This window comes from Hyperolius riggenbachi, chromosome 1, assembly GCF_040937935.1.
Source record: "Hyperolius riggenbachi isolate aHypRig1 chromosome 1, aHypRig1.pri, whole genome shotgun sequence".
NCBI lineage: Eukaryota > Metazoa > Chordata > Amphibia > Anura > Hyperoliidae > Hyperolius > Hyperolius riggenbachi.
In genome coordinates this window covers 192867103-192939191 of record NC_090646.1, presented here as the reverse complement: position 1 = coordinate 192939191, position 72089 = coordinate 192867103, and positions in this window count along the sequence as shown.

Here is a 72089-nt window from a genome sequence, read left to right as displayed (position 1 = left end):
ATATCACCTTGGAGAAAACTCCGAGGAAAAAGTGAATTGCATATGGGCCCTTGTCGGTAAAATGCCTTTTTGACCCCCAGCAAACAAGAAAATACACAAAATAAATTTGTTAGTACTTTTCCTTCTACTTTTTGTAGTTTTTCAATTGTGAAATGCTAAAAAGTTATTTAAAAAAAAAAATGAAAAATGATCACCTAGGAGAAAACATAAAAGAGAAAGTAAATTGCATATGGGCCATTGTCATGTATCCTATTACTTTTCTCTTGAGTTTTCTCCAATGAGATATTTCAAACAAGGTCTCTTCTGCAAGACATAACGTTACATTTTGATTGAGCTCCTCCTAATTTTTCCTCTGATGTGGAAGTTCTCTTCTCAGTTACATATGACTCAGATACAAACGCCAGTATTTACTCAGCTTAGCTATGAACGCATTGCTATTTAGTAACATTTCTTCTGTCTACGAAACATTGCTAGAATTTTTTTTTGCCAGTCATTTTCCACATAATTAAAGGTGCACTGTGGCAAAAAGTAAAATGCATATGTGTGCAGAGTAAATGCACTGTAATTTTTTGCTTCCCATGTAGCAGTCACTTACAGTAGGTATTATAATGTAATGACTTTGAACCGCTTACTGACAGGTTTTGGACTAGTGTGTTTCCTCTTAGGTGATGCTAAAGATCTCCTTTTTTCTAAAAGCAGCTCCTGAAATGCAGTGGCACAATGCAATTGTCGGAGCAGTGTGCAGTCAATCAAGAAGGCCAGCCGCCATCTTTGTGCAAGTCCTTGATAGGGAGTTGCATACAAATCCACAGCACTTGGTACTCAGATCGGCATCCAAAATCCAAAAACGATCTCATATAAGTTGCCCAGTCTCCAGTTCCTACCGGTTTCGGCCTTGCGCCGTCATCAGGGAACACTGGAGACTGAGCTGTGGGCAAAATATATAAAGATTACCTTGTAATCACTCGATCGGGGCCATTGCAGGCTCTCAGCAGCTGCTGATCGTTTTTGGATTTTAAATGTGTACTGGGTTACACTATATGCTTTTAACTACTAAGGGTCCCTGTCAAAAGGACCCTGGAAGTAAGTCATTGTATATGTGATGTAGATTCAGCTTCTAATAAATGTTTATATGTTTCTTGGATGGAGAAGTGACCTTTCTCGATTTATTTCTGGTGATGGTCACTATGGAAACATGATTTTGAGCACTGTGGGGTTACTGCAGATGCCGATCTGAGTACCAAGTGCTGTGGATTTGTATGCAATTTTTCTTGGAACCGATTGTGGATGTGGTTGATCCTGAGCAGCTGGTGGAACATACACATGAGATAAAGATTGGATCAGCGCCTGTATATACTACAAAATACCTTGATAGGGAGTGCTTTTGAAAAGCATTAAGGAAATCTTGAGAATACCCCATGAGGATGGACTAGTCCAAAACCTGTTATAAGACCTTGAGCCATCAGATACCTGTAAGCGATAGGTACAAAGGAGGTAAACTATTTAAACTGCATTTATTGTGGGACAATTATAAGTATGTGTCCATATGTATTTTAAATGTTATAGTTTTTCAGACACTTATCACTTTAACTTCTTAATGACCGCATCATGCCGATGGGCTTGAATGCAGCAGCAGCCCCAGGACCGCCTAACGTCAATTGGCGCCAAAGTTCTGGGGCGGGGTTTTGCAGGAGATCGTGCGCGGATCTCCGCTTGAATGACAAAGCTCCCCTCCGTCAACAGGCTCCCATCGGCGATCGCCGCTGAGACGGTTAGACAGCAAAACCGCCGTCTATTTACACTGTGCAGTGCTGCGATCTAAGGCAGGGCTGTACTGGGGTCAGCCGTGTGACATGGCTGTCCCCTCTGGAGGCACAGAGAGCGATCGGCTCTCATAGGCTGATGTCTATGAGAGGCGATCGCTGTGATTGGCTAGCGGGGGAGGGAGGGAATTAAATAAAAATAAGAAAAAAGGGGTACATTCATAAAAAATAAAAAAAATAAACAAACATCCCAGCTGGGCATACACGGGAGTTGTGCAGCCTTATCAATCGAGCCTGATGGCTTGATTGATAATATCCGACAGGTCCGATGACCTGCCGGATAGATTCCCCGCTCAATCCCCGCCGGCGGACAATAGCGGGGAATCGAGCGGCTGATAAGGAGCGCCGGAGGGGACGAGCGGGGATCGCTCCACGCGCACGAGTGGGGATGCGCCGGCACTGAGCCGCTGGCTCGATCCGGCGCATAATTGTATCAATGTACGCCCAGCATTAGCCTACAGTTCTCAACAGGTTGAGATGATTCTGCTACCCAAAGTTCTATATGTCACCTGGCAGTTCCCAGTATACCTAACGCCTGATACTTTTGCTAAGTTAAATATGCACCTTACACATTTTTTGTGGGCTAAGCAGAGACATAGACTTTCCCTTCCCAGATTACAGAGCCCTAAAAATCTTGGAGGAATAGCCCTCCCGAATTGTTATGTTTACTATGTAGCTGCACAACTATCCCACTGAAACGTTGCTGTACTCTCTCAATGTGTATTTTCATTACTTTTCCAATAAACCTGGCTACTTTAAGTGTACCTGAGGTGAGAGTTATATGGAGCCTGCCATATGCATTTCCTTTTAAGCAATACCAGTTGCCTGGTTGTCCTGCTGATTCTCTGCCCCTAATACTTTCAGTCATAGACTCTGAACAAGCACGCAGCAGGATAAGGTGTTTATGACATTATTGTCAGAACTGAAAAGATTAGCTACATTCTTTTTTTTCTGGTGTGATTCAGACACTACTGCAGCCAAATAGATCAGCAGGGGAGCCAGACAACTGGCATTGTTCAAAAGGAAACAAATATGATAGCCTCCGTATCAGTTGGTATCAGAAGAAAAGTGAGTGTGGCACTCCTATATATTCATGAGAGGATCCGTGGGAGAAAACAGAGGAGGTCAAAAGCATCCCGCACAGAGAGTCTTTAGCACGTACCAATCACTAATGGCCACTGACGTGTGCTCCGTATGAAAAGTAAGAAGGAAGTGTACCATGGATATTATACAACAAGAAGCAGGCACGGGCACCATCCGTCATTCAGCTTTCAATTGTGCAATTTATTCGTGCAATATATGACAACATGTTGACATCACCTGAAATTCATGGCGATAGCTGTGCAGGGTGGAGGTGGGTGTTCAGGGCTGCAAATGGATCGGCGACAGCTGTTTCGGGTCCACCAGGACGCTTGGTCACGCTGCGTTCCAAAAAAATGGCGATCGATACGCTTCCGGTATAAAACGGGGTTAAGCCCCGCCCCTTCCGGTTGCGCGTCAATGCCAGTGCTCGGAGTAGATTGGTCGACCCAAGCCTGACGCATCCGGATTTTAGTACGCATGTGTGGCCTGGCTACGCATAATAGGTGCGACCTAAGGGTCGCACGGCGGACCAAAAACAATTTCAAAGTCCGTCAGCAATGACGTGGCCTATTACGCCACGTTGCCCTATCCATTGCGTATCCACGGAGGTCAAGTGACCTCAAGGTATGCTAATCAAATACATACCGCCAAGCCTCCAAAAACTATATGCGTACACAGGATCCTAGCGCCATCTTGTGGCCGAATCACTAAGTGCACCATTGTATAGTGAATGGATACAAACAAAACCGTGACTTAAAACCAATATCGTTGGGGCGGAGGTGTCAGGAGACCGCATAATACGATCCACTCTGGATCTATACTACCCCCTAAAACTTATTTAACCATGTTCATAGCCAACAAAAGGGAAGGGTCGGGGGAACACGTTGCAGTGTCGCCAATCTAAGGAGGGGGAGCAATGTATAAATGTTGGCAGCTCAGTATACATACATCATAACAAGAGTATACAAAGATTATCTAAATCCTTAATGAAAAAATCAGCAACATTCACATTATGCTAAATACACTAAAGGACCTCAAGGGCAAAATCCCACCCAAATTGTGTTGAATTTCATTTGTGGGAGGGAAAACAAAGGGGGAGAACAGGGTGGGGGGGCAGGAAGGTAGGGAGGGGGAGAGACAAACGGGGGGGATAAAGGGCCGGACAACTGGCAACCACTGAGCCCCGCGGCCCGGGCGTCCACACACCCCAAAATTGCCCACTCTGGAATCCAGCACGGCCACCAAATTTCTACAAAACCAAGACGTTGGAATATATTGCGGCCAAGCTAATTTACGCAAGGCCATCCCCAAGTAGGGAACGTAAGTGCGTGCCGAGCATCTCGGCCACGGCAGTGTGTGGTAACCTCCATCCCCGCGCTCCCCCAAACCCACCTCACACCGCCCACGATAACTTCCCTACGGATCTAACATACACAAAAATTCTATCTTATCGTTCAGACCAAGAGGGCCCATTGCATTGGTTTGTAAAATTAGCCAAGTTTCTCTCCTCAACAACATCCTCTCTCTATCACCCCCTTGTCTCTCGGGTTCAACCCGTTCCAGTACCGCAAATTTAAGACCTCTACCACTCCCCCCATGTTCCTCGTTCATATGTCTCACAAGGCGGGTGCCACTCTTTCCAGATTTCACCGTACTCAAGTGTTCTCCCATCCTAACCTTCAATGGGCGAGTCGTTTGGCCTATATAATATCGGCCACACGGGCAGAACATCACATAGACCACAAAGTCGGTAGCACAGGAAAAGAAGGCCTTAGCCCGGAATAGCTCCTTACCCACCCGCACACTTTTCTGAGGTAATAAGTGGGGGCAATGGACACAATGTCCACATCTAAAGTTCCCCTTTGGAGTAGTTTTATTCAACCAAGTGGTCTTCCTAGGGGAAATAAACTCACTCCGGGTCAGTATACTTCTTAGGGTGGGTGCCCATCTGAAAGCTACCCGTGGTGGTCCTCCCACTTTCCTTGACAAGTCAACATCTTTCATAATAACGTCTGTCACAGGAGCCCTAGTGGCTAACCGCACTTAGCCTTCTGAACGGTGCCAGCGCACGGATCGTGCTAACTCTGGTCGCAGTCAATGCGCAGGAACCGTTAAGAATTAGCCGCAGACAACTCAGAAGGGAGCCTGTGAGACACGGGTAATTACAACGTACACACGATTCCACGGTATCTGCCACCACCACTGGTATGGGCCAGTGGACCAGATTTACTGACTGACTAGTCCTGCGAATAAAACGGTTAAACACACGGTATTCTGTCTAGCCAACAACAAACAAACAGTAGCGTATCTTCAGAGACCCGGGATCAGTTCTGTGTGTGCTGATAAGCAGGGTAGCGGACAGTGAATGACTTGGAGAAAGTCGTTTATTCACGCAATATAAATAATTAATATATACAGACAATTATTAAAATCAACAATTATTAAAACAGTAATAGCCAGTATAAAAAAATAAAAGAAGGGAGAAAAATACTTAGTTCCTGGAAAGATGTCCTTTTTGTGGGAAAAATCAGAGTTCTGGGTTTCAATCAAGGTTCAGAGTTCAGACCAGGTGGATGCCAGCATATCCTCAAGCTGGCACCGATGAGTTCAAGATGTTTTCAGGGTGGAGGACACTGAGTTTGGGTCCTCTGCCATTCTTATGCCCCTGATTCAGTAGGAGGGAGTGAGGGCGGGGAGCCACACACCCCCTTAGAAGATGAGATGAGCCCTCCCCTTGTCCTGGGGACCGGAAATCATATCTACCCATATATGGGCTCTATCTCACAGAACCGTACAGGTCAGGGCAGAGTCATTAACATTTTCAGGTCTGTCTCGATTTACCCAGCGCCCTGATACCAGCCATGAGGGGTGGGACCCCTGTGGTATCATCAGGGCACTTTCAAACTTCCTAACTGGCAGTCTTTACCTCAGAATGTTCTGAAACTTCCTCAGAACCAGCACCGGGACTCATGCTACACTTCCCCCACGTTTGGCGAAGCTGCCATCTCAGGAACCCCAGAAATATGACAGATCTGGGAAGTTATGGATTATGCTATAAGACTCACGATTATTCAGGATGTGTTCTAGCTGCTAACAGCTGACTTCCCTTTGATCTTTACCAGGGAGCAATTTGTCAAGACCTCCCGGGGATTCGTAGCCTGCCTGGCTGCACCTAGGCATCCTTATCACCCTTTGGTTAATTAACATCTACATGAGACCAGCTAGGTGTCACCTGGTTCCCAGAACAGAAAGGGGAATTGTGCCTTCCACAGGGAAGATGTCCAAGCTAATTAACACCTCCCCCTCAGGCTTCCACTCAGCTAAGACAGATCCCCCAGCTGTTCCTAGGCAGAGGGATACTACACATCAAATCTTGGTTCTATTGATCTGAAGCGCAATCGATGCAGGGAATCGAGTGCGATCGTTCTTTTCTTCACGGGTGGTTCCAGGACGCGCCTGCGGCCCCACAACCGTCCGTGACAACGTCCCAATGTTTGAAGATGGTCTTTCTAATCTTATCCGCCATGGGGCTATAGTCAAAGGTGAATGTCATCCTCCTCTTCTCTAAACCCCTTCTTTTTCTAGGTGTCAACAAGTCCACCCTATCTTGTTCAGTCGCCCGCTGTCTAGCTGCCTCTAATTGGATGGGGTCATACCCTCTTTTAGTAAATCTCTCTGTTCATTTCTCTTACTTGACCGTCAAAATCCGACTCCTTCTTGTTATTCCTCCTGAGTCTCAAGTACTGTCCATATGGGATCGCCCCAATAACATGTTTAGGAAGCTGTTAGCGTGCAATATTGTATTTGTAGCCGTCGGTTTCCTATAGTTCTTGCTGTAAATTCCATCATCTTGGATTACTAGCTTTAGATCCAAAAAGGTCACCTCCGTACGGCTCAATTCTGCCGTGAATTCCATATTGATCTCATTGGTATTCAAATACCCCATAAACAGGTCAAACTCGTCATCCGAGCCAGTCCACACCACCAGGACGTCATCCACATACCTCGACCATTGTCTGACGCATCCCCGAAATGGATTATTCTCGGAGAACACGGCCGACTCCTCCCACGCCCCCAGGAAGAGGTTTGCAAAGGAGCATGCCACAGGGGTCCCCATGGCGGTGCCGGCGGTGTGTTGGAACCAACATCCATCAAACAAGAATGCATTGTGTTTCAACACAAATTCTAAGCATTCACATAGGAACTCAATATACCCATCATCCTTATTGGCACGTTTCAAATATTGTCTGACCGCCGACACCCCCATGTCCTGAGGAATGCGACTATACAGGCTGACCACATCAATGGTGGCCAGTCTGTCTCCTGGGACCCATGTGGTACGCTCCAACATCTGCAACACCTGCACCGTATCCCTTAAGTAGGAGGGAACCCCCCTCAAAAGGGGGCGCAGGAGATGGTCGAGGTATCTGGATAGTCTCTCCGTGAGAGACCCACAGCCTGATACTAAGAACGTCCCGGTGGTGCGGTCATAGATTTATGCAGCTTGGGGATGTGGTACCACACAGGACGTCTTGGGAAGGGGGGTATGAGGTCAATGGCCAATTTCTTGGATATGTAACCCTTCTCAATTCCCCCCTCCAATAGAATCTTTAACCTGGTCTGGAACCTTGAGGTCGGGTCAGCCGGGAGCGGACAATAAGTGGCACGGTCACTTAATTGCCTCTCGGATTCGTTTTTATACTGGTCAGCAGACATAATGACTAAATTGCCACCCTTGTCCGCCCCACGAATGACCAGGCCCTCATTCCCTCTCAGCCAGTCCAGGGCTACTCTTTCGTCCCTGCTCAAATTGGGCACCGCATCTTCATAAATCTCTGCTCTCATATCTTGCATGACTCGATCAAAAAAATGGTCTATGCTCGACCCAGGCGGATAAGATTAGAAAGACCATCTTCAAACATTGGGATGTTATTATGAAAGATGTTGACTTGTCAAGGAAAGTGGGAGGACCACCACGGGTAGCTTTCAGACGGGCACCCACCCTAAGAAGTATACTGACCCGGAATGAGTTTATTTCCCCTAGGAAGACCACTTGGTTGAATAAAACTACTCCAAAGGGGAACTTTAGATGTGGACATTGTGTCCATTGCCCCCACTTATTACCTCAGAAAAGTGTGCGGGTGGGTAAGGAGCTATTCCGGGCTAAGGCCTTCTTTTCCTGTGCTACCGACTTTGTGGTCTATGTGATGTTCTGCCCGTGTGGCCGATATTATATAGGCCAAACGACTCGCCCATTGAAGGTTAGGATGGGAGAACACTTGAGTACGGTGAAATCTGGAAAGAGTGGCACCCGCCTTGTAAGACATATGAACGAGGAACATGGGGGGAGTGGTAGAGGTCTTAAATTTGCGGTACTGGAACGGGTTGAACCCGAGAGACAAGGGGGTGATAGAGAGAGGATGTTGTTGAGGAGAGAAACTTGGCTAATTTTACAAACCAATGCAATGGGCCCTCTTGGTCTGAACGATAAGATAGAATTTTCGTGTATGTTAGATCCGTAGTGAAGTTATCGTGGGCGGTGTGAGGTAGGTTTGGGGGAGCGCGGGGATGAAGGTTACCACACACTGCCGTGGCCGGGATGCTCGGCACGCACTTACGTTCCCTACTTGGGGATGGCCTTGCGTAAATTAGCTTGGCCGCAATATATTCCAACGTCTTGGTTTTGTAGAAATTTGGTGGCCGTGCTGGATTCCAGAGTGGGCAATTTTGGGGTGTGTGGACGCCCGGGCCGCGGGGCTCAGTGGTTGCCGGTTGTCCGGCCCTTTATCCCCCTGGTTTGTCTCTCCCCCTCCCTCCCTTCCTGCCCCCCCACCCTGTTCTCCCCCTTTGTTTTCCCTCCCACAAATGAAATTCAACACAATTTGGGTGGGATTTTGCCCTTGAGGTCCTTTAGTGTATTTAGCATTATGTGAATGTTGCTGATTTTTTCATTAAGGATTTAGATAATCTTTGTATACTCTTGTTATGATGTATGTATACTGAGCTGCCAACATTTATACATTGCTCCCCCTCCTTAGATTGGCGACACTGCAACGTGTTCCCCCGACCCTTCCCTTTTGTTGGCTATGAACATGGTTAAATAAGTTTTAGGGGTAGTATAGATCCAGAGTGGATCGTATTATGCGGTCTCCTGACACCTCCGCCCCAACGATATTGGTTTAAAGTCACGGTTTTGTTTGTATCCATTCACTATACAATGGTGCACTTAGTGATTCGGCCACAAGATGGCGCTAGGATCCTGTGTACGCATATAGTTTTTGGAGGCTTGGCGGTATGTATTTGATTAGCATACCTTGAGGTCACTTGACCTCCGTGGATACGCAATGGATAGGGCAACGTGGCGTTATAGGCCACGTCATTGCTGACGGACTTTGAAATTGTTTTTGGTCCGCCGTGCGACCCTTAGGTCGCACCTATTATGCGTAGCCAGGCCACACATGCGTACTAAGATCCGGATGCGTCAGGCTTGGGTCGACCAATCTACTCCGAGCACTGGCATTGACGCGCAACCGGAAGGGGCGGGGCTTAACAGCGTTTTATACCGGAAGCGTATCGATCGCCATTTTTTTGGAACGCAGCGTGACCAAGCGTCCTGGTGGATGCGAAACGGCCGTCACCGATCCATTTGCAGCCCTGAACACCCACCTCCACCCTGCACAGCTATCGCCATGAATATCAGGTGATGTCAACATGTTGTCATATATTGCACGAATAAATTGCACAATTGAAAGCTGAATGACAGATGGTGCCCGTGCCTGCTTCTTGTTGTATAATAGCCTCCGTATCAGTCTCACCTCGAGTTCACTTAAAAAAACAAACAAACATAAATAAATAAATAAAATGTTACAGTTTTTCACCAAGTAGCCCCTTATAAAAAACAGATACTCATCTAAGGAGAAGGAAAGCTCTGGGTCCTATAGAGCTTTCCCACTCTCCTCCCGGTCTCCGCGTTCCCCCACAGGCTCCCCCCTTAGCAGTCCTCGTGGACTGCTGTCCTTTTCTCCTGTTATGGTTTGGAATTATCACAAGGGGAGGACAAGGAAAAAAGAATATTGGACTGACATGCAGGCAAAAAACGTATAGTTATGGTGTCCAATGGGGTTAGGGGGCGGGGCCATAACCCAAAGTATGCTGCCATAGAATTGCACCAGGAAAGAAAAATTTCCTGTAGGTAAGTATTAATTTTCCTAAATATTGCATACATGTTCCTGGATCCTTTTTTTGAGCATACGGGGAGTTTTGCCGACGTAATTTAGTCCGCAGGGACTTGTTATCATGTATACTACATATATGCTCTCACAGTTGATGAACGTCTGTATTTCATATGTTTTCCTTCCTCTTACATCATGAAATACATTTGTCTGGTCACTCAAATGGAATACACTGCACTTTCGCATTTATACATTCCCGTTGGTCTCAATGAAGGTCCTAACCACATCCTCGTCGACTGTGTTGTTACCGACCGATATTCCGATTTGAGAAGCATGTCACGAAGATTCGGCATTCGTTTCACCGCCATCTTTGGATATTCACCTACTGCCTCAATGATTCGTGGATCTAGTCGCAGCAAGTGCCAGTGTTTTGCCATTTTTTTCCTCAATTGATTCCAATGGGTGCTATATTGTGTCACCAGTCTGACATGATTATCTTTCTGTCTATTGTCTTTAATCTTTCCTGTCAGCAGATTTTCTCTAGACCCTCTGTCTGGCGGGGCCATAACCCAGAGTATGCTGCCATGGAAGCACCAGGGAAAAATGAAGGTGATGAAACCAGCCCACTAGGACTGCATTTTAAGCTCAATCATGGGAAGAATCCAGAAGGCCTGAAATTTAACCACTTCCCGACCGCCGTATATACAATTGGCGGCCGGGAAGTGGACCCCGCAAGGACCGCCGTATTGACAAATGGCGGCGGTCCTTGTAGGGGCATGGGCGGAGCGATCGCGTCATCAGTGACGCGATCCTCCGCCTCCGCCTGGCGCCGCTCACCCGCCGCAACATCCCGCCGGCCATACGGAAGCGCCGGCGGGATGTTAACCCGACGATCGCCGCATACAAAGTGTATAATACACTTTGTAATGTTTACAAAGTGTATTATACAGGCTGCCTCCTGCCCTGGTGGTCCCAGTGTCCGAGGGACCACCAGGGCAGGCTGCAGCCACCCTAGTCTGCACCAAGCACACTAATTTCCCCCCCCCCCTGCCCCAGATCGCCCACAGCACCCAATCACCCCCCTAATCACCCATCAATCACTCCCTGTCACTATCTGTCAACGCTATTTTTTTTTATCCCCCCCCCTGCCCCCTGCTCCCTCCTGATCACCCCCCCCACCCCTCAGATTCTCCCCAGACCCCCCCCCCCCACCCCATGTACTGTATGCATCTATCCTCCCTGATCACCTGTCAATCACCTGTCAATCACCCATCAATCACCCCCTGTCACTGCCACCCATCAATCAGCCCCTAACCTGCCCCTTGCGGGCAATCTGATCACCCACCCACACCAATAGATTGCCCGCAGATCCGACATCAGATCACCACCAAAACGCAGTGTTTACATCTATTCTCTCCTCTAAACACCCACTAATTACCCATCAATCACCCCCTATCACCACCTGTCACTGTTACCCATCAGATCAGACCCTAATCTGCCCCTTGCGGGCACCCAATCACCCGCCTACACGCTCAGATTGCCCTCAGACCCCCCCTTATCAATTCGCCAGTGCAATATTTACATCTGTTCTCCCCTGTAATAACCCACTGATTACCTATCAATCACCCATCAATCACCCCCTGTCACTGCCACCCATCAATCACCCCCTGTCACTGCCACCCATCAATCACCCCCTGTCACTGCCACCCATCAATCACCCACTGTCACTGCCACCCATCAATCAGCCCCTAACCTGCCCCTTGCGGGCAATCTGATCACCCACCCACACCAATAGATCGCCCGCAGATCCGACGTCCGATCACCTCCCAAGTGCAGTGTTTACATCTGTTCTCTACCCTAAACACCCACTAATTACCCATCAATCACCCCCTGTCACTGCTACCTATCAGATTAGCCCCCTATCTGCCCCTAGGGCACTCAATCACCCGCCCACACCCTCAGAATGCTCTCAGACCCCAGCCCTGATCACCTCGCCAGTGCATTGCTTGCATCTATTCCCCCCTCTAATCACACCTTGAGACACCCATCAATCACCTCCTGTCACCCCATAACACACCTTCCCATCAGATCAGGCCCTAATTTGCCCCGTGTGGGCTCCTGATCACTCGGCCAAACCCTCAGATTTCCCTCAGACCCCCATCCGATCACCTCCCCAGTGCATTGATTGCATCTATTTTCCCCTCTAACCACCCCCTGAGACACCCATCGATCACCTCCTGTCACCCCCCTAGCACTCCTATCCATCAGATCAGGCCCAAAACAACCTGTCATCTAAAAGGGCACCCTGCTTATGACCGGTTCCACAAAATTCGCCCCCCTCATAGACCACCTGTCATCAAAATTTGCAGATGCTTATACCCCTGAACAGTCATTTTGAGACATTTGGTTTCCAGACTACTCACGGTTTTGGGCCCGTAAAATGCCAGGGCGGTATAGGAACCCCAAAAGTGACCCCATTTTAGAAAAAAAGACACCCCAAGGTATTCTGTTAGGTGTATGACGAGTTCATAGAAGATTTTATTTTTTGTCAAAAGTTAGAGGAAATTGATTTTTATTGTTTTTTTTTTCATAAAGTGTCATTTTTCACTAACTTGTGACAAAAAATAAAATCTTCTATGAACTCGCCATACACCTAACGGAATACCTTGGGGTGTCTTCTTTCTAAAATGGGGTCACTTGTGGGGTTCCTATACTGCCCTGGCATTTTAGGGGCCCTAAACCGCGAGGAGTAGTCTAGAAAACAAATGCCTCAAAATGACCTGTGAATAGGACGTTGGGCCCCTTAGCGCACCTAGGCTGCAAAAAAGTGTCACACATGTGGTACCGCCGTACTCAGGAAAAGTAGTATAATGTGTTTTGGGGTGTATTTTTACACATACACATGCTGGGTGGGAGAAATTTCTATGTAAATGGACAATTGTGTGTAAAAAACATCAAACAATTGTCATTTACAGAGATATTTCTCCCACTTAGCATGGGTATGTGTAAAAATACAACCCAAAACACATTATACTACTTCTCCTGAGTACGGCGGGTACCACATGTGTGGCACTTTTTTACACCCTAAGTACGCTAAGGGGCCCAAAGTCCAATGAGTACCTTTAGGATTTCACAGGTCATTTTGCAACATTTGGTTTAAAATGCCAGGGCAGTATAGGAACCCCACAAATGACCCCATTCTAGAAAGAAGACACCCAAAGGTATTCCGTTAGGAGTATGGTGAGTTCATAGAAGATTTTATTTTTTGTCCCAAGTTAGCGGAAAATGACACTTTGTGAAAAAAAACAATTAATATCAATTTCCGCTAACTTGTGACAAAAAAATAAAAACTTCTATGAACTCACCATACTCCTAACGGAATACCTTGGGGTGTCTTCTTTCTAAAATGGGGTCATTTGTGGGGTTCTATACTGCCCTGGCATTTTAGGGGCCCTAAACCGTGAGGAGTAGTCTTGAAACGAAATTTCTCAAAATGACCTGTGAAATCCTAAAGGTACTCATTGGACTTTGGGCCCTTTAGCGCAGTTAGGGTGCAAAAAAGTGCCACACATGTGGTATCGCCGTACTCAGGAGAAGTAGTATAATGTGTTTTGGGGTGTATTTTTACACATACCCATGCTGAGTGGGAGAAAGATCTCTGTAAATGGACAATTGTGTGTAAAAAAAATTAACAAATTGTCATTTACAGAGATATTTCTCCCACCCAGCATGGGTATGTGTAAAAATACACCCCAAAACACATTATACTACTTCTCCTGAGTACGGCAATACCACGTGTGGCACTTTTTTGCAGCCTAACTGCGCTAAGGGGTCCAAAGTCCAATGAGCACCTTTAGGCTTTACAGGGGTGCTTACAATTTAGCACCCCCCAAAATGTCAGGACAGTAAACACACCCCACAAATGACCCCATTTTGGAAATTAGACCCTTCAAGGGATTCAAAGAGGGGCATGGTGAGTCCGTGGCAGATTTCATTTTTTTTTTGTCGCAAGTTAGAAGAAATGGAAACTTTTTTTTTTTTTTCTCACAAAGTGTCATTTTCCGCTTACTTGTGACAAAAAATAATATCTTCTATGAACTCACTATGCCTCTCAGTGAATACTTTGGGATGTCTTCTTTCCAAAATGGGGTCATTTGGGGGGTATTTATACTATCCTGGAATTCTAGCCCCTCATGAAACATGACAGGGGGTCAGAAAAGTCATAGATGCTTGAAAATGAGAAAATTCACTTTTTGCACCATAGTTTGTAAACGCTATAACTTTTACCCAAACCAATAAATATACACTGAATGGGTTTTTTTTAATCAAAAACATGTTTGTCCACATTTTTCGCGCTGCATGTATACAGAAATTTTACTTTATTTGAAAAATGTCAGCACAGAAAGTTAAAAAAAATCATTTTTTTGCCAAAATTCATGTCTTTTTTGATGAATATAATAAAAAGTAAAAATCGCAGGAGCAATCAAATAGCACCAAAAGAAAGCTTTATTAGTGACAAGAAAAGGAGCCAAAATTCATTTAGGTGGTAGGTTGTATGAGCGAGCAATAAACCGTGAAAGCTGCAGTGGTCTGAATGGAAAAAAAGTGTCCGGTCCTTAAGGGGTAGAAAGCCCTAGGTCCTCAAGTGGTTAAAGGCATAATTAAAATGCAGATTCCTTCTAGGGAAGGGGGGGTGACCTCGATAGGAAGTTATGCCAGATAGAATCGAAGCTGGATTTTCAGATTGGGAACGGTAATTCCTCATGGCTTAAACTCTGACCTCCCTTTGGCCCCATTCCTTCCACGTTGATTAACCAGCATGCAAATTTGTTGTAATACATTTTTCTGGTGGTTCAGCAACTGCAAGGCATACAATTCCTCTTAGTTTTAAAATCGAAACATAAAATCGATATGAAATCGATAAAAAATCAGTGCAACTTTAGTGGTATGTGTGAAGTGAGGCTGAACGAGGAGTGACAGTGGAAAACAGATACTGTTAGAAGCCAACGCATAAAGCACATATAACATGGGAGATGCAATATAAGAATTATTTTCTCAATACACTGAAACTGTACTTTCGGAATCTAAAAACTGGACGCTAAATGGCAAAATAATGAAACAAGAAAAGATAAGCCTTTTAGGGGAGGAGTATGCAAAGGAGCTACATGGCTGGGACTTTTTAAACGCAGTAGAAACAACCGCCCACTATAATCTGACGAAGGCCGGTGGGCGGCCGATACTAGTGATGGCACGGGCAAAGCGGTGAGGTCACATCCGGATCCAGTGGTGTATCGCGCCATGAATATCGCAAGTTTGACGGGGAACTGATCTTTGAACACACAGTATGGGCAATAGATGCGCGGAGTGGACGGTAGAGACGCGAAGTTCGGATCTTTTCAATGATCCGGATGATTCGAATCGGATCATTGAAAAGATCTGGATCTTTGATCCGAATCTCGGATCATTTTACTACGGAAGCATTCGGGGGTGAAATGAATAGCAGGACAGGTCTTTCCCTGCGGTGGACAGAAAAGGGGAGGGGGGTGGACACACAGAGAAGGAGAGATGTTGGATAGACACGGGCAGGGAGTGAATAGAGAAGGGAGGAGGGACGAGCAGAGAGCAGAAATGTTTGTTTGCACACAATACCCACATGCTGCAATCATATGCTTTACATATATTTCCCCTATATGTTCATCTGTATACTTTGAAAGCAAACCTCGCCTGAAAGAAAGCATTCCCCAAAGTGAAGTGCAGCTGTTTAGAGCAGAGTGCAGGAGGATCATATTGCAATCACAGTGCCTGCAAAGTTACTGAGCTGTGCTGAGCTGAGCCAAAAGCTTCCCATTTGTTCACTGTGCAGCACTAGGGAACAGACAGCCTATAAGGAGCAGCACGTTATAGCCAGTATGTGTGCTCTACACATATCTGGCAGTGGCACCCATGTCCCCTCTCTGTCATCTACCTGTGGCTGTGCAAGGCTGCCTCCCCTCCAACAGAGCGATCCATCTCTGCTCTGCTTCCAGGATCCCGCTGCCCGCTGAGAGGGGGGCCTGTCGCTCCTGCGATCCGAATCACTCATTTTGATGATTCGGATGATTCGACTCACAAAATAGATTCGGATCAAAGATCCGAATCGTTCATGATCCGGACAACACTAGTGGACGGAGCACAACAATTGGCTGGAACAAGCAGAGCTGTAACTACAGTTAGCTGGAAAGCAAAGACTATGCCGTGCAGGTGGTGAGAGCCCTCAGCGGCAAATCATGCTTGCATAACAGCTTATAGTGTGCATCTACTTCATCTAACCAAATGCGCTTAGCAATTATCCCTGTGTGAACTGTGATAGCTCTGAAGTGCGGACTCACGCTTTCTGCAATAAGGAGTGCTCAATCCATACATGGAGAGACTTATGTCGCTAATTAGAGAGTGGAGGAACCAATAAGTTGCATGCAATTGATTCTATCGAGACTCCCGGGAGTGACAAGGATTGCCATATGTGTGTATGTGTGTGACATGTGAACTGGAGTGATTGACACAGCAGGCTGTGATACAGCTTAGAGTGTTAGCACCGCAAGTTCTGCCCATTTTTAATGGGTTTTGGGGTATGTTGTATAGCAATATTTAATAAAGCAGAAGTTGTTTAGCAGACAATTATAGAATTGGATTTGTACTGTAAATGTTTGATCACAATTGGCTCTCCTGTGAAAGGGTACATTATGCTTGAAAGGTTTTTGGCACAGGATATTGTTGTTTGATGAGGAGGAGGAGGAGGTTACTAGCCATTGATTTCAGAGGCAGTGGGGAGGAGGGAGGAGGAGAAGGGACTGCATTTACACACAAGCAAGCTGATAGCATATCCAGCCCTCTAGCTGTGACAAAGAACATGGCTGCCCTCATTGTATCACAGCAATAAATAATCATAAACTTTTTAAAGCTGGTTGTATCTAGATTTGCTGTGTAAACTATCTAAACTTTAGATAAAATATATAGACAAGTTATTTTTTATAGTTACTTTTTCATCTTGGATCCACTTTAAGGGGGATTTGCTATTAACTGCTAAAGTCGGCTGCGATTGAAACATTTCCCACACTCAGAACGAGATCTTTAAAATTGATTTTCTCAAAAACTATAAGGTCTTTTTGAAACAAAAAGGTTTCCTCTTGTAGTCACTACCCCCCTCCACATACCCTGCAAATTTAGTGTTTCTGGCATTTAAGGGGGCTTTGCTATTAACTGCTATAGTCAGCGGTGGTTAAAACATTTCCCACACTCAGAACGAGATCTTTAAAATTGATTTTCTCAAAAACTATAAGGTTTTTTTTTTTTTTTTTTTTAAATGTTCCTCCTGTAGTTACTGTCCCTGTTAACTGCTAAAGTCGGTGGCAGTTGAAGCATTTCCCACACTCAGAACGAGATCTTTAAAATTGATTTTCTCAAAAACTATAACGTCTTTTTGAAACAAAAAGATTTCCTCTTGTAGTCACTGCCCCCCTCTACATACCCTGCAAATTTGGTGTTTCTGGCATTTAAGGAAGATTTGCTATTAACTGCTAAAGTCAGAAGCGATTGAAACATTTCCCACACTCAGAATGAGATCTTTAAAATTGATTTTCTCAAAAACTATAAGGTCCTTTTGAAAACATTTTTTTCCTCTTGTAGTCACTGTCCCTCTCCATATACCATGCAAATTTGGTGTTTCTGGCATTTAAGGGGGCTTTGCTATTAACTGCTAAAGTCGGCGGTGGTTGAAACATTTCCCACACTCAGAACTAGATCTTTAAAATTGTCTTTTTTAAAAACTATAATCTCTTCTTTTTGAAAAAAAAAATGTTCATCTTGCAGTCACTGTCCCCCTCCACATATCGTGCAAATGTGGTGTTTCTGGCATTTAAGGGGGCTTTGCTATTAACCGCTAAAGTCAGCGGGCGTTTAATTTTCCCACGGTCAGAAGCAGAGATTTAAAATCGATTTTCTCAAAAACTATAAGGTCTTTTAAAAAAATGTTTTTCTTCTTATACCCACTGTCCCTTTTTACATACCCTGCAAATTTGGTGTTTATAGCTTGTAAAGGGGCTTAGCTATTAACCGTTAAAGTCGGCACCATTAAAGTCTCTGGGAAAATGCGAATACAACCTTTTTTGAAAAAAAAATTGCGTTTCGCCGCGGACGGGAACAGCTGAAGTTTGTGCGAACTACCCGCCGGGTGCACTGTTTGGTCCATCTCTAGTAAGGAGGGAGATCAATAGAATCAGTCAGGGTTCGGTAGATATGAGCTGCTATGCCAGATTTTTCGACAATGCATTGCGGAAGGTTGAGGACCGCTGTATACACACTTGATTCTCAGTAGAGATGGCCCTAAATTACCTTGAAGTGACCCTGAGATTAATAGTTATAAAAAAAAATTATACATACCTGGGGCTTCCTCCAGCGCCCTCGGCACCGATCGCTTCCGCGCCGCCTTCTTCTGCCTTCTTATTGTCCTGGTAGAAGCCCCATAAGTTTGGCCAGTCGGTGCACACTGTGCATGCCTGACCTCGTGCCTTGCAGCACTCCCATGGCTGGGAGCGCTCTGTGCAGTACTACTGCGCACGCGCAGAATGCTCCCAGCCGCAGGAGCACATGCACAGCTGCACTGCTAATGCGCCAGCTGGCTATACTTACGGGGCTTCTACCCGGACAATGAGAAGGCAGGGGAAGATGGCGTGCAAGCGATCAGTGTGGAGTGGGCTGGAGGAAGCCCCAAGTATGTACAAGTCTTTTATAATTATTCGTCTCTAGTACACTTTCTGTCATACACACCACAGATTGCTCTTTGCTGAGGTGGTCATTTGTAGATAAGGTGAGAAAACCTCTCCTGAAAAGTTTATTGAACCAGGGATTGGCCATGATGGTGTTTCCAATTCTTACAAACTAAGGTTTCGGTTTGTAAGTATTTTGGTTGACCTGTAATTTTTCTACAAGTGCCTTTGAATGGTATAATTAATTTGTAGATTAGTATCTGCTGACTCTCAGATTATAGATTGGAACATGTAATGCTTTAGCAGTAGACTAGCTGATTGCCCGGCGTTGCCCGGGTATGTATTTGGCTGGTGTCGGCTCCAACCACTTTTTCTAACCCTAACACACAATTACTCAATGACCAAGTTTGTGAGCTTTGTAGTCTTTGGCATCAATAATTTGCATTGAAATGAAAAAATATGATGGGTTGTTTGTGGCTCCACCCCATTTTCTGAATTTGAACCCCAGTCACCCAATGACCAACTGTACCAGGTTTGAGGCCTGTGCCAGTAACAGTGCAAGAATGGTAGCAATTAAATATTCCCTTGAAAAGCAATAGTGAAGCTTAATACACTTTTGTAGGCTCCACCCACTTTTCTGAATATTAATCCCATTCACTGAGTGACCAACTGTGCAAAGTTTAAGAACCCTCCCATTAACAGTGTAAGAATGGCTGCAGTTTAAATGTTCCCAGTGAAATTTGTATTTGTCTCCACCCACTGATTGGCCGGCGTTGCCCGGGTATGTATATGACTTGTGTTGGTTCCGCCCACTTCTATCCCTAACGCACAAACACTCAATGACCAAGTTTGTCAGCTTTGGTGTCTTTAACATCGATAATTTGTATATTCCCATAGAAATTAAACAAATCAGATTGGCTGTTTGTGGCTCTGCCCCTCTCCAGCATTTGAACCCCAGTTACCCAATGACCAACTGTAGCAGGTTTGAGGCATCTGCTATTTGCAGTATAAAAATGGCAGCAATTTAAATATTCCCCTTGAAAATCAACAGGTGAATTTTGATTGACTATTATAGGCTTCACCCACTTCCCTGAATATTAATATCAGTCACCCAGTGACCATCTGGGCAAAGTTTGGGAACCCTGCCATTAACAATGTAAGAAGGCCCGCAGTCTACATTTTCCCAGTGAAATTTGGTTTTTGCTCCGCCTACTTTTTGTAACCTGGACATACAGTCACTCAATGACCAAGTTTGTGAACTTTGGGGTCCTTGGCATCAATAATTTGTATTTTCCCAAGAAATGAAACTGTTTGTGGCTCTGTCCCCTTTTCTAAATTTGAACCCCAATGACTAACTGTACCAGGTTTGAGGCTTGTGCCATTAACAGTGCAATGAATGGTAGCATTTTTAATATTCCCCTTGAAAATCAACAGGTGATTTTGATTGGCCTTTTTTAGGCTCCACCCACTCTTCTGAATATTAATCCCAGTCACCCAGTAACCAGCTGTGCAAAGTTTGAGAACCCTGCCATTAACAGCGAAGAAGGGCTGCAGTTCAGTCACTACTCAATGACCAATTTTGTGAGCTTTTGGGTTCCTGGCATCAAAATTGTGTGGATAGAAGCAGTTTATCCAAAAAAAGCAAATCTGATTGGCTGTTTGTGGCTCCACCCCTTTAGTGAATTTGAACCCCAGTCACTTGATGACGGACTGTAGCAGGTTTGAGGCCTCTGCCATTAACAGTGTAAGAATGACAGCAGTTTCAATATACCCCTTGAAAATCAATAGGTGAATTTTGATTGGCTCTTGTAGGCTCCACCTACTTTTCCGAATATTAATCCTAGTCCCCCAGTGACCAACTGTGTCAAGTTTGAGAACCCTGCCATTAACAGTGTAAGAATAGCTGCAATTTATATTTCCCCATGTAAAAAGTTAGTTGTTTTTGGCTCTGCCTACTATTTCTAACCTTGACATACAGTCACTCAATGACCAAGTTTATGAGCTGTGGGGTCTTTGGCATCAATAGGTTGCAATTAAACAAATCTGATTGGCTGTTTTGGCCCACTCCCTTTTCAGAATTTAAACCCCAGTCTCCCAGTGACTGACTGTACCAGATTTGAGGCCTCTGCCATTAAGAGTGTATGAATAGGAGCAATGTAAATATTCCCCTTGAAAATCAAAAGGTTAATTTTGATTGGCTGCTGTAGGCTCCACCCACTTTCCTGAATATTAGTCCCAGTCACCCAGTGGCCAACTGTGTCAAGTTTGAGAACCCTGCCAATAACAGAATGGCTGAAATCAATCTAAAAAATCAGATTGGCTGTTTGTGGCTCCACCCACTTTAGTGAATTCGGAACCCAGTCACCCAATAACTGACTGTATCAGGTTTGAGAACTCTGCCAATAACAGTGTAAGAATGGTAGCAATGTAAATGTCCCCCCTTGAAAATCAATAGGTAAATTTTGATTGGCTGTTTTTAGGCTCCACCCACATTTCTGAATATTAATCCCAGTCACCCAGTGGCCAATTGTGTCAAGTTTGGGAACCCTGCCATGTAAAAAATTAAGTTGTTGGCGCCGCACACTTTTTCTAACCTTGACATACAGTCACTCAATTATCAAGTTTATCAGCTTTGGGGTCCTTGGTATCAATACTTTGTATATTCCCATTGAAAAATAAACAAATCTGATTGGCTGTTTGTTGCTCCGCACCCTTTCTGAATTTAAAGGATACCCGAACTGAAATGTGACATAATGAGATAGACATGTGTATGTACAGTGCCTAGCACACAAATAACTATGCTGTGTTCCTTTTTTTATTTCTCTGCCTGAATGAGTTAAATATAAGGTATGCAAGTGGCTGACTCAGTCCTGACTCAGACAGGAAGTGACTACATTGTGACCCTCACTGATAAGAAATTCCAACTATAAAACACTTTCCTAGCAGAAAATGGCTTCTGAGAGCAGGAAAGAGGTAAAAAAGGGGAATTTCTTATCAGTGAGGGTCACACTGTAGTCACTTCCTGTCTAAGTCAGGACTGAGTCAGCGACTTACATACCTGATATATAACTCTTTCAGGCAGAGAAAGAAAAAAAGGAACACAGCATAGTTATTTGTGTGCTAGGCACTGCACATACACATGTCTATCTCATTATGTCACATTTCAGTTCGGGTATCCTTTAAACCCTAATCACCCAGTGACCAATTGTACCAGGTTTGAGGCATCTGCTATTAACAGTATAAGAATGGTAGCAGCTTAAATATTCCCTTTGAAAACCGAAAGGTGAATTTTTATTGGCTGTTGTAGGCTCCACCTACCTTCCAAATTCTTAATCTCATTCACCCAGTGACCAACTGTGCAAAGTTTGAGAACACTGCCATTAACGGTGTAAGAATGGCTACAGTTTATATTTTCCCAGTAAAATTTGTTTTTGGCTCCGCCCACTTTTTGTAACCTGGACACACAGTCACTCAATGACCAAGTTTGTGAGCTTTCAGGTTCCTGGCATCAAAAATGTGTGAATGGAAGCAGTTTATCCACCAAGGAAATCTGATTGGCTGTTTGTGGCCCCGCCTCTTTTGTGAATTTTGACCCCAGTCACCCAAAGACCGACTGTAGCAAGTTTGAAGCCTCTGCCATTAACAGTTGTAAGAATGGCAGCAGTTTAAATATTCCCCTTGATAATCAATAGGTGAATTTTGATTGGCTGTTGTAGGCTCCACCCACTTTCTTGAATCTTAATCACATTCACCCCGTGACCAACTGTGGCAAGTTTAAGAACCCTGCGATTAACAGTCTATGAATGGTTGCAGTTTACATTTTCCCATTTAAAATGAATGGCTGAAATTTGATTGGCTGTTTTATGCTCCGCCCACTTTTCCTGGATTTGTAGCCTCGGTCACCAAGTGACCAACTGTGCCAAGTGTGGGGACTCTGGCTTGTTTACTGTGAGAATGGCAGCCTTTTACATTTTTTCCATTGACTTGAATGGGTAAAATCTGATTGGCTGTTTGTAGCTCCGCCCACGTGTGCAGGGGGCCGCGAGACCCCCAGAACATATCATCCCAAGTAGTCAGGGATCTGTATACCAAGTTTCGTTCAAATCGGTCAAGCCGTTTTCGCGTGATCGCAGCACATCCATACATACACACATACACACACACATACACACATCCGATTTTATATATATAGATGACTGTAATATGCTCACACTTGGATCAGCAACCGTTAGGCCCGGTTCACATTAGCGGTTGTTTGCCAAACGGACCGGATGACCTGACCGGATCCGGACCGGATCCGGATCGGAACCGTACGGTTCTGATCCGGATCCGATCCGGATCCGGTCAGGTTGCATCAGGTGTCCATCAGGATGCGATCCGGATCCGTTTGGCAAAAGTTCGTTAAAAACAAAAAAAATGTTGGGGTCTGGGAGGTCAGCAGAAGGGGGACCTGTGGAATCAGGCCCTCTGCTGTTTAGCACTCACCTCCACCTCCGACATGCTGCCAACATCTCCGGATCCGGATCCAGCTGTGCTGCTCCACTCCAAAATGCTTGCCCATGTGTCCCCATCCAATATCGCCGCAACAATCCCCATAGGAAGTGGGGTAGAACATCCGGATTTCTCAGCCAGTGTGTTGTGCGCTCTCCGGTTCCCATTGGTTTGTATTGGCCGGATGGTGCAGTCCGGCTCCGCCCCGGATACGGCTGCCGGAGGAGCCGGATGAAAAAATAGCGCATGTTGGAACGGAGGCCGGAGTCCGGATCCGGCCCGGATCCGGTCCGGCTCCGGTTCGGCAGAACGGACGCATGTGAACGGACGCATAGGCTTTCATTGCCATGCCGTGCGTCCGTTCCGTCCGTTCTGCAAGCGGTGCGGCTCCGGCACGGCGATTCCGGAGGGCCACCGCAAGTGTGAACTGGGCCTTAGGCCCTTTTCACACTTTAAACATGCTGTTGCACGTTCCTGAAAAGGTTGTGCGGTACTTTGACACTGTGACCATACAGTGCGGCATGCAGTACAATGAAAATGTCTCCCCGCCACTGTAAATGCACATAATTCAAGAGTCTCTTGCATTATTCCAATGGAACCCAATGCACCACAATAAATGTGATAGCGCCATAGGATTAACATTGCTTTTGCCTTGGGGTGCAATGTATTTGTGTAATGTAATGGCGGAAGTGTGAAAGAACTTTCAGGCCCGGAACCCACTAGAGTGCCGGGCTTTGGCATTGCTGGTGATTGCCATCCAATTTTGATTGCTCAATCGTTGACCAATTTTGCCACCTCCATGTAGTATGAGGGCCAGCGAATTTTGAAATGCACCCCCTCCTTTCGTGTCACCAACCCCTCCCTCTAGATTGTAAGCCTTTAGCAGGGCCCTCTCCCCTTGTGTATCATACTTGACTGTGTGCACTTTAGCCAGATTTATGGAACTTGTATTTTTACCTCTACCACTCCAGTGCATGATCTGGCATTGTATTACTATCTGCATTGTGTTCTGTAACTTATTGCTTATTACCTGTATTGTTGTATCTATTGTCTGTTACCTGTATTGTGCTGTCACCCCTTTTATCATTGTCTGTAATCCTATTTATTGTACAGCGCTGCGTAATTTGTTGGCGCTATATATATGTTAAGCTTCTTTTTTTCATGGACGGCTGGACTGGGTCCTTGTCGGGCTGTTTAGCACCAGGTTTGTCACTGTTTGACATGCAATGGTGTTACTCGGTTGCAAAAATAAATGCAACTTGTCTTAGGAAGGCCATGCTCAGATGCAACTCCGTGGGGGTGGGGCTTTCCAACACCTGTCCTGCCTGCCACAGTGCAGGGGAGCAGCTGAGCAACACATTTTTGTGAATAAAAAAAAAGACTGGGACATAAAAAAAAAAATTCTTTATGGACACCTGCTTAATACTGCAATCACATAACTGCTAATCCCCCACTAAGTTTCGGTGGGACCTGGGTAAGTGAAGCTCTAAATATAACCAAGCTGGAGTGGGTTTACAGTACTATAATTATTCTGGTATAAAGTGATGTCAATAAATTCATTTTACAATTCAATGGTATTGAATAGTTGCATCAGGTGATAAACTGGCATGCTGTGCGTTATTCTGGCGGAACCTGCTGCACCACTGATGTGTCAATTATATAATCTGTTGAAGTGTGAAGGAAGCCTTTAAATGGTACACTGTCGCTAATTTATACTTACCCGGGGCTTCCACCAGTCCCTAGCCATCCTCTTCAGCCCCTCTGTTGTGGCAATCCGATCAGTCGCCGCCAGTCGAGGGCTTCTGCCCATGCTCTGCTACGTGCTGCCTCCCGTCCCTTGGAACATCATGCACAGTACTAAGGCGCAGGAGCAGAAAGCTCCAAAGGACTGGTGCGCGCGTGCCAGCCATGCATGCGCAGAAGCCTGCGACTGCCCGGATTACCGGAAGTCGTAGCAGCTGAATGGAGGGCCCTAAGATGACGGCGAGTGACTCAGTGCTGCTCATGGGGCTTAAGGAAGCCCAGGTGAGTATAAATTGGCAATGGTGAACCATCTCAGGTTTACTTTAAATTTTTATGGATTTCCATACCTGCATCGGTCAGTTCTTTATTTCCTGTTGTGTCACCAGGACCGTTCCATTGTCAAGAGTAGTCTCAACAATTAGGACAGAGGTGACAGTGAGGGTGTTTTCACATTTCACATGTTTAATCATGCGGTAGCACAAAAGCTTACATGTAAAAAGGGTGCTGCGGGGAAAACCACTAGAAGAATATTTGCTAAATTACCAATATTCTAATATTCGGCAATGGATAATATGATCCATATAAAATATTTGTAAAAATGAATGCTATTCTATCATCTCTAAACCCATAGGCAGATTATCCACCAGGCAACCTAGGCAAGTGCTTGGGGCCTAGTGGGTGTCATGGAGCCCATCTGCCACCTCCTCTGACCTCTCTCCATTTCAGCTTACCAAAAAGACCACAAGAGGGTCCCAAGTCTACTACCTTGCCTAGGGCCCCTTTACATCTTAATCCATCTCTGGATAAACCTAACCCTATTCTCACTTGAACCCTCCCCTATCAATGCCTAACCCTAACCACCCCCCCTCTGCCACAATATCTGCGCCGCTTAAACCCCCCTCCGCTGATTTCCACAACACCTAATTACAAAATTGCCTCCGGTGTCAAAATTACTCCCCGGGGTGCCACTATAGCCACAAATAACATTACGGTCTATGTGGCATCTATTTGTTCCAAAGCGCCGCCGGAACCCAAATGACCTGCTTTGATGCAATGTGCTCCTGCACGTGAACACACTGCCTGTACAACTATATGGACGTGTTCACACTTCTGCGCTATAACGCATTGCTTTATCCTGAGGCTTTATCTACAGTGTGTTTCTGAAAAACATTGGCTGCACAGGTTCCATAGCAATTCATGCTATGACATAATGCACACTGCTTCTATGCACACTATGGCCCATATGCAATTGGCGTTTTCTCCTGAGTTTTCTCCAAGATGATAATTTTTCATCTTCGATTTTGAATAACTTTTCAGCACTTTGCAATGGAAAAAGTAGGTGAAAAAAAGTGTTATCAAAATTATTTTGAGCATTTTTTTTATTTGTTGGTGGTTTAAAAGGCATTTTATTGACAAGTTTGAAAATATCACCTAGGAGAAAACTCGGGAGAAAAAAAAATTGCATAAGGGCCTGTGTGTGTTGTGCTATGTTTATGTATAATGTGCACGCCCAGTGCACATAGGGGCCCATATGCAATTCACTTTTTCTCCATAGTTTTCTCCTAGGTGATATTTTTAAACTTGTCAACAAAATGCCATTTAAGCCACCAGAAAGCAAGAAAAGGCTCAAAATAATTTTGATAGTACTTATTCACCTACTTTTCGGTTGTTGAAAAGTGCTGGAAAGTTATTTAAAATTGAAGATGAAAAATGATCTCCTAGGAGAAAACTCAGGTGAAAAAGAGAATTGCATATGGCCCAGCGTGAACAATACCCTTAGGCTACATTCACAATGAGGCATACAATATTGTAACAGTACGATCATCAGAAGTTAGCAGTATGGTGTAACAGATTCATTGGCATAACTTGAGGCACGCGATGAAGTATCGGACGTGGAATTACATTTGTGGCCAAAATGTTTAAACCCTCACCAAACCCCAAGGAATTATGGAACATTTTCCTAAATTCTTCTCAATGTTTGCAGCATTGATGAAACTTGATATAATCACACATTAACTAGTGTTATTTAGCAGCTTTCGAGACATCTTGTAATATAAAATACATGTTTAGGCTTATATCAAATATAGTAAAATGGGGTGGTCCATGTGAATGTTTGCTCAGGTGTGGTTCCAAATCTGATTGCTTTCAAAACACACCTAAAGTAATTAACCAGTCAGTTGGCTTCCTAACAACACCTGCAGTCAGCTAGCTTCCTAAAGACATTGGCCTTGATTCATAAAAGTGCCTGCGAGCGGGGAAAGTCGAGCGGGGAAACACCGCTGTCGGTATTTCCGCCTTCAGGGAGGTAATTCATAAAAATTTAGCTAGTTGTGACAGGCGTGCGGAGATACTCCGCTGTAGGCAGGCGTTAGGCTGTCCTACGCATGCGGAAACAGGAGAAGCAGGCGGAATCCCTCCGTGCGGTGTTCTCTCTGCAGCTGCTTGGGAGGTCTGTCCCATTCACTGCAACGGATTCCGCACGCTTCTTGCCACATCAGAGGTAGCGGTAATACCCGTCCGCATACCGCTACCTCTAATCTTTATGAATTGACATTTGTTACTTTTGCTGTGATAATCACCGCGCAAGGCGGTGATTGATCACTCTGCTCGTGGATGTCGGCTTTTCATGCGGAAAAAGCCTTTATGAATACATATTTTGCTGTGTGGTCGGTAAAGCGAGCGGCTTTCTGCATTTCCTCATGCGGAAATGCTTTATGAATCGAGGCCATTGAATCAGCATAAAAAGACTCCAAGGAACAGGACTCCTGAACACGAGGGGGACTACTGTTACTCACAATGCCAAATAAATCAGTTTAGAGCTCAGAAAGAAGATAGTAGATCCTCATGATAGTAGATGCTCATGGAAAAGGCTACACTACCATTTTTAAGTGATTCACTGTGTCTAGAACTGTACATTGCATCATTGCCAATGCCAAGTACAAGGAGACAAATTCTGTAAGAAACAAACCAAGATCCTGGAGTGGCCTGCACAGAACCCAGACCTCAATCCAATTGAGAATCAGTGGCGGGTGCTCAAAATGAATGTCCATGCTTGGAAACCATGCAATTTAGACAGGCTAGAACAGTTTTCAATAGAAGAATCGGCCAAAATCCCTCAGGAGACCTGTGCCAACCTAGTAAATAACTAAGAGATTGTCAGTTGTGGCTCAGAAAGGGTACACTATTAACTATTAATGGCCAGGGGGCTAATCATTCTGGATGTCTTTTTTTTTGCTCTTTCTTGTTTCAATTCATACTATTAATAAAATATCTTAAATAAACTTAGTGGACATTGTTATTTTGGAAACAAATACACTATTAAAAAAAATCCAAACACTTAATGTTAATGGTCATTTTAATGGAGAAATGTCTAATCGCATAAGGGGGCTAATCATTTTGACCTGAACTATACAGTTGCAGTGAAGCATACTACTTTTTATTGACTTTATGCTTTACTGTATGCATCGCAATGCATGCATACGACTTTTCCAGTCCAGTCCAAAACTGTGTGTTTAGAAAACGCAGAAAAAATCGCGAATGCAAACGCACACCAACGATGCAGCACACGCGTTCATCATTCATTTCAATAGCCTTTAAAATCGTGCACGTTTTGCCGTTTGCGGCAAAACGCGCAAAAACGCATGTAGTGTGTTCCCTGCCTCAACCTAGCTTTAAAAGCTTGGCAAGGGTTTTGTACAGCTTGTCCAAAAGGAAAAGAAATTGATTGAATAACAATCCAAGGTGTTTTCTCTGTTCACTTCGGATGTATATATTTATAAATCCACCCTACTGAGAAACTTCGGTTAGGTGCAAAAGTCGACGTTTAAGACCTCCTGAGACTGAGTACTTTACTGTGAGCAGATTGTGGTTATACAATTGCCTAGCATCTGCTTCCTGTCTGCATACTCAGGTAGAGAACCTTTTCATCTGTAAAGGAGGGAATTCTGGCATAAAGTATGTTGCTCTCCAACACTGGGTGTTCTATAGTCACAGCTGATTGACTTGTCAACTAGCTGTAACCAGGGTATTTTTTTTCCACTCTAGGGTTTTACACACTGCTTATATTCACTTACATATCCGGGCTCCATATTCCTCTCTTCAGGTGTCCTTTAATTGAGGGGGGGGGGGGGGGTATGCTGCCCAACTATGTGGGCTTTGCTTTGGGGGATGCCTCCTAATTATTATATTATATTAATTGGGGGGGGATGGCACTGCCTACAATGCAATCTCTGCCATCATGCCACTAGGGCCTCGATGCATGAAACTGCGGTAGACTGCGCTGGTAGTGCACACAAATGTTACTGCTCCTACCACTAGCAGCATAGCATGAGTTGCCTAGCTGGCATGACCTATGTTACCTAAGTAACACAAGCGTTGCTAGGATTAACGTGTGCTAGAGTGCGCATTACCTAGCACATGTTACCTTAGCAATGCTTGTGGCACACAGGGCCGGATTTCTACTTTCCAGTGCCCTAGGCCTGCTTTCACCTACCGCCCCACCGCCACCACCAAAAAAACATTCTGTCCAACACTCTGACTAGCGATCATTGGTTTGAATGGGCTCATTTCAGTTGTGCTGCTCTGCCCCCCATTCAGCCAAGAATCAGAGGATGCTCTGTCTGCTCAATAATTCCTGCAATTTGCGCTCCTGCCCGAATGTGCAGCCAATAGTGTTCTGGGCATGCGTACTTGAGAAATGATGCTGATGTATACCCCCAAATACATAGCGGATCTATTGGAACTTTATGCTCCTCCACGCACCCTCCGCTCTGCCAACAAGATGAAGCTGGTTATTCCCAGGATACACTTAACATTTATTGCTGGGGCCTTTTCCTCTGCAGCCCCTACTCTATGGAACTCCCTTCCACAATCAGTACGAGAGGCTCCCTCTCTGGACAGTTTTAAAAAAAGGCTAAAAACTCACCTCTTTTCCCGAGCCTTTGAGACTGCATAATGCAGGGTCACAGCGCTTTGAGTCCCCAGGTAGAAAAGCGCTATAAAAATATTATTGTTATTGTTATTTGTCAAAAATGCATAACACTATACTGGCGTTGGTTGCTGTGCACATCTGGGCAGGAGAAGGAAAACTTGCGCAAGTCGCAAGTGGCCAGAGCATGCGCTGCTTCTTTGTCCTCTGTGGGACTCACTGCAGTCAGAGCCACAAACAGGTGACAGGGCAGCTCAATGGAGAGAAGCCCATCCAAAACAGAGAACAGGTATGTAGCAAACATCCTCTCAATACCCAGTTTGGATGTTTGGTTGTAATTAGAGCGGACCTGAACTTAGAACTTCCTCTCTGCTTCAGAAGATACACAACAACATAATAACCTTTAAAAAAGAAAAACATTTCTTTGTTACAGCTGATACGAATCCTGCAATAAATTGGCAGTGTCTACTTCCTACTTTCATGGAAGCAGACATATTGTTAACATCCTGTGCTTTCAAATGAGCTTAGATGGTATGGCAGTCAGGGGACACGGGAGAGATTAAATTACAACTTCAGATTAGACACAGATGAGGGGGATCTGGGGTGCATATCAATGAAAATTCCACGAAAAACAGATCCCAGGTAGTACACTCCTGGAGATAAGCCGGTGCCAGGCCTCGAAATGGTCCAGGTGCAACCGAAGTAAGAAAGGAGGCGGCACACCACTGGCTGCAAAAGTTGCTTGTATTGCGGAATAGAGATGGCCCAAACCTCCGATTTTCAGTTTGCGAACCGGGTTCGCGAACTTGCGCAAAAGTTTGGTTCGCGCAAACTTTCGCGACCTGCAATAGACTTCAATAGGGAGGCGAACTTTGAAAACTAGAAAAATTTATGCTGGCCACAAAAGTGATGGAGAAGATGTTTCAAGGGGTCTAACACCTGGAGGGGGGCATGGCGGAGTGAGATAAATGCCAAAAGTCCCGGGAAAAATCTGGATTTGACTCAATGCAGCGTTTTAAGGGCAGAAATCACATTGAATGCTAAATTGCAGGCCTAAAGTGCTTTAAAACATCTTGCATGTGTATACATCAATCAGGGAGCGTAATTAGAGTACTGCTTCACACTGACACGCCAAACTCACTGTGTTATCAACTTTCGATGGTTCTTTCTCTACCATTGTTAAAGCTTACATCTATTTTTTTAAATACTTGTTCTGCTTGCTGTTCAGTACCTGCAACGAGAATCTTTTATGGAGGGCAAGTCTGCCATTGTGAGTGACCAAGGCCGGGTAATGGCCGGGGAATCAGGGTTCGATTCCGGTCCGGAGTGGGAGCCTGAGAACCGGCTACCACCACTGCACATCCAAGTAAGGACCCATTTGCTGTATAAGTAATGTACCTGCCCTGACCGCGCTTTGCAGACCAGGCATCTGTGGTCAGATGGACCCTTGACCCAGCGCAAGACGAACCAAATCGAAAGCATTTGCCAAGAATGTGTTATGGAGGGCAAGTCTGCCATTCATTCAACTGTGTGAAACTTTCTATGGTACTTTCTCAGTAACATGATGACCACGGATAATGGCCGGGGAATCAGGGTTTGATTCCGGTCTGGAGTGGGAGCCTAAGAAACAGCTACCACCACCACACATCAAAGGAAGGCAGTAGGCACGCTGTGGGCAATGGAGCAGGAACGGCTACCACACATCCAAGGAAGGCAGCAGGCAGGGCATGCACCTCCCGAGGTAGTAACCAAAAATAACAATACAGGAGGAGTTTCGAGGCCCTGCTGTATATGACACTGATCGACTTTACTACCTGTAACTGGAATCTGTTGGTCAGCAGGGCATATGCTTCAAGGGCATATCTTTAAGGGTGTATAAGACACCCCGAATTAGCCCAGAATTATTTAATATATACTGTACTCCCTGTACTTGAAGATCTACTTATCCATCTGTACTGACATCGCGATATTCTTTCTTGCAGGTATGCATTTGACTCTATGCAATATTTCCTGACTGATTGATCTGCTCCTTGAATCCTGCATTGCTAATTTCTCTATTTTAACTGGTATGCATTTGACTCTATGCAATATTTCCTGACTGATTGATCTGCTCCTTGAATCCTGCATTGCTAATTTCTCTATTTTAACTGGTATGCATTTGACTCTATGCAATATTTCCTGACTGATTGATCTGCTCCTTGAATCCTGCATTGCTAATTTCTCTATTTTAACTGGTATGCATTTGACTCTATGCAATATTTCCTGACTGATTGATCTGCTCCTTGAATCCTGCATTGCTAATTTCTCTATTTTAACTGGTATGCATTTGACTCTATGCAATATTTCCTGACTGATTGATCTGCTCCTTGAATCCTGCATTGCTAATTTCTCTATTTTAACTGGTATGCATTTGACTCTATGCAATATTTCCTGACTGATTGATCTGCTCCTTGAATCCTGCATTGCTAATTTCTCTATTTTAACTGGTATGCATTTGACTCTATGCAATATTTCCTGACTGATTGATCTGCTCCTTGAATCCTGCATTGCTAATTTCTCTATTTTAACTGGTATGCATTTGACTCTATGCAATATTTCCTGACTAATTGATCTGCTCCTTGAATCCTGCATTGCTAATTTCTCTATTTTAACTGGTATGCATTATTAACTTAGGCCACTTCCTGCTACTTCTTACCTATTCAATAGAGCCTTTGCATATGTTTGACTAGCCCTGCCCCTGTGAGACAAATTGGCCAGCCAATCCTCACCTGTTAGCAGTCTGCCTATTAACTCCAAACTCAGTTAGGGCCTATATTAGTAGATCTCAAAGGTCAGCAGACCGTTTGGTCAGCAGGGCATATGCTTCAAGGGCATATCTTTAAGGGTGTATAAGACACCCCGAATTAGCCCAGAATTGAACCAGAAGAGACCAGATGAGAACAAACACAAATCTCTCCATGGCTGCTCATCTGCTGATCTAACACTGGTATGATCTTTTCTCTTTGGTTTCCCTGACTTCCACCATCAGCTCATGTTTATCAATCCCTGAACTACCCTGATTTCAACCATCAACATACACCTGATAATATCACACAAACTACCCTGCACTCTTTAACTCTGACACTTATTTTCCCTAATTATACACACACCAACTTGCAAAATGTTTAATATCATTTTTACAGCCATTATTCTGTCAGCCCCACTACTTAAAATACCTACATCGCTCACCCCTCCCGCTGCCAGCAATAACATCTACATTGCTCCCTCTCTCCTACCATCCTCTCTCCTCTCTACTCATGAACTATTCTTATTTCTCAAATCACACATACCTTCCTCAACATCTCTCAAACAGCCCTCTGTCACATACAAATCACATCCTCACCTCTCTCATCTCTGCCTACTACTCTTACTTGCTGCTGGGGACATATCACCCAATCCAGGACCCTCTCCCAGACCGCACTACACTCTGGTAAATACCACATCCCGCACTGACCGTCCTCACTCCTCCGCACACATTAACCGATGTAACCTGATCACCATTCCTTGCCTTCCCAGCTCTCCCCCTCCCATATCTGGGGCTCTCTGGAATGCACGCTCTGTAGTCAACAAACTAGCCCACGTCCATGATCTGTTCATCACTAATGCTTTCACCTTCCTGGGGCTCACTGAGACATGGCTAACCCCATCTGATACTGTGTCTCCAGCTGCCCTTTCATACGGTGGCCTCAAGTTTAGCCACACACCTAGATCGGGTGACAAACATGGGGGTGGGGTGGGAATTCTTCTTTCCGAACACTGCTCCTTTACACCGCTTGCACCTGCACCTTCTCTGGCTTTCTCTTCCTTTGAGGCTCATGCTGTCCGCATCTACTCCCCTCACCAGTTCCAGGTTGCTGTCATCTACCGTCCTCCTGGAACAGCCTCCACCTTCATTGACCACTTTTCAACATGGCTTCTCCACTTTCTATCCACTGACATTCCTTCCATCATCATTGGGGACTTTAACATCCCCATAGACACTAAATGTTCCACTACCACAAAATTCCTCTCACTCACCTCATCCTATGACCTCTCCCAATGGTCCTCAACCTCCACCCACAAAGATGGCCACACTTTGGACCTAGTTTTTACCCGGCTCTGTCCAGTTTCCACATTTAATAACTCTTCATTCCCCCTTTCAGATCACAATCTCATAACGTTTACAATCAGCCCCTCCCTGCCTCCTCCAGCTACTGTAGTGCAGCCATCACGCTTATGCAGGAATTATCGCAACCTCGACCTCTGCTCCCTAGCTGATTCTCTAAAACCCCTGGGCTCCCTGTCATCCTACACCGACCCCGAGTCAGCATCCATCTACTACTCCACCACAGTCTCTGCTGCCATGAACACAGCCGCCCCTCTCACCAACTTCAGCCCCCGCCGCATCAACAGACAGCCCTGGCTGACTGAACCCATCAAACAACTGAAAAGACAGTCCAGGGCAGCAGAACGGCAGTGGAGGAAAAGCTCCAATGCAGATGACTTTGCCCACTATAAAAACACGCTGCTCCAGCTCAGGGACGCTCTCTCACTTGCAAAGCAGTCATACTTCTCTATACTTATTTCTTCACAATCCCATAACCCTAAACAACTTTTTAACACCTTCAACTCTCTTCTCCACCCCCCGCCTCCCCCTACAACCACAAACTTGTCTGCAGAGGACTTTGCAGCATATTTTGTGAGCAAAATTGAAATGCTACAGAACAGCTTTCAAAAGCAACCCTCTTCACCGGTCCAATCACCTCTTCCTTTTTCCTCTCTGCCCGGCAGCTCCCCTACTATTAACTATCCCTCTCCACATAACCACTCACCCACTCAAACCCCCTCCCTGCTAACAACCTTCTCTGCCTTAACTGAACAGCATCTTTCTTCACTAATCTCTAAAGCTCATCTTACTACATGCGCCTCAGACCCTATTCCCTCTCATCTTATCCCCCAGCTCTCCTCCCCCCTCATTCCTGCTTTAACAACACTGTTTAACCTTTCCATCTCAACTGGCATTTTCCCTTCTTCATTTAAACAAGCTATCATAATGCCACTAATCAAAAAACCCTCTTTAGACTCTACTGCCCTTTCTAATTACCGCCCAGTCTCTCTCCTTCCCTTTGCCTCCAAACTGCTGGAACGCCACATTTACTCAGAGTTGTCTAACTTTCTCTCTGCTAATTCCCTGTTGGACCCCTTCCAGTCTGGCTTCCGCCCTCAACACTCTACGGAAACCGTTCTCACTAAGGTTGCCAATGACCTCCTAGTTGCTAAAGCCAAAGGCAGATTTTCGGTACTAATACTCCTAGATATGTCCTCTGCCTTCGACACTGTTGATCATACCCTGCTTCTCCAAACCCTCTCAACACTGGGAATCAAGGGCTTAGCACACTCCTGGCTCAACTCTTACCTGTCTGGACGTTCTTTCATGGTCTCCTATGCCAATACCAACTCCTCTCCACGCCCACTGTCTGTGGGAGTACCACAAGGGTCCGTCCTCGGACCCCTCCTCTTTTCCATTTACACCCATGGCCTGGGACAGATAATAAGCTCTTTTGGGTTTCAATACCACCTATATGCTGATGACACTCAAATTTATTGTTCTGCCCCAGACCTCTCCACACTACTATCAAAAGTCCCCAAATGTCTATCCGCTGTATCTACATTTATGTCATCCCGCTTCCTTAAAGTCAATATGAGCAAAACGGAGATTGTAATATTTCCACCTTCACTCTCTGTTCCACCTCCCACTGTCACAATCAATGTAGAGAACACCCCAATAGCATCAACCCCCAAAGCTCGTTGCCTAGGGGTAACTCTGGACTCTGAGCTCTCCTTAAAACCACATATTAACACTTTAACTACCTCCTGCTACTTTCATCTCAAAAACATTTCCAGAATCCGTCCCTTCCTTTCACAAGAAGCAACTAAAATGCTTGTGCATGCCCTAATCATCTCCCGTCTTGACTACTGCAACACCCTACTCTGTGGTCTACCAAAAACCAGATTGGCACCTCTCCAATCCCTACTAAACTCTGCGGCCCGTCTCATCCACCTCTCTTCTAGATCCTCTGAGGCAGCCCCTCTCTGCCAATCCCTCCATTGGTTACCAGTTGCCCAAAGGATCCAGTTTAAACTTCTCACACTTGCATACAAAGCTCTACACAAGCTATCGCCTCCATACATTTCCTCTTTAATCTCCAGATACCTCCCCGCTCGGACCCTCCGTTCCTCACAGGAGACCCTTTTGTCCTCCAGCCTAGTCACCTCCTCTCACTCTCGCATCCAAGACTTCTCACGGGCGGTCCCTTTCCTTTGGAACTCTCTCCCTCAACCGGTTCGTCATGCCACGAGTCTGGAAACCTTCAAACGTACTCTGAAAACACACCTGTTCAGACAAGCCTATAATTTGCTATAGCCAGCACTGAAGGCACACTGGCTCACCCACTAATCCTTGTGTTTCCTTCCCCTTTGTTTCCTCCCCACTACCCTCTAGATTGTAAGCTCGCAAGGGCAGGGACCTCCTCCTAGTGTTTCTCATACTGCTGTAATTTTAACATATGTATATGTACCAACTACATATCAACTATGTATGTATCTGTATTTACTCTATTCAATGTCATGACTGTACAGTGTCTTGTATTTCTTATGTATATTTGTTCCCCATTATTTGTTTGTACTATGTACAGCGCTACGGAAGATGTTGGCGCTATATAAATAAAAAATAATAATAATAATAATAATAATAATCTGTTATGGAGGGCAAGTTTGCCATCCATTCAAGTGAAAGGTATGCACTGACTGCCAGGAATATACAATGTGCAGTCACAGATCCAGTGAAAGGTATGCAGTGACTGCAAGCAGCTGTTTGTGTAGTGACGGCCGTGCTGGACTGGTGCGCACCATGACGAGAGTGCAGGTGATGGCGGCTTTCCAGCCCATAAGGTCACCGGGCTGAGGTAGCTGAATGACAGAACAGTGACTGTCCAGCTGATCAAATTTGGTCTGTCCACCATGAAGCAACGACCTTCTTGGGTGTGCCCCCCCCCCCCCCGAGACACTCATATAGCCGGCGGTCATTGCTTCATTGTGATACGCAAGCCCATTCACCGCGGCAAGGTAATGATCATGAAGGGGAATTTGGCACATGTACATGCCTTTTGTTTTGTTGCAGCCAGAAAAATTAGGCAGGCATGTACACGCACCAGAAAAATTAGTATAGTGGCCGCTGGAGCAGCGGCCTTAAAAATTCAGGAATCCACCTGGAGTCCTGGACCCTGTTGGTGGTGTTGGAGAAGGCGGTCAAGCGGCCTGTGGGCAGAGGTGCTGTGTGGGAAGCGACTTAGTCTTAGGGCAGGCAGTCACACGGCGTGCAGGCAGAGATGCTGTGTGTGGGGACTGACTTAGTCTTGGGGCGGGCAGTAGGCCTCCGGGATCCATGCCTCATTCATTTTGATAAAGGTAAGGTACTGGACACTTTTGTGACTTAGGCGACTTCCCTTCTCAGTGGCAATGCCTCCAGCTGCGCTGAAGGTCCTTTCTGACAGGACGCTTGAGGCAGGGCAAGACAGAAGTTGGATGGCAAATTGGGACAGCTCTGGCCACAGGTCAAGCCTGCGCACCCAGTAGTCCAAGGGTTCATCGCTGCTCACAGTGTCTACATCCACACTTAAGGCCAGGTAGTCAGCTACCTGCCGATCCAGGCGTTGGTGGAGGGTGGATCCGGAAGCGCCAAGGCGAGGGGTTGGACTAAAGAATGTCCGCATGTCCGACATCACCATGAGATCGCTGGAGCGTCCTGTCCTTGCCTGCGTGGATATGGGAGAAGGATTACTGGTTGGGGTACCTTTATTCCGTTGTGCTGTGACATCACCCTTAAACACACTGTAAAGCATAGTTGCCAGCTTGTTCTGCAAGTGCTGCATCCTTTCTGCCTTCAGGTGAGTTGGTAACATGTCCGCCACTTTGTGCCTAAACCGAGGGTCTAGTGGCGTGGCCACCCAGTACAGCTCATTCCCCTTGAGTTTTTTTTATACGGGGGTCCCTCAATAGGCTGGACAGCATGAAAGACGCCATCTGCACAAAGTTGGATGCAGACGTACTATCCATCTTCTCTTGTTCTTCCTCAGTGATGTAAGGTAAGTCGTCCTCCTCCCCCCAGCCACGAACAATACCACGGGAACGTTGAGCAGCACAAGCCCCCTGCGACGCCTGCTGCAGTTGTTCTTCTGCCGCCTTCTCCAGGTTGACCCAATGGGCTGTGTGAGTAATGTACCTGCCCTGACCGCGCTTGGCAGACCAGGCATCTGTGGTCAGGTGGACCCTTGACCCAACGCTGTGTGCCAGAGATAAAACCACTTGCCTCTCAACTTCACGGTACAGTTTGGGTATCGCCTTTTTAGAGAAATAATTGCGGCCTGGCATCTTCCACTGCAGTGTCCCAATGGCCACAAATTTACGGAAGGCCTCAGAGTCCACCAGCTGGTATGGTAACAACTGGTGAGCTAACAGTTCCGCCAAGCCAGCTGTCAAGACGCCGGCAAGGGGGATGATTGGCAGAAATTGGCTTCTTCCGCTCAAAGATTTCCTTCACAGACACCTGGCTGCTGTGGGCAGAGGAGCAGGAACCGCTCAAGGTCAGAGGCGGAGTGAAGGAGGGTGGCTGTGAAGGTGCAAGGGAGAAAGCGGTTGAAGATGATGCACCTGAAGGAGGAAGAGTAGAAGGAGGGTGGCTTTTCTTTTGTGTGCTGCTTTTGCTCAGGTGCTCTTCGTATTGCAGTTTGTGCCTTTTCTCCATGTACCTTCGTAAGGCACTTGTTCCTTCGTGGGTATTGGCCATTCCACGGCTCAATTTTTGGAGGCAGAGAGAACAGATGGCATTGCTCCAATCTGAGGCAGACACATTAAAACATTTCCAAACCGCTGAGCCCCCCTGAGGTGATGGCACTATGGTGGCATCAGCAGCTGACGTTGAAGGGCATGTTGGCTGGCTGTACATAGGTGGCGATACATGGTGCCGGACACTGCCACCAGCTGTTTCAGATGGTGAGCTCCCCTTGCTTCTTTCAGGAATTAGTCTCCTCCTACTCCTCTCTGACTCCCCCTCTTCATCTCCTCTATTGGGAACATACGTGAGATCCGTATCATTGTCATCATCATAATCATCCTGCCCAGCTTCGCTTGCCTCAGACACCTCCAAATTTGCACCAACAGCAGGTAGTAGTAGGTATTTGCAGTGGGTATTACAAAGTGCACACAGACAGGTACCGGACAGGCACAGTGACACTGCGTGCGCTCACATAGGTGGGTGGATGCACAGTGAACAACAGGTAGGTATATGCAGTGGGTATTACAATGTGCACCTGTCACATACAGACATGTACCGGACAGGCACAGTGACACTGCGTGCGCTCACGTAGGTGGGTGGGTGCACAGTGAACAACAGGTAGGTATATGCAGTGGGTATTACAATGTGCACCTGTCACACACACAGGTAGTCACTGAATGTGCTGGGCCTGGCAGTGGCACACACAGTAGGAATTAGCAAGGCTGTCTATGCAACACAAGTGTCAGTGGGACACACATACAAAAAATAGATCACAAGAACAAGATGAGCTCTCAAAAGAGCTGTTGTGGCGTGCTTTTTTAGCAATAAGAATCAGCAAGGAGCAAGCTAACAAGCCTACAAGAGCCTAACTAAGCTTTCCCTATGAGAGTCTGCAGCAGCTATCCCTTCACTAATTACTGCAGGCACACAAGTGAGTGAAAAGCCTGACGCTGCCTGCTTTTTATAAGGGGGGGGGGGAGAGACTCCAGGAGGGAGTGTAGCCTGATTGGCTACAATGTGCCTGCTGACTGTGATGTAGAGGGTCAAAGTTAACCCTCATGATGCACTATGGGGGCAAGCCGAACTTCCGGAAAAGTTTGAGGTTCTCCGCGAGCGCAAACCCCGGAAGTGCGCCGGGAACCGTTCGCGGCGAGCCGTTCAGGCTATCTCTATTGCGAAACAGACACTACATGTTACGGACACGCAGGTCCTTCATATATAACACCTGATGAAGGACCTGTGTCTCCGTAACATGTAGTGTCTGTTCCGCAATACAAGCAACTTATGCAGCCAGTGGTGTGCCGCCTTCTTACTAAATAGGTCTTGCCTTCTGTGGCCTATTTGTTGATCTCCAGCCTCTGTGTGTGTGTGTGTGTATGTATTATATATATATTCTGTATGTTACTGTGTATATTGTATGCCATATATTCTGTATATTATTGTGCCTTAGATAGGTTGTGGTGTTTAGGGGGGGGGGGGTGTTTTTTCAGTATATTCCTGTATGTTGGTCTTGCTGTGCTTTCTTCACTTATGCGCTTATAATAAATATACAGTGGTTTGCAAAAGTATTCGGCCCCCTTGAAGTTTTCCACATTTTGTCATATTACTGCCACAAACAAGAATCAATTTTATTGGAATTCCACGTGAAAGACCAATACACAGTGATGTACACGTGAGAAGTGGAACGAAAATCATACATGATTCCAAACATTTTTTTACAAATAAATAACCGCAAAGTGGGGTGTGCGTAATTATTCAGCCCCCTTTGGTCTGAGTGCAGTCAGTTGCCCATAGACATTGCCTGATGAGTGCTAATTACTAAATAGGCTTCACCTGTGTGTAATCTAATGTCAGTACAAATACAGCTGCTCTGTGATGGCCCCAGAGGTTGTCTAGGAGAATATTGGGAGCAACAACACCATGAAGTCCAAAGAACACACCAGACAGGTCAGGGATAAAGTTATTGAGATATTTAAAGCAGGCTTAGGCTACAAAAACATTTCCAAAGCCTTGAACATTCTACGGAGCCCTGTTCAAGCGATCATTCAGAAATGGAAGGAGTATGACACAACTGTAAACCTACCAAGGCAAGGCCGTCCACCTAAACTCACAGGCAGAACAAGGAGAGCGCTGATCAGAAATGCAGTCAAGAGGCCCATGGTGACTCTGGACGAGCTGCAGAGATCTACAGCTCAGGTGGGGGAATCTGTCCATAGGACAGCTATTAGTCGTGCACTGCACAACGTTGGCCTTTATGGAAGAGCGGCAAGAAGAAAGCCATTGTTAACAGAAAAGCATAAGAAGTCACGTTTGCAGTTTGCCACAAGCCATGTGGGGGACACAGCAAACATGTGGAAGAAGATGCTCTGGTCAGATGGAACTTTTTGGCCAAAATGCAAAACGCTATGTGTGGCTGCACATCACTCTGAACACACCATCCCCACTGTCAAATATGGTGGAGGCAGCATCATGCTCTGGGGGTGCTTCTCTTCAGCAGGGATCGGGAAGCTGGTCAGAGTTGATGGGAAGATGGATGGAGCCAAATACATGGCAATCCTGGAAGAAAACCTCTTGGAATCTGTAAAAGACTTGAGACTGGGGTGGAGGTTCACCTTCCAGCAGGACAACGACCCTAAACATAAAGCCAGGGCAACAATGGAATGGTTTAAAACAAAACATATTGTTAGGTATAGCGGAATTATCTCAGCGGCGGAAAGCAGCGCGCCCGCCGCTTCCACGTCTGACGTCACCGCGGCGGCTGCCGCGTCTCCTCTCCGCGTAGGTTAGCATGCTCGCGTATGGAGCGGCAGGACCTTTATGGTCTTAGGAGATGAGTCAGCTGACCTGCTGGTCGGCTGACATCAAACCACTGTATCTCACTGCGGATTGGTCAAGCTGGTCTGGGAGGGATGTTTGGAATTGCCTGTTTGTATTTAAGGCTGGGAATGTCAGTGGTTCATTGTCTGCTGTTGCTGAAACTTCGCAGTGAAAGCTCTCAGACCTTAGTCAGATCCGTGTGTGCTTTGATCCGGCAGGACCCCGGGGATTTCACACTAGATTAGGATTATTACATTGCATTGATTATGTGGTGTGACTCTTTGCCTGTTTCTGACCCTCCGTTTGCCTTTGGATTCTGTACCTCTGCCAATCTGATCTGTTGCTGACGTCTGCCTGAACACTCACTCTGATTCTGCCTTACGATTTTCTACTTCTGCCAATCTGATCTGTTGCTGACTTTTGCCTGAATATCTACCCTGATTCTGCCTAGTGATTCTGTACCTCTGTCAATCTGATTTGTTGCTGACCATATCTGTAAGACCACTCTCCTACTAGTGATGCTCCGACCCTAAGAGCCGTCACTCTCCTGTGTCCTGAATATTACTGTGCACCCAATCAGGAGTGTCTTTTCAAAGTCCAGATCTAAATCCAATCGAGAATATGTGGCAAGATCTGAAAACTGCTGTTCACAAACACTGTCCATCTAATCTGACTGAGCTGGAGCTGTTTTGCAAAGAAGAATGGGCAAGGATTTCAGTCTCTAGATGTGCAAAGCTGGTAGAGACATATCCTAAAAGATTGGCAGCTGTAATTGCAGCAAAAGGTGGTTCTACAAAGTATTGACTCAGGGGGCTGAATAATTACGCACACGCCACTTTGCAGTTATTTGTAAAAAATGTTTGGAATCATGTATGATTTTCGTTCCACTTCTTACGTGTACACCACTTTGTATTGGTCTTTCATGTGGAATTCCAATAAAATTAATTCATGTTTGTGGCAGTAATGTGCCAAAACGTGTAAAACTTCAAGGGGGCCGAATACTTTTGTAAACCTCTGTATGTATAATTTATGCATATTTTGTCCTGTTGTGTTTCTCTGCCATTGTGGTGCTCTCTAACCAAATCATTTTGTCTCTATTGAGTTATATTTTCACAAAATGATGTGACATTGCAAAATTATCCGCCATAATTACACTTACACGCAAAATTAATTTTGCAATAGTCTGAAAGTTTGGATTACATTTTTGCATCGTAATTTTAGCTTTCGCTGTATAACTACTACCATGCGAAGTTCAAGTTTATCAATATAAAAGAGCTTGTGGAATAGGTTTCTTGTGGATGTTTTCTTATGCCCAGCAGAACAAAGAGTTTGTGCACGGAGGAGAGAAGTCATGCACAAGCAGCTTTGTTGTACTGGGCATGCACGGACCATACTCGCACATGTGCTCATCCACGGCTGGGAGCACGGCCAGAAGAAGCTGCTGAGCAGGAACGGTGACACATAGAGGCATTGGGAAGCCTCTGCACCATCCATAGGCTCCCTACTAATCAGCCAATGAGGTAAGTATCTAAAGTTTAACCCTCAACCCCACACAGAATCAGCAGACTGTAAACAAAAAGCATGGAACTAATAAAATTAAAAATTTAACATAAACAGCCACTGGATTAGAAACCTGATTACAAATTTAAATTCTAAAAGTTGGGTTGATATTAATACGGCACCTCTAAACATGCTGGTGCTATATAAATTCAAATTATTAATCATAAATAATGATAATTACATCTCTTGAGACAAAGGTTCATAAATAAAAGATCATTAATGGACATTTTTCTCTATATCTCTTATTACTGCATATACCACTAATAAAGTGACTAGAATTCCAAGATCAGCATCAAACAACTTCTTGGAAGCCAGTATGTTGTCTAATCATCTCTAAATAAAGGTAATAATGAGGTATAAAGTAGTCACTGACCACAGGTGGTCGGTAAACATTATATAATTGCTTCTGGGTGAAGAGAGGTGTTTGGTCTCCAAGGACCACTGTTAACAAGACTGGAACACGAGCCATTCCCTTATGACTGCATAGGCTTTTTTTCAGTTATGTTAGTTTTTATGGTTTTACACAGCACTATTTCTTCTGTCATCTTTGCCTCCTTTAATTTTAATTACCGGTAATATTGTGCAAACAAAATGAGCACAGAAAGATAGTAAGACGATAATTGGTCCCTAATCTCGGATCAGGTCATTTGGGCACAGGGATTGGCGGGCGTTTCATAGACACGTGTGTTAATTAGCAGCAATCAGGCACCCATTTCTTAGGGAAATATATATCCTTGATGTCAAAGAGGACGTAAAGTCAATTAAGGTAGCAAAGGGGTTCACTTAGAGTAAGTTTATTTAGCAGTAAAGGGATCTGAGCACCTATGTCACAAAATATACAAAATTAACCTTATAAGGGAGGTTCATAAATAGTTTGAGCTGTTAAGGGTGGGGGTGGGGTGGGCGGTAGTGACAGGCATTACTAATCTTTTGGGAGTCCCCCCCCTCCCCCTTGCCCCACGTCTGTATGTCTGTATGAGCTCCTGCATCTCCTCCAGGCAGACCCGCAGCTGCAGCAGTTTGAAGTGCCTGTGGCGTTTTCTCGCACATTGAAGGACTACATATCCTTGTATGCATTGCGGTAGTCTGGGAGTGCTACACCATTGCAGTAGCTTGAAACTGGAGACCTGTGGGTCTGTCTGGAGAAGGTGAATGAGCGCATACAGGTGGCGGCCCCCCAAAGGACTGTAATGCCTGTCACTCCCACCCCCATCTTCCAACAGGAAGAAGCTAACAAGGATAGCATAGCATACAGATGGAAGAGTATAGAGCCATGCAGAGTGAACAATTCAGAGATTAATTCAAACATACACAGTCAGTACAAACAGAGGGTAAATGCCAGTTAATGGAAAGGGTATTCTCTAAGACACTTACAGTTTAAAAGGAAACACACTACTGGCACAAACTTGAATTTGAAAATGTGTTTAGATCCATTTCACACCACATTGCACATGATGAATGATTGTTACTCAAATCATGTAGTGTGAATAGCGCTAATTACATTTTCAAATGAAACTGTGTCCCTGCTTCTCTTCTACAAATGTCGTACATAGTCTCTACTACAAATTGTTAAGCAGTAGTTAACGGGGCACTATGGCGAAAAACTGTAAAATTTAAAATGTGTGCAAACATAGACAAATAAGAAGTAATTTTTTTTCCAGAGTAAAATGAGCCATAAATTACTTTTCTCCTATGTTGCTGTCACTTACAGTAGGCAGTAGAAATCTGACAGAAGTGACAGGTTTTGGACTAGCCCATCTCTTCATGAGGGATTACCAGCAAAGCTTTTATTCTTTGTAAAGATATTCCCTAAAAAGGATTTAAACAATGATGCTGGCCAGCTTTCCCTGCTCGCTACACATTTTTTTTTTTTGGCAGTTGGACAGAGCAACAACAAGTGCTTTTGAAAATAAATAAATCCCTGAGAATCCCCTATAAAGAGATGAACTAGTTCAAAACCTGTCACTTCTGTCAGATTTCTACTACCTACTGTAAGTGACAGCAACATAGGAAAAAGGTAATTTATGGCTCATTTTACTCTGGAAAAAAATTACTTCTAATTTGTATATGTGTGCACATATTTGAAATTTTACAATGTTTTGCCATAGTGCCCCAGCTACTGTATGACAGAGTACAGCAACTTGCTGCTACTGATACTCTTGTCACAGTCAACTACTGTATGAAGCTACATGGCCCTTGCAATCATCAGTGAAAACACTGCAAACATGCGGAAATCTCCCAAACAGATACATAGAGCAATAAAACACTTTCCCAATCCACATGTTAAAAACAGATCTATGAGATGATCTACTGCACTAGTTTTAACAATCTCTTTATTAAAGCTGAAAAGACTGCAATGTACAAAGATGCAAGCAGTACGTCAAATATGCAACATAAAGCTCATAATAATCAGTAACATTTTCTCAAGAACAATGGGTAGGTCCGCATAAAAGATATAAAAATGTACGAGAGGATAGACAGCATCTGGGCGGACAGTGGTACAGAGTTCAGCAGTTATAACACAGATCCTACAATCAGACTACAGTATATGAAATATTTCTGCCAAGCCATGGCCTCCAAACTGTTTGGAAATGGTGTGTTCTATCATACACAGGAGCAGTAATCTTCTCAGATTTCATAGTGACTACTATAGTAGAGATAATCTGTGAGTAGGAAAGGACATCTGTTCCCCATTTGGTGGCGTTATGAATTTTAATGCATTAACAATATGCTGCAAAAGTTTATGCTGGGCATGTTTAGTGCTGGGGGGTTTATAACAATGTAAAAAAGATTAATGATCCTTTTTATGGGTTCTCTGGAAAAGGTAGTGATTGTTCCATATGGAGAGATATTCTACTTTAAATGGAGAAAGGCTATTTAATGAACTACCAATAGAATGTAATATACAGTATATTGTCCAAAGTTACATTTATTAATCATTTGGAGGATGAGTTTGATGAACATGCTCGTGTATCCTTAGATTTAAATCAATATTCTAGGTAAATATTATTTTAGTACTTCAATCCTGATTAGTATTGCTGCTGACATAATGGCAATTACTTTTCTATCATATTCATGAACATATTTAACATGTATTTTATTTCATTTAAAATTTAAAATACAATTGAATGGAATGTGTAGATAAATACTTAAAGGATTACTATCGCATAGAAAGTTAAAATACATGCAAACATATACAAATAAGAAGAATGTTTCTTCCAGAGTAAAATGAACTTTTCTCCTATGTTGCTGTCACCTGCAGTCGGTAGTAGAAATCTGGCAGAACTGACAGGTTGGAATAAGCAACCGCCATAAGTGCTTTTGAAAATAAAGAAAACCCTGAGAATCTCCCATGTGGAGATAGCCTATTCCAAAACCTTTCAGTTCTGCCAGATTTCTACCACCTACTGTAAGTTACAGCAACATAGGAGAAAAGTTATTCATAGCACATTTTACTCTAGGAGAAATATACTTTTTATTTATGCGTTTTCATGTATTTTTAAATGTTACAGTTTTTTGCAATAGTGGTCCTTTAATCAAATGTTCATGTAAATTGTGTATAATAAATATATGCTAAGAAATGGCCATAGCATGCTCTGCACTTGACTTATGGCAATTTATGTTACATCTTATGCATATTGCCTTTCTGAAGCTTGGGTAGCCCAGTCCCAGAATAATGGGAGAAATGACATTGTATATATCTGCAAATATTATTAGAAAATGGAAAATATCCCTTTCTGAATACAGCCGGAGAGTGTTGATAATGATGCTGCACGTTACATAACAAACCATAAGAGCAACAACCGCCTTGATGGCAATAAGATCTCGTTGTCTAGCCCTGGCTCTATTTAAGGTCCCATTTACAAATACAGTCTGCTTGTGTTTTACAAGAAGCCATACTATCCGTATGCTCACATAGCTTGTTGAGGCAGTAATAACATAAAGTCCTCCAGTGCTAACGATTAGATCAAACATTCTAGCGAAGGTGTCCTTGTCTGTTAGTGCATCAGGAAGGGAACATATGCAGCCTTCGGTGACATTATGATTACTTGGTCTGTCTTCTGGGACGAGTATCAAACTTGGCAAGCAAAAAAACGTTAGAAGAATCCAGTTTCCAACCAAACTTATATGTAAGTAAGTATTTGTAAGAAGAAAGTAATGTTTGTTTTGTATCTTCAGTAGACGAAACAGACCGAGATAGAATGTAAATAGCATGGTCACTCTTCGACCCATGCACAGAGTCCACAGAATAAACTTGCAGGCTATACTCATTGGATAGCAAACGCCATATTGATCTGGAATAACAACTGTTAAAACCCGGGAGATCAGCTGCAATAGGTTAGCAAAACAAAGATGTACGATCAGAAGTTCAGCAGCAGCAATGCTTTCTCTATTTGTTGTTCTTGCCACATATATCAGTAACAAATTCATTGGGATACCGGGAGCAGTCATTAAACAGGTAACTCCAAGTAAATGCATTGTTTGCAATGGTATCAGAATAAGCGCACTTGCCTGAGAGCAAAATCTTATGGTTATATTGGTTCAGGCTCCCAGTTGTCTTTATAAAGTAATGGGGATGGTTGGTCTCTAAGAATAGACAAGATAATGCTGGGAAACAAGACGGGACTTGCAGCCTGCATGTTTTTTGACGGTTTGTCCATTTCCTTTTACAATGTTCATTACTAAAGAGACACTGTAGTAAAATAATGTAATGAATAAAAGTGGTTATTTTTTACAGTATTCATTTGTAAATTACTTAGACAGTGTTTGCCCATCTTTCCTCACCCTGATTTACATTCTGAAATGTATCACAGGTGGTGGCATCTTTAGTCCTGTCAGGTGCAGCTCTGTGGAATATTTGTTGCTGAGAATTAGGAAGTCAGTGAAAATAATGCCTGGTCTCCCAGAATGCTTTGGGAAGCAAATTCAGCATAGCTAAACAGCCTAGGATAAGACACAGCAATAAATAAATCAATAAACACACTAAACATTAGGGATGGTTAATGAGATACAAATAAATGTGAGCTGATTATACACATTCTGTATTCAAATCTATGCAGCTTGAAAATGGACCTACCAACCTGGAACTCGATTGGTCCTATTTTCAAGCTGCATAAATTTGTATACAAAATGTTCATAATCCTGTATCAAATCCCAGTTATTTGTATCTCAGTGACCATCTCTGCTAAACATGTGCATTAACTGTTGGGGAGCACATGGAATTTTGCAGCAGTTGTACAGCAGATACAATGTGCATTTTTTACTGGCTTGTGAGAGGTATAAACCAGCTGCTTTCGTAAGCCTCTTGACATGTTTATACCTTTCTGCCTTTGTACTGCTTGAAAAAGTAGGGTCCATAAATATACCATTACATGAAAACCTGAATAAGGCCCTATGGGTTTCCACAAGCAAGCGTGGGGAATACAGTTAGGTACAAGTGGTAAGGAAAGCTTAGTGCAGATTGGGAGTACGTGGTATGGGTTTAGGGCATAGAACACATCAAAGAGTGGGAATGAGCAGAGCCGAAAAGAAAGTTAATAATGGAATGTGCGTGATGGTTGTGGAAAAATGGGAGGAGTAGGAAGGTTGGGAAGGCATAGAATACGAGTGGGTAAAACGTGAATGGAGTGGAAGTGAATGCAGCAAGGATATGGGGGGGCAGGATGGGGTGGGGTCACATCATATCCACACACACCTACTTCATGCAATCATTCCCCTGGTGCTTGATTCCTGCAGCAAGTGAGAGGACAGAGGTTCCACATCTACAAAGACACTTTGTCACGTTGAAATCTGGGCAGAGAGCGAAAGTAGGGAGCGCATAATATTACTATTTATCTATCTATCTATCATCATCTTCCTTTACACCGTATTCCACCTAATCTTCAATCACCTATCCTGAAATAAAACAATGACATGCAGACTTTTTTTCTGACTTACCTTAGCAGTCTTTATTCAACCTTTCCCTTTTGTGAGTCTTCCATCTCATCTTCTATCACCTTACCACATTAGCGCTATTGCGGGCCGCAACGCGTACAAAATACGAGTGGCCGCATATCTATGCATTGGCAAAGCGGCAACGAGTATTTATGTACGCGTTGTGGCCCGCAATAGCGCTAATTGCAGTCGGGAATGCGGAGGAAGCTACGCGTGGCCAGTACTGTTGGGCCTGTCGGCAAAAATTAAACTAGCTGGCAGCGGGGGACCAGAGGATTAGTGAGTGGCTGCAAGGGCACAGGACTGCTGCAGGGGGCTGGTAGAAGCCCCAGGTGAGTAAAACTCATTTTTTTCCTGGCTTAACCACTTAAGGACCAGGGCTTTCTGCAGTGATCGGTGCTGCGTGGGCTCTCCAGCCCGCAGCACCGATCAGGATTGAGCCTTGGCGATCAGACTTCCCCCCTTTTTTCCCCACTAGAGGGATGTCCTGCTGGGGGGGTCTGATCGCCGCCGGCTGTTTGTGATCTGCGGGGGGGGGCTCTTCAAAGCCCCCCTCCGCAGCGTTTTCGCCGCTCCCTCCTTCCCCTTACCTCCCTCTCCCTCCATGGGCTGCGCAGGACGGATTTCCGTCCTGCACATTGAAGGATAGGCTTCAGCCTATCATATGCCTCTGGCCGGGGATCGCCGATCTACGTCACGCCGATCTACGTCTTCCCCGCGTGTTTACATTTCGCTGGCGAGCCGCAATCGGCGGCTCTCCGGCTGTTCACGAAGACAGCCTCCGTGAACTGGCATGGAAAGGCCGCTCGATCGAGCGGCCGTTTCCATGCTATACCACTAACGACCCGCCAACGCCTATCGGCGTTAGGCGGCCGTTAAGTGGTTAAGTGTCCCTTTAAAGAGAATCTGAAGCCATTAAAAATAACGCTTTTTATCTACCTATTCTGTTCTTCTATATCAGCTAAGCTGATTAGCCGCATCCCAGTGGCAAAATGTCTGTAACCCCCTAAACTCCCAGGGCCAAAATCTATGACTTTATTGGTTGTGGATTTTGCTGTCTGGGAGGCAGAGCTGTCAATCAGCGCTGATCGGTGCCTCTCCCCTGCCCCTCTCAGTCTTCATTTACTGTGAGAGGCGGGGAGAGTCGGCGATCCGCGCTGATTGACTAAACTGGAGGCAGAGCAACAGCAAAAAGCTCTGCCTCTCCAGGAAGTAACAGGGAATTTTTGCCGGGGGGAGTTCGAGGGGCTACAGCCCTCTTTATGCCGCGGGAATGCGGCTAATCATCTTTATATAGAAGAAGAGAATAGGTAAATAAAAAGCATTATTCTTACAGGCTTCAGACTCTTTTTAATGTCCATGTGAATGTCCTCTCTTCGATCTTCTAGGATAAAATGGCAACCTAGGATCACCATCAGCACGGTAACCTTCAATTATGAGAGCACCTCCTTGAGGAAGAAAAACATAAGCAATTTGCATTATGTTTTGCTCAGTTAGTGTTTTCTATTCTTTTTCCTGATATTGGAAATCTTGCTCTTTTCCAAAGCAGGATGGGCCTCTGGAAACTTTTGTTTATCAAGGTGACTTCTCCGTCTCTGCTTCTGCTGCCTGCACCTTAGCTTTCTCGATTCCATATTGCCAAACTCCTGAAACAGAAATCCGAAAATATCAATTCTTATTAATGATTTGGACTTAGCCCTGCAGGCCTTTAATTTGTGCAACTTATATTGATCAATATGCACCATGATTGATCTTGTTTCTGTGTAGTTCTCTTGAACTTTCTTACTTTTTGATGGATCGGAGCTAAACCCCTCTCCACTACCTTATGTACATGTTCATAAGTACTTACCTTTAAAATGTGCTTCCCATGAACCTGGTCTTCAAAATCTCTTGCCCTCACTCATCCCACTCTGTACATACTTCGGCTGCTACATTGTCTGCAATATGTACTGGTTTTGGATGACACATGAATGCTGCTGCAAACTGCAAAATCATTTACAGTTGTGCTTGCAACGCTCTTACCCATTTTAATTTGCTTACCTCAAACTTTGTTGATCACGACAACAAAAAAAGTACTGCTCCGAAAACATGGCGACGGATTGGTCAACTCCTTTTCCACCTCCTGTACACCCTCTTGTTTTGTTCCCCCCATTACCTTTATTGGAGAACTCATTTTGCACCGTTGTGTATGGCGTTTCACAAACTATGGTGATGTTCTCTTAACCTAAAGGGACAATCTCTTATATAACAATCTGCAGATACCCCCTGACTGCTCTTGAAAAATATTCTCAGGAAATATTTGAGGTCTATGTACCTCGATTGGAGACACCTACTTTGTATTCAGTAGCTATTAGCACCTTATGTATAACTACAACTGGCTTCACACATTCTGGCATTCCCTTTCTCCATGTGACAAAACTCTGGAAAAATCCCCTAGAATTCAAGGCACATCAGGGTGCCTTTGCAACCGCCCGGCCTATTCGGCCTATTCTGAGGCATACACCTGCATGGCAATCGGCCAACCTATGTGCAATGTGTACCATTTAAACAGAACTGGCTGACTGTTCCCACGCTCCTTCAACCCCTCCCACACTGACGTGGGGATTGAGGTTATGCCTCCTGAGCTCTCAAGACCCTCCCCTCTGAACTCCACCACTCCCTGGACCTTGGGGGGTTACAGTTGGGCACAAGTGGTGAGGGAAGCTTAGTGCAGATGGGGCGGCCAGGATATGGGTTTAGGGCATAGCACATGTCAAACAGTGGGTATAAGCAGGTCCAAAACAAAGGTTGGGAATGGAATGTGGGTGATGGTTGTGGAAAAATTGAAGTAGTAGGAAAGGTGGGAAGGCATAGAATATTATTCGGTAAGACATGTGAATTGAGTGGAAGTGAATGCAACAAGGATATGTAGGGTCGGGGGGAGGGGGTAACATTACAGCCACACAGACCTGGTTCATGGACTCATGCCCCTGGTGCTTGATTAAAGCAGAATGAAACCCAGCATTTATACTTTGCTCTGATTATTTACAGCATATTATATACAACCAGCATTTTTTTTTACTAGAACTGCATTCAAAGGGTTAACACAGGCTTTAGAAGCTTCCCTGCCAGCAGAGCTGGTTGCTTCAGAACTTTACATAATGTTATCTTGTGTTTAATTGTATCAAGTGAGAAATGTAAACAAAGCCTTCTTCTCTCTCATAGAGGATGATAAAAGCAGTTATAAATAAAATGCAAAGTCAGCTCTCAGAGTAAAATAAGTGTACTTTAGAAACGTATCATTTCTAAATGAATAATAGTATGTATGGCATATAAAAAGTAGGAAAACCTGTTTTTATTGAATATTATGTCAGGGTTTTATACCGCTTTTTTTTTTTAATATAATTTTTATTTGTACTCAGCCAATGAAAGTCCACATACATTTTCAAAAGGATTTCGCATTATTGCTGAACAGGTTTTTTCCAATAATTGCCTCCGCCCCGCTATTACAGAGTGCTCCAAGTAATACACAATTTTGAGCATTCATACATATATCTTAATGCTTTACACATTTTGTTAATCTCCCTTCCTGGTGAGTGGAATTTAAGAAAAAAAGGATAAGAAAGATATGAAGAAAAAGGAAACAAGATAAAAAGAAGACTGAGAAGAAAAATAGAGAGAGAGAAAGAAAAGAAAAAGAAGTGAACAATATAACATAACAATTAAATATGCACAACATACCTCTTAACTAACTACTCTGTCATTTCTCTTATTGACACCTCGTTTAGTCCGAGTTTTCCGCACTCACTATCTGTTTATAGGTATCCGTATCCTGGAATAGGAGTCATGGGAACCACACCTTCTTGTACTTTTCCCCTCTGTCTCTACCTGTCATAATTGTTTCTTCCGCTTCATGTAATTTGTTTATCCTCTGAAACCATTCTTTAAGGGATGGGGGACTGGTCGATCGCCAATGTCTTGGGATCAAACTTTTTGCTGCATTTAGTAGAAAAGGCATGATGGAGGCCTTATAAGATTTCAAGGGTATTGGGGCCAGGTGGAATAGGATTTGCCATATATCTAGATCCAATGTTATCCCTGTGATTTCCTTGATTATTGTAATGACCTTTTCCCAAAAGGGTGAAAGTACTGGACACTCCCAGAAAAGGTGAATGATGGTTCCCACAGCCCCACATCCTCTCCAACATTTGTTATCGGTGCTATAGATCTTTGCCAGAAAGGCCGGGGTTCTATACCATCGTGTCAATAGCTTATAACAGCCCTCCTGTATGTGGGTGCTAATCAGGGCCGAGCCTGGGCGGGTGCTGCGGGTGCAAGGCACCCAGGCGCCTGCCTCTGAGAGGCGCCGCCCGGCCCCGCTCGCCCGGCCTCGCTCTCCCCCTGTGGCCGCCGCCGCCGCCGCCGCTTCAAGCTCCCTCCCTCTAGCCGCCGCGTCAGACCTCGATCAGGCGGGCGGGCGCTAGGACCTAGCACGCCGCACTGATATGCGGAAGTGACATCACTTCCGCATATAGAGCGGGTGCGTCCGGCGCCCTTTTCCTGGTCGGGTCGCCCGCTGATTGAGGTCTGACTAAGGGCTGCTGAAAGGTGAGGGGGGAGCGGAGGAGGGAGCGGCGGCGGCGGGGCGCGCTCCTGTCACTCACTAGCTATCCTGGGCACAGATACCACCTGGCTACCTATCCTGGGCACAGATACCACCTGGCTACCTATCCTGGGCGCACATACCCCCTGGCTACCTATCCTGGGCACAGATACCACCTGGCTACCTATCCTGGGCACAGATACCCCCTGGCTACCTATCCTGGGCGCACATACCCCCTGGCTACCTATCCTGGGCACAGATACCCCCTGGCTACCTATCCTGGGCGCACATACCCCCTGGCTACCTATCCTGGGCGCACATACCCCCTGGCTACCTATCCTGGGCACAGATACCCCCTGGCTACCTATCCTGGGCACAGATACCCCCTGGCTACCTATCCTGGGCACAGATACCCCCTGGCTACCTATCCTGGGCACAGATACCCCCTGGCTACCTATCCTGGGCGCACATACCCCCTGGCTACCTATCCTGGGCGCACATACCCCCTGGCTACCTATCCTGGGCGCACATACCCCCTGGCTACCTATCCTGGGCGCACATACCCCCTGGCTACCTATCCTGGGCGCACATACCCCCTGGCTACCTATCCTGGGCGCACATACCCCCTGGCTACCTATCCTGGGCGCACATACCCCCTGGCTACCTATCCTGGGCGCATATACCGCCTGGCTACCTATCCTGGGGACATATATCCCTGGCTACATATTCTGGGGACACTGTCTGTTTGTCATTATGTGCATTTACTGGTGAAAATCTCTCTTATGTGCATTTGCTGGTGAAAAGCTGTCTTCTTATGTGCATTTGCTGGTGAAAAGCTGTCTTCTTATGTGCATTTGCTGGTGAAAAGCTGTCTTATTATGTGCATTTGCTGGTGAAAAGCTGTCTTCTTATGTGCATTTGCTGGTGAAAAGCTGTCTTCTTATGTGCATTTGCTGGTGAAAAGCTGTCTTATTATGTGCATTTGCTGGTGAAAAGCGGTCTCTTGTTATGTGCATTTGCTGGTGAAAAGCGGTCTCTTGTTATGTGCATTTGCTGGGGAAAAGCGGTCTCTTGTTATGTGCATTTGCTGGGGAAAAGCGGTCTCTTATGTGCATTTACATGGGGAAAAGCTGTCTCTTATGTGCATTTAGTGGGGAAATTTTGTCAGTAAAAATAATCTTTTGTCAGTAAATTTTTAGGTATTTGTCAGTAAAAAAATAACGTGAAAGGTTGGTAACACTGGCAGGCTGCGTGGCGCAACGGGAAAGATACAGGCAGCCCACCTCACGCTTGGGCTTGGCGGGGGGAGGAGCCTACGACAGCGAGAGTAGGGTGGCCGCAGGCAGCCATAAATACGCAGTGTGTGACTGCGTCGCACTCGCAGAGCCTCTCAGCCTGAGTCAGTCCAGAGACTAGCAGACTTGCAGGCAGCCAAAGCCAGCCAGGAGCAAGCCAATGGAAGAGGGGTAGGAATGGGGTATCACATGCATGCGGAAAGAGGTGATAGGTGTGGGTGTGATTAGGCAGGACATGGGTGTGGTTATGTGGTTGGGCGCGGTAAATTTAACCACTCCCATAGGCGCCAGAGAAAATCTTGCACCCAGGTGCCAGGCACCCCAGGCTCGCCCCTGGTGCTAATGGAAGACACGTGAGACATGCTTAAGACTCTGGACCCTTGTGCCTCCGAGAGTATATGGCCCGTCTCCCTTTCCCACTCCCTCAAGTATATTGGTTTGCCCTGATTTAATTCTAACAGTAACGCTTTATATATCCAGGATATCGCATGAGGAAGTTTCTCTTCCTGGACGAATAACTTTTCCCACTCCGTCATGTCAATAATTGCCCTTATATTTCCTCTAGTACTGAGCCAATGTGAAATTTGGTTTAGTCTCCAAGCATCAAAGGGAAAGGGGCCATACTCCCTTCTTAATTCAGTAATTGTTTTCAATTTGGTTCCGTTTAGGAAATGCCCTAGCATCATTGTTTTATCCCCTTTCCATTTCCCAAAATATCCCTTCTCTAGTCCCGGGGGGAAATGTCTAAAGCCCTCCAATGGGGTTAGAGGAGAGGGCTCCCGTGTCCAACTTGCAGCTTTCCTTGTTACATCCCATTGTCTTAGTGTGTACCTTACCCATGGAGGTGTCCCTTCTGAAAGGCTACGATATTCTGATTCTACCCATACTGCCCCCGCTAAGTTCCTTCCTGCTAGTATCTTCTCCAGTTTTACCCAGCCTTTATTCGCCCCGTTGTGTTGCCAATCTAAGACTCTATTAAGAGCGGTCGCTTTATGATATGTCTTAAGATCTGGAACCCCTAGACCCCCCCCTTCTTTTGATCTAATCATTATTTTATATGCCAGTCTTGGTCTTTTTCCCCTCCAAAGAAATTTTATTAGTAGGGACCTAATTTTCCCAAAATATGTTCTGGGCAGGGAGATTGGGATCATAGACATTGGGAAGAGTAGTCTAGGGAGCACGTTCATTTTAAAAATACTGACCCTCCCCAGCCAGGTGTAGCTATGATTGTTCCATCTGTCTAAGTCTTTACCTATAGTCTCCAATAGTGGGATAAAGTTTAGTGCGTATAGCTCTGCTATATTAGCAGGTAGTTGAATTCCTAGATATTTCAGGGACCTTTCTTTTGCTGAAAATGGAAATCTTTGTTTAATACTATCCAGGTCTGTCTGACTAAAGCCCACCCCCAGGAACTCTGATTTGCTCGGGTTAATTTTAAAGTCAGAGATGTCCCCATACTTTTGGAATTCTACTAACAGTTCGGAGAGGGAGGCCTGTGGATCTGTCACGTACAACAGTATATCGTCTGCGAAAGCCGAGAGTTTGTAGGTTTGATCCCCTAATTGTACTCCTTTTATTTGCTGATTCATCCTTATGCTTCGAAGAAGCGGCTCCAGGGTTAACACAAAGAGCAACGGGGAGAGGGGGCAACCCTGCCTTGTGCCATTCGTCAATGAGAAACTTTGGGACAGGGTCCCATTCACTCTAATTCTCGCTGAGGGGTTGGTGTAAAGGCTAGATATCCAAGATCTCATTATAGGCCCAAGGCCTACATGGGCCAACACCTCTTGAATAAGGCCCCAGTTCACCCTGTCAAAAGCTTTTTCCGCATCCGTGGAGAGGAGAAAAAGCGGAGCTCCACTATAACGTGCCCAATGAATCAAATTCAATGCTTTATAAGAATTGTCTCTCGCTTCTCTCCCCACCACAAAGCCCGCCTGATCAGGGTGAACCAGAGCCGGGAGACCAATTTTAATTCTATTGGCTACTACTTTTGAGAATAATTTAATGTCTAGATTGATGAGAGATATTGGTCTATAGCTCGGGCACAAGGCAGGGTCTTTCCCCTCCTTTGGGATAACAACAATGTGGGCTTCCATGCTCTGGGCCGGGAAATTTCCTCCTCCCTTCAGGCCATTCAGTGCTGTGGTTAAATGAGGGAGCAGTTGATCAGCAAAGGTGTCATAATACTTTTTTGAGAGGCCGTCCGGTCCCGGCGCTTTGCCATTAGGCATCTCTTTTAGGACCCCCTTTATTTCCTCTACTGTTATATCTTTTTCCAGATCCACACACCACTCCTCCGACCATCTAGGCATTCCCACCCTTTCTAGGTAGTCTTTAATTTTTAATCTGCACTGCTCTTCAGATTCCTTGGATTGTCCCTTTCTTATGTTGTACAAAGCCTCATAGTATTTCCTAAAAAGGCTTGCTATTTTGTCAGCCCCATACTCCATCTGATCCCTCTGATCCTTTATCTTATGTATATAATTCAGGTCCCTCTTCTTCCGTATACTGTTGGCCAGCACCTTCCCACATTTATTATTAAATTCATAAACTCTAGCCCACCAGTGCCTTTGTTTATGCTTCGCTTTACGGTCCAGAATCTTAAGCAGAGTTCCCCTTTCCTCTCTTAACCTCCCCAGCGGTATGGACAGAAATGTCCATCCATAAAAACATGCTGTGAACAGTATAAACGTGCATACACATCAATACTCTCCTGCACTGTATACTAGACCCTTGCTTGACACATTTTGGCAAGTTACAGGAAAAAAAAAAGTTTTCAAAATACATTTTATCACTTTTTGCAAAGAAATCCTGGGAAAATTGAACGCCGGGGAGGTTAAGGCCTTTTCTATTTCTTTTGATGGATTTTTTTTATGTATCTGCTCTAATGAAGAGATTTTTTCTAGGGTATTCACTATCCACCCTTGTTCCTCCCTCTTTATGCGTGCCCCCTGGGATATAAGCTCCCCCCTTACCACTGCCTTATGGGCTTCCCATACCATGCGTTCTGATATCTCTGGGGAGATATTTTCCCTGAAATAGTGAGCAATTACCCGTTCAACTTTCTGTTTGACCTCAAGGTCCTCTAAGAGAGCCTCATTCAATCTCCAGTGAAACCCCCTAAAGGAAGGGGGGGACAGATGTATATCCACCCAAACCCCCGCATGATCAGAAACTGTGATATTTTCAATTTTGGCTTTTTGTAGGTCATGTAGGTGGTACTGATCCACCCATATCGAATCAATACGGGTATAGACCTTGTGTACTTGTGAAAAATATGAAAAATCCTTATCCAATGGGTGCATGTATCGCCAACAGTCTATCAAATGCATTTGTTTCATCAGGCCATTAAAATCTTTCAATGTTTTATATGATAGGGCGGATGAGCCGGTAGATGCATCCATTTTAGGGTTACTCACTATATTCAGGTCTCCCCCAAACACTAAGGCCCCCTCTGCAAAGGCCTGAATTTTCTTTTGTATATTTTTCAAAAAGTGTACCTGGTGCACATTAGGCACATATACGTTTACAAATGTGAATTTCCTCTCCCCCAATTGTGTCTTCACAGCCACATATCTGCCTGAGTCATCTTTATCAGATGCAAGGATTTGAAGGGGTACTTCTTTAGCAAAGGCTATCGCCACACCTTTAGCCCTACTGATATTAGCGTTATTGAAGAACCAGTGGTTAAATATATGTTTAGGTAATCGTGGGATGCATCCATCTCTAAAGTATGTTTCCTGAAGGAAAAGAACCTGCGGTCTCAGCCGCTTGATTTCTGACCATAACCTTCCCCGTTTACAGGGTGAGCATAAACCTCGGACATTATATGTCATCACTCTTAAATTTCCTTTGTGAGCCATGACAGGACATTAGAAAAGATATACAGTAATATTATCCAGTATGTGTGCATAGACCAGAAATTCAAAAGAAAATAAAAAACCAAACTCATATAAAAACATTTAACATAACTAAATGAGCCTATAGTGTGGCTCAGAGAAGGTTTCTGCCAGTCAGAGCCAAACTTGTAGATCTCCGAGTATCTTCCCTTAACCAAGGGAGCCCTATTGGGGGGAAAGCACATCACCTTTCCACCAACCGCTCTTGCTTTCCTCCCCCAGCAAGTGCTTTTGAGTATGGCAGAAAAGAGAGATCCACTCCCCTCCGCCATCATAAACCAACGTATATTTTCCTGCGTTCATAGTAGCAAGGGTTCTCCTATATAACTGTTATCCTAATGATAGCAAAAAGAAAAGGAGGAGCCCCTCTTAACCCTGACTCCGTGTCTTGCTACACCTTTAAGTTGCCTCTGCATCTTGGCTCTGATGAGCTGCAGGGGAGCCTGGCTGTGATAAGTGGGCATGTGCCCTCTTTCTCTTAGGGTCTTTTGTCTGCCAGCGGTCCCTTTGTGGCTGGGGTGTGATGCTAGGTGGGCCTCTCCAGTCATCAAAAGTGACTGAGGGTAGGCTTAAGTCCTCCAAAAATTGAGACAGGTCATCTTTAGTTTTTAGTGTAGCAGAGACTCCTTCTACCGTTGCATGTAGCGCGAAGGGGTATCCCCACTTGTACAGTCCTCCTTTTTGTTTGATGGCTACTAGTAATGGTTTCACCGCTTTTCTTTGCATTAGTGTCCTCCTTGAGAGATCAGGGAAGAGTGTGATTCTTGCGCCTGCATATTCTATAGATTCTTTATCCCTCATGTTGCGCAGTAATTGCTCAGCATCTGTGAATCTGAGTAGGCGGCATACTATATCTCGAGGTCTGTTTGGGTCAGTGTTCTTGGGTCCCAGGGCCCTGTGCGCCCTTTCAATGTCTATGTGTTCTGAGATCGGGCGGTTCAGGATTGTATTAAAGATTTCAGAAGCTGTGGCTTTAGGGTCCTCTGCTCCTGTAACTTCAGGGAGACCACGGATCCTGACATTTTGCCTCCTGGAACGATTCTCTTGGTCGTCCATTTGTGAGAGCAAGGCCTCTATCTGCTTGTCCTGAGTTTTCATTTTAGTCTGCATGGCCGCCATCTTGGTGTCAGCCTCCTCTCTCTGATCTTCTAAGTTCACCACTCTGTGCCCGATTGCTGTAATGTCTTTATGGAGCTCATCCATTTCCCTCCTAAAAGACCTCTCAATACGGCTAGCAAATGAATCTAAGTCCTCCTTTGTAGGTAGGTTGCGGATCTGTGCACGGAGATCCTCTATTGCCTCCCTCTGCTGTGCGGGCTGGTGGCCCGGCGAGTCCCGGGGTTTCCCGCTTTGCAGGCTCGGGCTGTCTCCCTCCCCTCTCCGTGACCCAGTACCTGGTGAGCTCGATTGAGCTTGGGGACTCTGTGCTGCTCGAGGTGTCCGAGGTGGGGTATTTTCATCCGTGGCTGCGCCTGCCTTCTCCTGCTGTACCGGCGCCATCTTAGAGAGCATGGATGTGTTGGTGTCTTTCAGGTAGCGCTGGATACCGGACCCTTTTCCAATCTCTTTTCCCTTCTTTCTATTGTTTTTGGAGGCCTGCGACCCCTCAGGCATTCTTCCCTCACACGGAGGTTTAGCAGTTAGCGGGTTAGCTGTTGTTTAATGCAGGAAAATAGCTTCTTCTTGCCGGGAGCTCAGAGCGCAGCGTCCTACTCCTCCATTAGTTGGCCAGGGTTTTATACCGCTTTAACGCAGCGAGTGAACAGAGGTTCGACATCTACAGAGACACTTGGTCACGTTGAAATCTGGGCGGAGAGCGAAAGTAGGAAGCGCATAATATTACTATTTATCTATCTATCTATCATCATCTTCCTTTACACCGTATTCCACCTAATCTTCAATCACCTATCCTGAAATAAAACAATGACATGCAGACTTTTTTTCTGACTTACCTTAGCAGTCTTTATTCAACCTTTCCCTTTTGTGAGTCTTCCATCTCATCTTCTATCACCTTACCACATTAGCGCTATTGCGGGCCGCAACGCGTACAAAATACGAGTGGCCGCATATCTATGCATTGGCAAAGCGGCAACGCGTATTTATGTACGCGTTGTGGCCCGCAATAGCGCTAATTGCAGTCGGGAATGCGGAGGAAGCTACGCGTGGCCAGTACTGTTGGGCCTGTCGGCAAAAATTAAACTAGCTGGCAGCGGGGGACCAGAGGATTAGTGAGTGGCTGCAAGGGCACAGGACTGCTGCAGGGGGCTGGTAGAAGCCCCAGGTGAGTAAAACTCATTTTTTTTCCTGGCTTAACCACTTAAGGACCAGGGCTTTCTGCAGTGATCGGTGCTGCGTGGGCTCTCCAGCCCGCAGCACCGATCAGGATTGAGCCTTGGCGATCAGACTTCCCCCCTTTTTTCCCCACTAGAGGGATGTCCTGCTGGGGGGGTCTGATCGCTGCCGGCTGTTTGTGATCTGCGAGGGGGGCTCTTCAAAGCCCCCCTCCGCAGCGTTTTCGCCGCTCCCTCCTTCCCCTTACCTCCCTCTCACTCCATGGGCTGCGCAGGACGGATTTCTGTCCTGCGCATTGAAGGATAGGCTTCAGCCTATCATATGCCGCCGATCCCCGGCCAATCAGAGGCCGGGGATCGCCGATCTACGTCACGCCGATCTACGTCTTCCCCGCGTGTTTACATTTCGCTGGCGAGCCGCAGTCGGCGGCTCTCCGGCTGTTAACGAAAACAGCCTCCGTGAACTCGCATTGGAAAAGCCGCTCGATCAGCGGCCGTTTCCATGCTATACCACTAACGACCCGCCGACGCCTATCGGCGTTAGGCGGTCGTTAAGTGGTTAAGTGTCCCTTTAAAGAGAATCTGAAGCCATTAAAAATAACGCTTTTTATCTACCTATTCTGTTCTTCTATATCAGCTAAGCTGATTAGCCGCATCCCAGCGGCAAAATGTCTGTAACCCCCTAAACTCACAGGGCCAAAATCCATGACTTTATTGGTTATGGATTTTGCTGTCTGGGAGGCAGAGCTGTCAATCAGCGCTGATCGGTGCCTCTCCCCTGCCCCTCTCAGTCTTCATTTACTGTGAGGGGCGGGGAGAGTCGGCGATCCGCGCTGATTGACTAAACTGGAGGCAGAGCAACAGCAAAAAGCTCTGCCTCTCCAGGAAGTAACAGGGAATTTTTGCCGGGGGGAGTTCGAGGGGCTACAGCCCTCTTTATGCCGCGGGAATGCGGCTAATCATCTTTATATAGAAGAAGAGAATAGGTAAATAAAAAGCATTATTCTTACAGGCTTCAGACTCTTTTTAATGTCCATGTGAATGTCCTCTCTTCGATCTTCTAGGATAAAATGGCAACCTAGGATCACCATCAGCACGGTAACCTTCAATTATGAGAGCACCTCCTTGAGGAAGAAAAACATAAGCAATTTGCATTATGTTTTGCTCAGTTAGTGTTTTCTATTCTTTTTCCTGATATTGGAAATCTTGCTCTTTTCCAAAGCAGGATGGGCCTCTGGAAACTTTTGTTTATCAAGGTGACTTCTCCGTCTCTGCTTCTGCTGCCTGCACCTTAGCTTTCTCGATTCCATATTGCCAAACTCCTGAAACAGAAATCCGAAAATATCAATTCTTATTAATGATTTGGACTTAGCCCTGCAGGCCTTTAATTTGTGCAACTTATATTGATCAATATGCACCATGATTGATCTTGTTTCTGTGTAGTTCTCTTGAACTTTCTTACTTTTTGATGGATCGGAGCTAAACCCCTCTCCACTACCTTATGTACATGTTCATAAGTACTTACCTTTAAAATGTGCTTCCCATGAACCTGGTCTTCAAAATCTCTTGCCCTCACTCATCCCACTCTGTACATACTTCGGCTGCTACATTGTCTGCAATATGTACTGGTTTTGGATGACACATGAATGCTGCTGCAAACTGCAAAATCATTTACAGTTGTGCTTGCAACGCTCTTACCCATTTTAATTTGCTTACCTCAAACTTTGTTGATCACGACAACAAAAAAAGTACTGCTCCGAAAACATGGCGACGGATTGGTCAACTCCTTTTCCACCTCCTGTACACCCTCTTGTTTTATTCCCCCCATTACCTTTATTGGAGAACTCATTTTGCACCGTTGTGTATGGCGTTTCACAAACTATGGTGATGTTCTCTTAACCTAAAGGGACAATCTCTTATATAACAATCTGCAGATACCCCCTGACTGCTCTTGAAAAATATTCTCAGGAAATATTTGAGGTCTATGTACCTCGATTGGAGACACCTACTTTGTATTCAGTAGCTATTAGCACCTTATGTATAACTACAACTGGCTTCACACATTCTGGCATTCCCTTTCTCCATGTGACAAAACTCTGGAAAAATCCCCTAGAATTCAAGGCACATCAGGGTGCCTTTGCAACCGCCCGGCCTATTCGGCCTATTCTGAGGCATACACCTGCATGGCAATCGGCCAACCTATGTGCAATGTGTACCATTTAAACAGAACTGGCTGACTGTTCCCACGCTCCTTCAACCCCTCCCACACTGACGTGGGGATTGAGGTTATGCCTCCTGAGCTCTCAAGACCCTCCCCTCTGAACTCCACCACTCCCTGGACCTTGGGGGGTTACAGTTGGGCACAAGTGGTGAGGGAAGCTTAGTGCAGATGGGGCGGCCAGGATATGGGTTTAGGGCATAGCACATGTCAAACAGTGGGTATAAGCAGGTCCAAAACAAAGGTTGGGAATGGAATGTGGGTGATGGTTGTGGAAAAATTGAAGTAGTAGGAAAGGTGGGAAGGCATAGAATATTAGTCGGTAAGACATGTGAATTGAGTGGAAGTGAATGCAACAAGGATATGTAGGGTCGGGGGGAGGGGGTAACATTACAGCCACACAGACCTGGTTCATGGACTCATGCCCCTGGTGCTTGATTAAAGCAGAATGAAACCCAGCATTTATACTTTGCTCTGATTATTTACAGCATATTATATACAACCAGCATTTTTTTTTACTAGAACTGCATTCAAAGGGTTAACACAGGCTTTAGAAGCTTCCCTGCCAGCAGAGCTGGTTGCTTCAGAACTTTACATAATGTTATCTTGTGTTTAATTGTATCAAGTGAGAAATGTAAACAAAGCCTTCTTCTCTCTCATAGAGGATGATAAAAGCAGTTATAAATAAAATGCAAAGTCAGCTCTCAGAGTAAAATAAGTGTACTTTAGAAACGTATCATTTCTAAATGAATAATAGTATGTATGGCATATAAAAAGTAGGAAAACCTGTTTTTATTGAATATTATGTCAGGGTTTTATACCGCTTTAACGCAGCGAGTGAACAGAGGTTCGACATCTACAGAGACACTTGGTCACGTTGAAATCTGGGCGGAGAGCGAAAGTAGGAAGCGCATAATATTACTATTTATCTATCTATCTATCATCATCTTCCTTTACACCGTATTCCACCTAATCTTCAATCACCTATCCTGAAATAAAACAATGACATGCAGACTTTTTTTCTGACTTACCTTAGCAGTCTTTATTCAACCTTTCCCTTTTGTGAGTCTTCCATCTCATCTTCTATCACCTTACCACATTAGCGCTATTGCGGGCCGCAACGCGTACAAAATACGAGTGGCCGCATATCTATGCATTGGCAAAGCGGCAACGCGTATTTATGTACGCGTTGTGGCCCGCAATAGCGCTAATTGCAGTCGGGAATGCGGAGGAAGCTACGCGTGGCCAGTACTGTTGGGCCTGTCGGCAAAAATTAAACTAGCTGGCAGCGGGGGACCAGAGGATTAGTGAGTGGCTGCAAGGGCACAGGACTGCTGCAGGGGGCTGGTAGAAGCCCCAGGTGAGTAAAACTCATTTTTTTCCTGGCTTAACCACTTAAGGACCAGGGCTTTCTGCAGTGATCGGTGCTGCGTGGGCTCTCCAGCCCGCAGCACCGATCAGGATTGAGCCTTGGCGATCAGACTTCCCCCCTTTTTTCCCCACTAGAGGGATGTCCTGCTGGGGGGGGGTCTGATCGCTGCCGGCTGTTTGTGATCTGCGGGGGGGGGGCTCTTCAAAGCCCCCCTCCGCAGCGTTTTCGCCGCTCCCTCCTTCCCCTTACCTCCCTCTCCCTCCATGGGCTGCGCAGGACGGATTTCTGTCCTGCGCATTGAAGGATAGGCTTCAGCCTATCATATGCCGCCGATCCCCGGCCAATCAGAGGCCGGGGATCGCCGATCTACGTCACGCCGATCTACGTCTTCCCCGCGTGTTTACATTTCGCTGGTGAGCCGCAGTCGGCGGCTCTCCGGCTGTTAACGAAAACAGCCTCCGTGAACTCGCATTGGAAAAGCCGCTCGATCAGCGGCCGTTTCCATGCTATACCACTAACGACCCGCCGACGCCTATCGGCGTTAGGCGGTCGTTAAGTGGTTAAGTGTCCCTTTAAAGAGAATCTGAAGCCATTAAAAATAACGCTTTTTATCTACCTATTCTGTTCTTCTATATCAGCTAAGCTGATTAGCCGCATCCCAGCGGCAAAATGTCTGTAACCCCCTAAACTCACAGGGCCAAAATCCATGACTTTATTGGTTATGGATTTTGCTGTCTGGGAGGCAGAGCTGTCAATCAGCGCTGATCGGTGCCTCTCCCCTGCCCCCCTCAGTCTTCATTTACTGTGAGGGGCGGGGAGAGTCGGCGATCCGCGCTGATTGACTAAACTGGAGGCAGAGCAACAGCAAAAAGCTCTGCCTCTCCAGGAAGTAACAGGGAATTTTTGCCGGGGGGAGTTCGAGGGGCTACAGCCCTCTTTATGCCGCGGGAATGCGGCTAATCATCTTTATATAGAAGAAGAGAATAGGTAAATAAAAAGCATTATTCTTACAGGCTTCAGACTCTTTTTAATGTCCATGTGAATGTCCTCTCTTCGATCTTCTAGGATAAAATGGCAACCTAGGATCACCATCAGCACGGTAACCTTCAATTATGAGAGCACCTCCTTGAGGAAGAAAAACATAAGCAATTTGCATTATGTTTTGCTCAGTTAGTGTTTTCTATTCTTTTTCCTGATATTGGAAATCTTGCTCTTTTCCAAAGCAGGATGGGCCTCTGGAAACTTTTGTTTATCAAGGTGACTTCTCCGTCTCTGCTTCTGCTGCCTGCACCTTAGCTTTCTCGATTCCATATTGCCAAACTCCTGAAACAGAAATCCGAAAATATCAATTCTTATTAATGATTTGGACTTAGCCCTGCAGGCCTTTAATTTGTGCAACTTATATTGATCAATATGCACCATGATTGATCTTGTTTCTGTGTAGTTCTCTTGAACTTTCTTACTTTTTGATGGATCGGAGCTAAACCCCTCTCCACTACCTTATGTACATGTTCATAAGTACTTACCTTTAAAATGTGCTTCCCATGAACCTGGTCTTCAAAATCTCTTGCCCTCACTCATCCCACTCTGTACATACTTCGGCTGCTACATTGTCTGCAATATGTACTGGTTTTGGATGACACATGAATGCTGCTGCAAACTGCAAAATCATTTACAGTTGTGCTTGCAACGCTCTTACCCATTTTAATTTGCTTACCTCAAACTTTGTTGATCACGACAACAAAAAAAGTACTGCTCCGAAAACATGGCGACGGATTGGTCAACTCCTTTTCCACCTCCTGTACACCCTCTTGTTTTATTCCCCCCATTACCTTTATTGGAGAACTCATTTTGCACCGTTGTGTATGGCGTTTCACAAACTATGGTGATGTTCTCTTAACCTAAAGGGACAATCTCTTATATAACAATCTGCAGATACCCCCTGACTGCTCTTGAAAAATATTCTCAGGAAATATTTGAGGTCTATGTACCTCGATTGGAGACACCTACTTTGTATTCAGTAGCTATTAGCACCTTATGTATAACTACAACTGGCTTCACACATTCTGGCATTCCCTTTCTCCATGTGACAAAACTCTGGAAAAATCCCCTAGAATTCAAGGCACATCAGGGTGCCTTTGCAACCGCCCGGCCTATTCGGCCTATTCTGAGGCATACACCTGCATGGCAATCGGCCAACCTATGTGCAATGTGTACCATTTAAACAGAACTGGCTGACTGTTCCCACGCTCCTTCAACCCCTCCCACACTGACGTGGGGATTGAGGTTATGCCTCCTGAGCTCTCAAGACCCTCCCCTCTGAACTCCACCACTCCCTGGACCTTGGGGGGTTACAGTTGGGCACAAGTGGTGAGGGAAGCTTAGTGCAGATGGGGCGGCCAGGATATGGGTTTAGGGCATAGCACATGTCAAACAGTGGGTATAAGCAGGTCCAAAACAAAGGTTGGGAATGGAATGTGGGTGATGGTTGTGGAAAAATTGAAGTAGTAGGAAAGGTGGGAAGGCATAGAATATTAGTCGGTAAGACATGTGAATTGAGTGGAAGTGAATGCAACAAGGATATGTAGGGTCGGGGGGAGGGGGTAACATTACAGCCACACAGACCTGGTTCATGGACTCATGCCCCTGGTGCTTGATTAAAGCAGAATGAAACCCAGCATTTATACTTTGCTCTGATTATTTACAGCATATTATATACAACCAGCATTTTTTTTTACTAGAACTGCATTCAAAGGGTTAACACAGGCTTTAGAAGCTTCCCTGCCAGCAGAGCTGGTTGCTTCAGAACTTTACATAATGTTATCTTGTGTTTAATTGTATCAAGTGAGAAATGTAAACAAAGCCTTCTTCTCTCTCATAGAGGATGATAAAAGCAGTTATAAATAAAATGCAAAGTCAGCTCTCAGAGTAAAATAAGTGTACTTTAGAAACGTATCATTTCTAAATGAATAATAGTATGTATGGCATATAAAAAGTAGGAAAACCTGTTTTTATTGAATATTATGTCAGGGTTTTATACCGCTTTAACGCAGCGAGTGAACAGAGGTTCGACATCTACAGAGACACTTGGTCACGTTGAAATCTGGGCGGAGAGCGAAAGTAGGAAGCGCATAATATTACTATTTATCTATCTATCTATCATCATCTTCCTTTACACCGTATTCCACCTAATCTTCAATCACCTATCCTGAAATAAAACAATGACATGCAGACTTTTTTTCTGACTTACCTTAGCAGTCTTTATTCAACCTTTCCCTTTTGTGAGTCTTCCATCTCATCTTCTATCACCTTACCACATTAGCGCTATTGCGGGCCGCAACGCGTACAAAATACGAGTGGCCGCATATCTATGCATTGGCAAAGCGGCAACGCGTATTTATGTACGCGTTGTGGCCCGCAATAGCGCTAATTGCAGTCGGGAATGCGGAGGAAGCTACGCGTGGCCAGTACTGTTGGGCCTGTCGGCAAAAATTAAACTAGCTGGCAGCGGGGGACCAGAGGATTAGTGAGTGGCTGCAAGGGCACAGGACTGCTGCAGGGGGCTGGTAGAAGCCCCAGGTGAGTAAAACTCATTTTTTTCCTGGCTTAACCACTTAAGGACCAGGGCTTTCTGCAGTGATCGGTGCTGCGTGGGCTCTCCAGCCCGCAGCACCGATCAGGATTGAGCCTTGGCGATCAGACTTCCCCCCTTTTTTCCCCACTAGAGGGATGTCCTGCTGGGGGGGGGTCTGATCGCTGCCGGCTGTTTGTGATCTGCGGGGGGGGGGCTCTTCAAAGCCCCCCTCCGCAGCGTTTTCGCCGCTCCCTCCTTCCCCTTACCTCCCTCTCCCTCCATGGGCTGCGCAGGACGGATTTCTGTCCTGCGCATTGAAGGATAGGCTTCAGCCTATCATATGCCGCCGATCCCCGGCCAATCAGAGGCCGGGGATCGCCGATCTACGTCACGCCGATCTACGTCTTCCCCGCGTGTTTACATTTCGCTGGTGAGCCGCAGTCGGCGGCTCTCCGGCTGTTAACGAAAACAGCCTCCGTGAACTCGATTGGAAAAGCCGCTCGATCAGCGGCCGTTTCCATGCTATACCACTAACGACCCGCCGACGCCTATCGGCGTTAGGCGGTCGTTAAGTGGTTAAGTGTCCCTTTAAAGAGAATCTGAAGCCATTAAAAATAACGCTTTTTACCTACCTATTCTGTTCTTCTATATCAGCTAAGCTGATTAGCCGCATCCCAGCGGCAAAATGTCTGTAACCCCCTAAACTCACAGGGCCAAAATCCATGACTTTATTGGTTATGGATTTTGCTGTCTGGGAGGCAGAGCTGTCAATCAGCGCTGATCGGTGCCTCTCCCCTGCCCCCCTCAGTCTTCATTTACTGTGAGGGGCGGGGAGAGTCGGCGATCCGCGCTGATTGACTAAACTGGAGGCAGAGCAACAGCAAAAAGCTCTGCCTCTCCAGGAAGTAACAGGGAATTTTTGCCGGGGGGAGTTCGAGGGGCTACAGCCCTCTTTATGCCGCGGGAATGCGGCTAATCATCTTTATATAGAAGAAGAGAATAGGTAAATAAAAAGCATTATTCTTACAGGCTTCAGACTCTTTTTAATGTCCATGTGAATGTCCTCTCTTCGATCTTCTAGGATAAAATGGCAACCTAGGATCACCATCAGCACGGTAACCTTCAATTATGAGAGCACCTCCTTGAGGAAGAAAAACATAAGCAATTTGCATTATGTTTTGCTCAGTTAGTGTTTTCTATTCTTTTTCCTGATATTGGAAATCTTGCTCTTTTCCAAAGCAGGATGGGCCTCTGGAAACTTTTGTTTATCAAGGTGACTTCTCCGTCTCTGCTTCTGCTGCCTGCACCTTAGCTTTCTCGATTCCATATTGCCAAACTCCTGAAACAGAAATCCGAAAATATCAATTCTTATTAATGATTTGGACTTAGCCCTGCAGGCCTTTAATTTGTGCAACTTATATTGATCAATATGCACCATGCTTGTTTCTGTGTAGTTCTCTTGAACTTTCTTACTTTTTGATGGATCGGAGCTAAACCCCTCTCCACTACCTTATGTACATGTTCATAAGTACTTACCTTTAAAATGTGCTTCCCATGAACCTGGTCTTCAAAATCTCTTGCCCTCACTCATCCCACTCTGTACATACTTCGGCTGCTACATTGTCTGCAATATGTACTGGTTTTGGATGACACATGAATGCTGCTGCAAACTGCAAAATCATTTACAGTTGTGCTTGCAACGCTCTTACCCATTTTAATTTGCTTACCTCAAACTTTGTTGATCACGACAACAAAAAAAGTACTGCTCCGAAAACATGGCGACGGATTGGTCAACTCCTTTTCCACCTCCTGTACACCCTCTTGTTTTATTCCCCCCATTACCTTTATTGGAGAACTCATTTTGCACCGTTGTGTATGGCGTTTCACAAACTATGGTGATGTTCTCTTAACCTAAAGGGACAATCTCTTATATAACAATCTGCAGATACCCCCTGACTGCTCTTGAAAAATATTCTCAGGAAATATTTGAGGTCTATGTACCTCGATTAGAGACACCTACTTTGTATTCAGTAGCTATTAGCACCTTATGTATAACTACAACTGGCTTCACACATTCTGGCATTCCCTTTCTCCATGTGACAAAACTCTGGAAAAATCCCCTAGAATTCAAGGCACATCAGGGTGCCTTTGCAACCGCCCGGCCTATTCGGCCTATTCTGAGGCATACACCTGCATGGCAATCGGCCAACCTATGTGCAATGTGTACCATTTAAACAGAACTGGCTGACTGTTCCCACGCTCCTTCAACCCCTCCCACACTGACGTGGGGATTGAGGTTATGCCTCCTGAGCTCTCAAGACCCTCCCCTCTGAACTCCACCACTCCCTGGACCTTGGGGGGTTACAGTTGGGCACAAGTGGTGAGGGAAGCTTAGTGCAGATGGGGCGGCCAGGATATGGGTTTAGGGCATAGCACATGTCAAACAGTGGGTATAAGCAGGTCCAAAACAAAGGTTGGGAATGGAATGTGGGTGATGGTTGTGGAAAAATTGAAGTAGTAGGAAAGGTGGGAAGGCATAGAATATTAGTCGGTAAGACATGTGAATTGAGTGGAAGTGAATGCAGCAAGGATATGTAGGGTCGGGGGGAGGGGGTAACATTACAGCCACACAGACCTGGTTCATGGACTCATGCCCCTGGTGCTTGATTAAAGGAGAATGAAACCCAGCATTTATACTTTGCTCTGATTATTTACAGCATATTATATACAACCAGCATTTTTTTTTACTAGAACTGCATTCAAAGGGTTAACACAGGCTTTAGAAGCTTCCCTGCCAGCAGAGCTGGTTGCTTCAGAACTTTACATAATGTTATCTTGTGTTTAATTGTATCAAGTGAGAAATGTAAACAAAGCCTTCTTCTCTCTCATAGAGGATGATAAAAGCAGTTATAAATAAAATGCAAAGTCAGCTCTCAGAGTAAAATAAGTGTACTTTAGAAACGTATCATTTCTAAATGAATAATAGTATGTATGGCATATAAAAAGTAGGAAAACCTGTTTTTATTGAATATTATGTCAGGGTTTTATACCGCTTTAACGCAGCGAGTGAACAGAGGTTCGACATCTACAGAGACACTTGGTCACGTTGAAATCTGGGCGGAGAGCGAAGGTAGGGAGCGCATAATATTACTATTTATCTATCTATCTATCATCATCTTCCTTTACACCGTATTCCACCTAATCTTCAATCACCTATCCTGAAATAAAACAATGACATGCAGACTTTTTTTCTGACTTACCTTAGCAGTCTTTATTCAACCTTTCCCTTTTGTGAGTTTTCCATCTCATCTTCTATCACCTTACCACATTAGCGCTATTGCGGGCCGCAACGCGTACAAAATACGAGTGGCCGCATATCTATGCATTGGCAAAGCAGCAACGCGTATTTATGTACGCGTTGTGGCCCGCAATAGCGCTAATTGCAGTCGGGAATGCGGAGGAAGCTACGCATGGCCAGTACTGTTGGGCCTGTCGGCAAAAATTAAACTAGCTGGCAGCGGGGGACCAGAGGATTAGTGAGTGGCTGCAAGGGCACAGGACTGCTGCAGGGGGCTGGTAGAAGCCCCAAGTGAGTAAAACTCATTTTTTTTCCTGGCTTAACCACTTAAGGACCAGGGCTTTCTGCAGTGATCGGTGCTGCGTGGGCTCTCCAGCCCACAGCACCGATCAGGATTGAGCCTTGGCGATCAGAC